The sequence below is a fragment of the Rattus norvegicus genome, chromosome 17 (genome assembly GCF_021556685.1).
Source record: "Rattus norvegicus strain SHRSP/BbbUtx chromosome 17, alternate assembly SHRSP_T2T, whole genome shotgun sequence".
NCBI lineage: Eukaryota > Metazoa > Chordata > Mammalia > Rodentia > Muridae > Rattus > Rattus norvegicus.
In genome coordinates, this window is record NC_141550.1 from 12,221,171 (window position 1) to 12,292,438 (window position 71,268).

Genomic DNA, 71,268 nt, shown 5'->3' on the forward strand with positions numbered 1-71,268 from the left:
TAGGATCAAAGTTGTACCCACATGCTTGTTTTTAAAGTTCCAACTCATGTTAACACTTTAGCCATATAATTCAGGACCCATAACACTTCAGTTAATGAGAAAGTATCAACCCAGGTCCACACCCTTAATCACAACACCCGATAGGCAAAGGCAGGAGGATTTCTGTAAGTTGGAGGGCAGCCTGCTCTACATAATAAGTCACCGGCCAGCTGGAGCTACATAATGAGACCCTGCCCAAAATAATCATCAACCCAATTGACATAAAATAAAAGAAAGTTACTCGAAGCATCAAGAAACAAAGACACTTAATACCCGGGAACACATTTTTGTTTTTTAAATCATGAATTAGAAACTCAGATTGGAAAATGAAGAAGATCGGTTTGGGATTTCTTCAGAAACACAAAACTGACTAAAATCACAGGCAGATGCTTGTGTTGGCAGAACCTAGCACGGCACCAAAAAAAAAAAAGCTGTCTTCAAGAATGGTGGTGACATCACTCACCCTGCGGGAGAAACAAGCTAGAGCAAGGCTGGGCTCCCCCTCAACGAGGAGCGGAGGAGCAGTGCTGCACACCAGGAGGGGCTTGCGCAGTGGCACAGGTTGCCACTTGCTACAGAGGCAAGCTTTGTCTTCCTCTGACCCTTGCTCTCATTCTGCTACCCAACAACGTTCAGGGCTTCCCTGATGTCATCTTATGAGGACGCTTCTCTGTGAGCAGCAGGAAGCAGTTGCCTGTCGCAGACTTGGAGTCGATCTGCTCTGAGTCTGTGTGGATGCAGAGAGCAGCCCAGCAGACCCTTCTATGGCTCCTCAGGCTGTCAGCGCTGGCTCAGATCCACCCACAGCCAGTTCCTTCAGATTGTCACTATCACACTGACCCTGTGAAAAGGAGGAAAGCATGGATGTGTGGAAGCTCAAGTGCAGAAAGTCTTACCCACTTCCTGGATTTTGGAGGGTCACAAGTTAATACAGTACCAGGAAATTAACAACCTTCTATGTAAGCCGAGGTGAGACCGCATTCAGGACAAAACTCTATAGCTGCGGGAAGGGCAGAGTTGTCCTTGATATTGCCTGCAGGGCAAGCAGATGGACAGATCCCCCCCCCCCAGTCCCTGTGCAGAAAATGTTACTGACACGGGAGAGGTGGCTTTTGCCGCTGGTATGAAGGGAAGGGCCTTGGTGTTAGGAGATAATCGTGAACTATCTATGAGGGACCCAAAGCTACGAGTGTCACCGCTCAAAGTCAGAAGGGCCACAGGCAGATGGAGGCAGGGATGGGCCTGGTGTGACCAGAAACTAAGGAATGCTGGAACAAATTTGAGAACCTATAGGGAACACAGCCTGATGCATCCTTCAGTTCTTCCTCCCCTCCTCTTCTTCCTCTTCCTCTTCTTCCTCCCCTCCTCTTCCTCCTCCTCCTCCTCCTCCTCTTCTTCCTCTTTCTCTTCCTCCTCCTTTTTGGAGAAGGGTTTGTTTGTCTGTGTTTGCTTCATTTTTTTAGATAGAATCTGTCTTTATAAACTTTGTATCGGGCTGGAGAGATGGCTCAAAGGTGAAAAGCACTGACTGCTCTTCCAGAGTTCCTGAGTTCAAATCCCAGCAACCACCTGGTGGCTCACAGCCATCTGTAATGGGATCTGATGCCCTCTTCTGGTGTGTCTGAAGACAGCGACAGCGTACCCATATATAGTAAATAAGTAAATCTTTAATAAAATAAAATAAGTAAACCTCATATTGCAGATTGACCTGCAACTCAAAGTCCTCCTGCCTCTTGACAGCATGGCCTCTACCCCTGTCTCAACTCCTTGACTCCATCCTGTTGAGAGTAATGTTGAGCTCCTGGGCAGCAGGGCTGTAAGGAAGACCATTTCTACCTTACAATGGAAGACGTGCAGGAATTTACTATGGCAGCAACAGGGACCTAACAGATGTATACCAACATGATGTCCTCTCTCATTACCAAATTAAATTATGGGCATTTTTTAAAAAAAGCTAAAACATAAACTGAAATGGGTGTTTAGAATTTGTTCTTCTGATTTCATTTGACATCTCTCTTTAGGTGCTGGGAGTGGGCTTAGTGGGAGAGCCCTTGCCTAGCAGGCAGGAAGCTCTAGGTTACACCCCGGTAACGCAAACCAGGTGTGGGGGTACACAACTGGAATTCCAGCTCTTGAGACGTGGAGGCAGGGAATCATCCTCTGCTATTACTGACTATAAGGCCAAGCTGGGATAAATGAGACCCAGTCAAGAACTAAAAATGGAAACGGGGAAAATAAAGACGAGAGGGGAGGGAGGGAGGGAGGGAGGGAGGGAGACAGAGACCGAGAGATCGCCCCTTGATGCAGGAGGGCATGTAAAAGCTGACCTGTGACCTCATCATTTTCTCGATCGTGTTCTCTGCTGTGCAACTTATCACCCCTGAAAGATGCTGGAGACTGAGCACAGCGCTTTCGCATTCTGTCCCTGTGACTGCTTATGAGCCAGTACTTATTTCAAACTTCTTAGGAAGTTACAGAGACTCCTCAACTGGTCTGTTGGCATTCCGTGCCACAGTTACCTGGCAACAGCCAGGTGTGCCTGACTCACTATACAAGGGGCTGCTTGCCCCTCCTCTTCTTCTCTTACCCTCCTCCCCCTCTCTCTTCTCTCCCTGTCTCCCCCCCCCACCCCACGTGTTCATGGCTAGCCTCTCCTCTCTCCCTCCCTCCCATCTTCCCTCTCTGCCTTTCTCTGTCTCTACTACCCGCTCAACTCTCTTCTCCATGCCCTAAATAAACTCTATTCTATACTATACAGTCCTGTGCTGGTCCCTCAGGGGGAAGGGATGCCTTGGCGTGGACCCGCTAAGGCACCCCCTTCCCCTGCACCATACCGCGTGTCCACCAAACGTATCCCTGGCTTCTTTTTCTTTTTTTATAAAACACAACACCCACCCCAAGCCTCGTGTTGAGCTGAGTTGAACAAGCAGGGAATGAGACAATTCTTCTGGTTCCGCGGAAGGGAGCACCGGTAGTAATTTTAGGAAGCACTGAGAGTTTGAAGATCTCTCACAGGGTAGACAGGAAATGGGGCCTGCGATGACCATGCGGCAATGATTGGGGATGCAAGAGGGTCGTTCTGTCTTCCCTGCACTGAGGTCATCGTGGTTGACAGAGCAGTTTTCATACTTCGGAGCTGAGACAGTAGAATAAAGGCAGTCCTGCCCCAACATGACCCAGCCTTTCCATCAGAGATGACAGGGTCTTACCTGGACAGGACAAGAGAAAAGGCCTGGGGTCTGATCACACAGAGCCTCCAGGGGGAGAGGGCCTACTTTCCACAGTAACATACAGAAAACAGAAGAAACCAGTAATGCCAGTCCCCAAAAGGAAACAAACAAACAAAAACAACTACTGAGCTTGGAAGGAATACAGTATATCAGAAAAGAATATCATACTTCTCTTTTTTCCCTGAGGTGGATACCTGTAGAACCACTTAGAATATTTTTTTAAGATTTATTTCATGTTTGTCTATGTGTATGAGAGACTATATATATACATCGCATTGCAGTGTTCATCGAGTCCAGAAGAGGGCACTGGTTCCCCTGGAACTACAGATGAAGCTGTCCCTGTGGGTGCTAAGAACCAGTCAGGTCCTCTGTAAGCCCAGCGCTTGTTCTTACCTGCTGATCCTCCTCCGCAGCCCCGACTACTTAGAATTTTGTTAAGACTCTATCCCTAACTTTGTCCAATGATTGAATGCTAGTCATGTTCTGTAAAGTACCCCCAATGTTGTTTGTGTGTGTGTGTGTGTGTGTGTGTGTGTGTGTGTGTGTGTGTGCACATTGAGGATGCGTGTGTGTTTATGGGCATGTGTGCACATGCATGCATGCATATGTAGAGGTCAGGGGACAACCTTGGGAATCATCATTCCTCAGTGCCTTCCTCCTTGGTCTTGTTTTTTCTTTATTTTTTGAGTCAAGTTCTCTAAATAACCTGGAACTCATCAAACAGACTATGCTGGCTGGCCAGTGAGCCCCACAGCATCTGCCTGCATCTGCACAGTGCTGGGCATCTGTCCGCGTCTGCGCAGTGCTGGGTCACAAATGCTATAAGATACAGTTGGTTTACATGGGTTCTGGAGACTGAACCTCAGGCTGGTAAAGCAAGTGCTTCACTGAGTGGGCCATCCACCCAGCATACAAATGTTCCTCTTCAAGCTACCCATCCCTCATAGTCCAGATTCGGTTTTAGACACCCTGTGTACAAAACGGACACAGACTTCCTACTCAGTGGGCGTATATTCAAGGAGGACTAAACAAGCAAAAATAGTAAGCACTAGAAACAAGAATTATGGTTTTATAGGAAGCAACAAAGGAGAGAAAGAGTAAATGGCATTCAAGCAGACTTTAAAAGGGGTTGAAGAGCCAAGGCATCAAGAAAGTCTTCGGATTGCACTTGGTGCGACCATGTCAGAGAAAAGCGAAGACCCATGTTCTGGAGTATGGAGAGAGACGCGGCATCTACAGGAAAGAGAAAACTGTCTTCAGTGGAAGAAAGGTTGTTTCATTCCTGTTACTACTCAAACAAAACAAAGATCATGACTACCTTAGGAGAATACAGATGGCCAGGGAAGGACTTCCACAGTGGTGCACTGGAAAACCTTGATAGCTGGTTTGGTCCCACCAAACGTCTAAAGAGGGACCAGTTCCCATCCTCACGATGCTTCTACATTTCTTTGCCAAGGTTAACATCATGCGAATAGCAAACCAGAAAATGATGAGGGAAGGTGGAAAGGACCAAACAAACAAACCAACAAACAGAGCCACCACAAGCTAAAATCCCCCAACGATACAAAAATCCCTAAACTTTAGAAGAATAATGTAGCAGGCCTCTGGAATACAAGGCTGGTTCAACTGCCAAAAATCGTCAAGGTGCTGAGGGAGATTTACAGAATGAAGAAAAATGTTCCTCTCTCAGCAGAAGTAGAAAACACATTTACCAGTATCAACACTCTTGTGTGATACACTTCTTGGGTGATGAAGTGTGTAAGGAAGGTACTTCAACATTATTAAGGCTGTGGAAAACAAGCCCATAGCTAAGACCCTGTTCAATGACAAAGTTGGAAGCATTCCCTCCAATTCGGGAGAAAGACAAATCTGTCCACTCAATGTTTCTATCCACGGTACTGAAATCCCTAACCAGAGTAATCATACGAAAAGAAGGAGAAAAAGGGAGGAGGAGGAGGAGAAGGAGGAGGAGGAGGAGGAGGAGGAGGAAGAAAGGAAGAAAGAAAGAAAGAAAGAAAGAAAGAAAGAAAGAAAGAAAGAAAGAAAGAAAGAAAGGCATTAAAAGCAGAAAATAATGGTGTTAAACTTTATCTGTGTGCGGGTGGCCATATATGAGTTTGGAGTAAAAGGGGTTGCATTTCAGACTACGAATTTTATCTTTTATTTAATGTATTATGTATAGCATTTTGCCTACATGTATGCGGCAGACCTGAAGAAGGCACCAGATCCCATTACAGATGGTTGTGAGCCACCATGTGGTTGCTGGGAATTGAACTCAGGACCTCTGGAAGAGCAGCCAGTGCTCTGCTTACTCTCTGAGCCATCTCCCCAGACCCAGACTATGAATTTTTAAATCATTACAACTAGGCTCAAGTCTCTATTCATCAAAATAGCAACTATACAACCAGTACATCCTTGCCAATGAGAAAGGCTTGTTCACTCCTGTATTGTAAAAATCCCTGCTTTGGAATTTGATGGACACTTGAAAAAACTTTCTACAGCTTGCTGGTTGTGTATTCCCTGAAGAAAGCCATCAAGGTGCTTGAAGGAGTGGTCAGTTGGTGAGAGGTTAGAGGAATACAGTAGGTGAGGCAGACTCTGTACATGTCCACGTGAGAAATTTCCTTTATAACTTCAGATCTACTGCAGTACTTAGGCTTGTGCACTGCCACAGATTCCTGAGGGATGGGGGGCTGTGAAAGGTACCCTGATTCCTGTTCTAGATAGGTTGAATCCCAGGGGACCCTGAAAGGGACAGCAGATGCATTCCCAGTCTCCCAGATCAAGGTCTCACTAGTTGCAGCTCCCCACAGACCCCTGTAGAGAGGTTTGAGACAGATCAGTCACATAGGGCAATGCCCCAAGCTCCTCCTCCACAGGTGAGGACATGTCCACAGATCAAGCTCAAGACAGATCAGACATAGAAGCAGGACCACACCCCCAAATATGTAGATGAGGTCTTCCCAAGCTCTCGGACCAATAGGAAGTACCTGCTGTCAGACACTGATCCATCCAAAAAATGTATTTAAGAGTCGTGTTCAGGATTAAAAGTGTGCAGGAATCATTCCATCATCTGAGAGCTTCTGTCATAAGAGCTGTAACACCACCACTTGGGAAAGAGATCTGCTTTCCTGAAATGACCACAAGAAGCTCCCCTGCATCCCTCACTGGCTAGTCAGTCCTCTGATGGCTCAGCCCAGCGGGCAACTGAAGCACCAATGGCAGAAAGGAGAAGGACCAGCAGAGGGGGCGGCGAAAGCTGTTACCCCTCACTACCTGGGCTCGAATCCACACACCTAGCTAAACTAGATCACGGTAGAGACACCCCCTCTCCCAGGCCGAGCCCTACAGATTCCCAGAATTCCTCTCTCGAGCCCTGGACAGCAGAGACTTTCTCAGTCTCCCTTGACACCTTGGGATGAAATGTAACCTTAATAGAGTTTGATATGGAATTATTAGTCCATGTAGTCAACATAGAAAACTGGAATAATTTACACCATACACACTCTCCGGTGGGTAGGCTCCCCAGCTCTCTCCCAGGATCTGGGCTCACAGCCCTATCTGTTGGGTCACCTCAGCCTGCCAGTCCCATCTCCTGTGACGGACAATCACAAGCCTGCACTAGGGTCAGGGAGTGTTGTGCCCAGTACTCCCCCCCCCCCCAAGCCTCTGTCCCCGAATTCCATTCTCTTTTATCCTCTCTCCTTCTGATCTCACTCTTCCACGTTTGGGAAAATGCACTGCAGACTGCAGGACACTGCACCAAGCTGAACGGAAGGCTTGAAGCACGGACATCAGGTTTATCATTGGAGATCATAGGACATCATTCGTCTCGTTTGCATGAAGTAAATAACTAAATGTCTTTTCTCAAATGCATAAACGGTTACAATTCACTTAGCCATTGTTTCCTCATTGACGGGACATCCAGTTATCATCACCTTTTGCCCATCCCCATACTGGCATGGGGCTGGTTACAGACTGTTTAATTACTGGAGTGTCTTAACTTGCCAGCCACCCGAGTAATGAATGGCACGAAGACCTTTTTATTAATTACAAAAGTTGGGCTCAGCTGGCTTCTTCCCAACTAGCTTGTATAACTTAAATCAACTGCTTTATACTAATTTATAATCTGCCACGTGGCTCGTTATCTCTCCTCAGTACCAGCACTCATTTCTTCCTCCATTTCCGGCTAGTAAAGCCCTTGCCTGACGCGTTCCCAGAGTTCCTATCTCTGCCGGATGTCCCGCCTATCCACTCCTGTCTCACTATTGGCCATTCAACTCTTTATTAAACCAATCAGAAGGTGCCTTAGGCAAGTGAGGAAGGATAGAGACACAGCTTCACCCAGTATACAAAAAGATTGTTGGTTCCAACAGGTCAAGTTGCTGGCTTGGTCAGCAGCATTCCGTTTTCATAAAGCAATAGCTGTGACTACTCCAGCCTGTGATTGGCTGCGTGTCCCAAAATCCTCATAAGAATGACTAAGTCAAGTAGAACAAGTTGTTCTTCTGTGACCAAAACACCAGATCTACCAAGTACAGGTCAGACCTGACAAGAGTCAGACAGGGCAAGTTCTGGGTAGAACCACGTGACCACTGTTCAACCCGTGGCTTTGGATTTCATTGTTGCCAGAAGGCCAATGGATACCCAGGCATCTCCCACGGACAAGATGAAGTGGGCAGGGCAAAGGAGAAGAGAGATCTTTAATTCAACTGTAGCCTGTTTCTCAGGAAACTATACAAGTCTCACAGGGCAACTTTGCTTAAATCTGATTAGACAGAGCTAAAGTGGAGGACCTCTTTTGAAGAGAGAGACAATTTGCAAGGTCGAGGATGTCACCACCGGGAAAGCATCGGGAGCGTTAACAATTCAGTAGGTGAGTGCATGCTGGGTGATGAGCGAGGTGCGTCATGACATTGATGCTTTCGAGTCTGAAAAGAAATCCAATCTTTCTTTTAAATGGGGTGCACATGCTTGCTTAGCATGCCCTCAGGGAAGCTAGCTGAGCCCTTGGTTGTTAGCCTTTCGATGTTACATTGAGTCTGAGAACAGAAGAAGATTTTCCTTTAACTCATTAGCGATGTTTGCCAGTTCTGTCCGAGTAGCTCGATTCTCCACAATCCAGTCAGGAGTCTCTGAACAACGGGGCTGTGTTCTGAGACAGCGTCATCTCTGTACGAGCTTCACAGTGTGTTTTCACAGAACGGAGCTGGGGCAGGCACTGGATGTCCCCTCTCAATTCCGTCAAGACATGCAGAACCACAAAGTGTTTACAGCTGCTGCTAGCAGCTGAGGCCCACTGTTTACAGTAAGTTCTGCTTTTAGGAGGAGGACGACAATAAAAGACTTGAAAGGGAAGTAAAACATCAGCCAGGAGCTGGGAATGTGGCTCAGTTGGTAGAAAGCCTGCCTGGCGTGCGTGAAGCTCTGACGCCCCATCCCCACCTTTGTATCAGGCATGCTCTACATATCTGTACTTAACTAGCGCTCGGGAGATGAAGACAGGAGGATCAGGAGTTCAGTGTCCTCCTTGGCTACATAGCAAGTTTGAGACTAGTCTGGGCTGCATGAAACTTAAAAAAACAAAAACAAAAACAAAAACAAAAACAAAAACAAAAACAAAAAAAACAAAAACAAAAACAAAAACAAAAACAAAAGAAACAATTAAACTATAGTTTCCTGTCAATGTTCTGTACGCAACTGTATGCTTGTGCTCCTGACTGGAGACACAGTTAGGGATTTTAGATTAACACTAACTTATACAGACATATATACACTGACACACACAAACATACACACATACACTGACATACACTCATATGCACACATGAAAATACACATATACATACATGTATATACATACATTGACACACTGACATAATACACACATACACAGACACACAGACATACACACATACACTGGCACACACTCATATGAACACGTGCACATACCCACAAACATATACACACACAGACATACACTCATGCAACACATGCACACGCACACACAAGAGGGGGAATTTGATACTGACTTTACCATGGCTGTGACAACTGCACAGTCATGTTACAGGCCCATTGTCATACATGTTTCCTCAGTAACCATGATGCCACCATTGCTCTTATAACACTGACGCACTGTCCTATTTCTGATGTGAGTCGTGCCTCTTATTTCTGCTATAAATCTTTAGGGGGGCTTCTGGGGAGATGACTCAGTGGATACGTGCAGTTGCCGCACAAACCTGTTGACCTGAGTTCAAATCCTTCCAATAGTAAAAAAAAGTAAAAGCCAAACATGGCAGCACGCTCTCACAGTTCCAGTGCTGTGGAAGTGAACATACCATAGTCACTGGGGCTCGCTGACCAGGCTCCAGCCAGGTTCAGACAGACTCTGTCTTAAGAGAGTGAGACAGAGAGTGACAGAACAGGACACCCAATGCCCTCATTTGGCCTGCATGCAAATATGGGTGCACACACCTGCATGGACATATGCATGTGTGCATGAGCTATGCATGTGTGCACGAGTGCACACACAGTGTTATCCGATACCATAGACTTAGTCAGTTTCCTGGTGTTAGTCACCATCTCAAATTCTGCTGTTTCTCTCATTATAAGTGTCAAATTGTAGCAGATTGAAAGTCATATACATTTTAACTCTTGATACTGTGCTGTCTTAACTACACAGAAGGGAGGGGGCCCTCTCTTCTTTGTCTAGGTTTATTTCATTGACAACTTTAACAGTTTCTACCTACACTCACTGAGAGTAAGATCGACCTATTGATTTCTGTATCTAACGCTCTTTTCCCATTTGACACCAGGTTTCTGCTGTTGTCCTAGAGTCTGGTGTTTGATTTGTTCCATTCGCTGCAGTTAGGATGTGGGGTAAAAGTGTATCTTCCCTGAAGGTTCTGTTCTGCACAGATCAGCTGTAGAGTGAGGTGACACAGCTCCTCCACTTTGCAGAAGCTGAGCAAGGACAGTTTTGAATCATATTAATTGAACAGCTAATTACTCCGAGTCTTCTTGAAGTGTTGTTGTTGTTGTTTTGTTTTGTTTTGCAAACCAGAACATCTTAGACACTTGGCAATCTTGTTTCCTCTCTTCTTCTTTTTTTTTTTTTTTATTTGCTGGAAGAAAACTGAGAATTTCCTCCTCCTGTTCCTTTTTATCTCATCACCATTTGAATCACACCTCTGGTGCTAGATTAATACTCTCTGTTGGGTGCACTTTCTCTCTCTCTCTCTCTTTCTTTCTCTCTTCTCAATCAAGCTATTAAACCTGTCCATTTCTGTAGCCCATGCAAGGAAGTACTATAGTGTTGAGTGATGGCTCCCCCTAAGATTGGTCCATGCCTTGATCTCAAGAATTGCTTCTCCCAAGCCCACCCCCACAGTGACACACTTCCTCCAACAAGGCCATACCTTCTAGTAGTGCCACTCCCTGGGCCAAGCATATGTAAACCATCATATCTGCTGAGAGGAGAAAACACTGGCCAAAGCCAACCTATGGATGGGAGGGGTTTCCTGCATTGTATATGTCTCAGATCACAGCCCATCCCTTGAGAGAAGTCTGGGTAGGTTTTTGAGCTGAAGGCAGGGATCTGGAGGCAGGAACTAGAGCAGAGGCCATGGAGGGGTGCTGCTTACTTGTTTGTTCCCCCTGGCTTGCTCAGCCTGCTTTCTTATAAAAGTCCAAGACCACCAGCCCAGGGATGGCTCCACCCACAGTAGACTGGGCCCTCCACAGACATGGAGTCAACTCCTCAACTGAGGTTCCCTCTTCCCAGAGGATTCCAGCTAGTGTCAAGTTGACAAAAAAAACAAAAAAACAAAAACAAAAAACAAAAACAAAAACAAAAAAACAAAAAAAAAAACACCCAGCATGCACAGGATGCTACACGAGGCTACACCCAGCTAACACGAGGATGTTAGATAATAAGTGTTGGTCATGTTAAACCCACAAGTGTCCCCAACATGAGATGAACCAAAGGATTGGAACACAAAGGGAAAACTTAAGCCAGAGGACTTGGTGGCCAGCAGCCAAGAAGGCTAAGCACTCGAGGCAAATAGAGAGCAAGAAGAACCAGACATTCTCCAGGAAGACAGTGGCCCTGCTGGTGACAGCAGATAGAAGTCAGTCAGGCAGTGTACAACAACTACTCTTAGAGATTCTTTTTTTTTTTAAGATTTATTTTATTTATTATATATAAGTACGCTGTAGATGTCTTCAGACACACCAGAAGAGGGCATCAGATCTCATTATAGATGGTTGTGAGCCACCATGTGGTTACAGGGATTGAACTCAGGACCTCTGGAAGAGCAGTCAGTGCTCTTAACTACTTAGCTCTTCCACAGCCAGAGCCCTGGAATTGTAGGAGGGGCTCTGGCTGCTGCTGTTTGAACTTCTTGTTATCTTTGGATAAAGATGATAACACTTGGATCAGCTGTCGTGCCCAGAAGCTATGCAATGAGAGGGTTCACCTCAACACCTTGCGGGGGGTCGGGGGAGGACAACTGGACCCACCCTCTCCATGCCTCATGCCAGTTCCTGTTAATTCATATATATCAGATTGACATTTCTGTTATGTCTGTAGTGTTTTGAGGACCTGCCTTCTCTCTCCTCGGTTCCCGCCTGTGAATCTGTAAGAAAACCAGTCTAAACCCATTGCAAGTTTCATTCCTCAGAATCAAAAGACAGGAACCCATAGGCTCCTGACATAAACCCCACCTGAGGTCAAAGGGAAAGCCCGGATGAACTCAAACACACCCCACTTTCCCCATATCAGCGCAGCCAACTTGGTTTTAAGCCTGGACTTCAGAACTGTAGAGACACGTTCCTAGAATTCATCGTCACACCAAACTTGTGAGGATTCCTGGCAAAGCCTCCCAGTTTCTTCTGGATCTAGGGTATTATTAACTTTGCCCTATTGCATTCCCAGACCAGATTTTATCAACTCTTGCCTTTTACTTTATACACTTTTGAATTTGTTTATCTTTTAAAAATGTTGAAAGGTCCAAGCAAACTCCAACTCATTTGCTTCCAAAGGCTTGCGTCTCTGTATATGGACACGGTAAAGTCTCTGCCAGCCATTTCACATGGCTCTGACAGCCTGTCACACTACCGTGCAGAAAAGCCTAGATAATGAGGGGTCAGTGATGTGCAGGGCTACACTATGACAGGACAGTTTAGCTGTGTGTATCTCCTGTCTTCTATTTATATCCGAACCTTGCTAGGACCTTAAAGATGGAGCTAGGGGAGTAGCATCACTAGACCTCTTTGTGGGCCTCCTCTTCCCAAAGGGACCACACTGATTAAACCAGCTTTCTCTGCTTCTCACTGCCCTGAGTGTTTAATTGGCCTGTTGAGGACGGTGGTCCAGCCTAGCTGGCTGGAGCTGTCAGGGCTCTGGCTCTGATCCCGGCAACAAGAGAAATGTATGTTCTCTGCACAGAAGAAACTGTAACACCTATTGACCTTCCTGGTCCCTAAGCAGATCGTCCATAAATGCTGACTGTGAGTCGCCACGACCAAAACGGAGTCACTCATGTCAAACTATAGACCAAACTCAGTTAATCAATAAATACAGGAAGTGGGGAAATAGGAAGTCCTTTGTATGCACACTCCAAAATGAGACGTATCAGAAAGACTTTTAGAACCACTGATGTGTTTATAAAAAGATAAAGAGAGGGGGGATCATGTTCTATGGAGGTGTGGGGGAAGGGGGTGCCTCTGTGTGCCCATGCTGAGACACCCCCTCCCCCTGAGGGATCAGCCACAGGACGACAGTATAATATAGAATAGAGTATGGGGAGGGGAGTTAAGAGGGTAGTAGGGCAGCCAGCCAGCCAGACACACACCGAGAGCGAGAGCGAGAGCGAGAGCGAGAGGGGTAGAGGTAGAGAAACTGAGGAGTAGAGGCTGGCCATGGGCATGTGGGGAGAAGGGGGGAAGGAAACGGGGGCAAGGGGAAGAGAGAAGCAAAAGAGCAAGAGAGAGGAGGAGGGGCAAGCAGCCCCTTTTATAGTGCTAGGCACACTTAGCTGTTGCCAGGTAACTGGGGTGGAGCTTAGACAGAATGCTAACAAAGGCCCTTGACCCATACTTGGACAATACAATGCGAGAATGTCTATGCAGCTGTCTGTCTGATGGTCTAACTCTGCACTTGTTCTTGTAGTTCTGATAGACTAGGATTATTATTTCCAAGGAAGTTACGTAGTCCTTTTGTCTTTAATTTTTTTCCCCCTTACTAGAGCTGCAGCAATGACTCAGTGGGCAAGAGCACTGGCTGCTCCTCCTGAGAACCTGAGTTCAACCCCTAGCACTCATGTTTAAAAAAAAAAAATTGCCCCAGGTCCCGCCAGGTTGGGGCAGAAGAAAAACACCCAAGCAGCTGTGTGGGTGCCTGTCTTAGTTGGGGTTTTACAGCTGTGAACAGACACCATGACCAAGGCAAGTCTTATAAAGGACAACATTTAATTGGGGCTGGCTTACAGATCAGAGGTTCAGTCCATTAGTATCAAGGTGGGAGCATGGCAGCATCCAGACAGTCATGGTGCAGGAGGAGCTGAGAGTTCTACATCTTCATCTGAAGGCTGCTAGGAGAATACTGGCTTCCAGGCAGTTAGGATGAGGGTCTTAAAGCCCACAGCCACAGTGACACACCCACTCCAACAAGGCCACACCTCCTAACAGTGCCACTCCCTGGGCTAAGCATCACAGTGGCACAGTGATGGGCAAAAGCATGATGGAGAGGTGGGAAGATGGAGTACACTGTGGAGAGATGGAAGAGAAAGGGAAGCCACAGGCTTCATACACGTAAAGAAAGATGGAGACTTGATGGCGGTGAGAAACAGGTAGGTAAGAGAAGCCTATGGTGCAACCACCCGTGGCCATGATGAGATCTTGGCCCAAGCTGCCTCCAGGGCCATGTCTGGATCTGTGGTCCTGACGCAGCTGGGAGGTGGGTCAATGTCGGTAGCCAGGGTAACCACCAATGGTCATGCAATGTCCATGGTCTGGACTGCCATCAGAGACCAGGTAGATATCTGAGGGTGGTGCAGCTGCAAGGGGACATGCCCATCTGAGTGGTCTGTGCTGCCACCTGAGGCCATGGGGACATCTGGGCCCATGCTGCTGCCGGGGGCCATGTCTGGGTCGGTGATCATATCGAGTGTGTGTTGATGTCCCAGGCCCATGTTACCACCAAAGGCCATGCAGATATCCTTGGTCTGAATTGTTGCTGGAGGCACTGCTGAGCTGACCTTGCTCCTCACCCGCCACCAAACTCAGGAGAGCTGGTCACAAGGCCACACCTCCTAATCCTTCCCAAATAGCGCTACCACCTGTACACCAAATATTCAAATGCATGAGCCTATGGGGGCCATTCCCATTCCAACCATCTCAGACCCCTTCTTGCAGGAGAATCCTCTGAGTTCAGCTCAGATCTCCTGATTACAAAATGGAAGCTGCTAGCCAGCTCTGATGGAGAACAGCACTGTCCACTATTAGCCTAGAAAAATCCTCTCAATTAAATATTTGCCGTACAGTGTCTACTGGACCTGAAGCATCACAAACTGGAAAAAACAAACAAACAAACAAACAACAACAACAACGACATCCTAAGATAAAACATCTTCCGTCAAAGGCTGGAAAGATGACTCAGCAGTGAGAGAGCTCTTGCAACTCTGCAAGAGGCCATGCAGATCCCAGCACCCTCACAGTGACTCAAAACCAACTCCAATTCCAGGAGACTTGATATCCTCTTCTGGTGCAGGCATAGATTCAGGCAAAATACCCATAAAGTACATGTATATTTTTTTTTAAAAAATCTGAGGTCAATTTTGTAGTTTGAATGTGACGTGTCCTCACAGGCTACTGTGTTGAACACTTGGTTTCAGCTTGTGGGGTTACTGGGGGAGGATTAAGAAACCTTTAGAAGATAGAGCCTTACTGGAAGAAGTGGGTCACTGGGTGTGCTGGATAGTTTTATGTTAACTTGACACAAGAGAGACACCTATCTGGTAAGAGGAAATCTTAATTAAGGAAATGCCTCCCAGGAAGCCAGGTGTGGTGGCGAACATCATTTATCCCAGCACTTGGGAAGCAGAGACAGGTGAATCTTGTCAGTTTCAGGCCAGCCTGGTCTATAAATCGAGTCCAGGACAGCCAGGGCTTGTTACACTGAGAAACTCTGTCTCAAAAAAATAAAAAATAAAATCCAAAAGAAAAATGCCTCCCTTACCTGGTCTGCTGGCAATCTATGGTGCATACTCTTGATTGATGATTGGTGATTGATTTGGGAAAGCCCCGTCTACTGTTGGCAGTGCCAACTCTGGGCAAGTGGGCCTGGGTGCTCTAAAACTGCAAGCTGAGTAAGCCACGAGGATCAATCCAGTAAGCAGCTCCCCTCCATGGCCTCTGCATCAGGCTCCTGACTCCAGGTTCCTGCCTTGAGTTCACACCCTGACTTCCCTCAGTGATGGACTAAGACTGGGACACGTACAATGAGACAAACCCTTTCTTCCCCAAGTTGCTTTTGCTTTCCAAGTTTATCACAGCAATAAAGCTTTCTACCCGGCCCCACAGCCTTTTTACTGACCTACTGCCATGTGACCAACCATTGCATGCTCCCTCCACCACACCTTTCCCGCCATGATGGAATGGATTTGTTCAAACCGTGAGCCCAAATAAGCCCTTTCTCCCCTTCAGTTGCTTCCTGTCAGGTTTTGCCAAAGTGTTGAGAAAGGTAATGAGTGCTTTCCAGAATCATCTACGTCAGTTTTCCCTTCTTTCCTGTTGCAGTTGGTGGACTTTCTCCTTTCCTCCTGCAATTAACTTAGGCCAGCAAGGAAGTGTATGGATTTCGAGGTCCTACCAAAGGATGCCATCAGATTCAAAAGCTTCCCTTTTTTGTAAGCAGAGACACAAAAATAAAAACTGTGGAGATATGATATCTTCTTAAAGGTGACTTCTATAGTACAGAAATCATTTTTGCTTTGTATTGAGAGAAAATTAAGAGTTGACTTACATGTTCTTTATTCTCTAATTCTTTATATTCTTTATATTTTTGTTATATTCTTTCATTGTTTTCCTTGAGGCTCACTGGCCTGAAATCTCTTTTCTGCATCAAAAGCATTTAATTCTATAAGATACATTAGAGAAGATGTGAGATGCTATAAAGCGGTAAGTCTCAAGTTGAGTAGAGACAGACCTCATTTGGTGGCGCTCTCTCTCTCTCTCTCTCTCTCTCTCTCTCTCTCTCTCTCTGTGTGTGTCTCTGTGTGTGTGTGTTACATGTATGTTGGTATCTGTGCACATATACACGCATGTATGTGGACTTCACAGACCAACTTCAAGGATCTCCCTTAACGAGTCTATATTGTATTCTTTGACAGAGTCTCACTGAACTTAGGCTCAGCAGTTTGCCTGGACCGGCTGGCCCATGAGCTTCAGGGATCTGCCTGTCTCCACCCTCACCACACTCCCACGAGTAGTGTTACAGATGTGTGCTGCTGGCTTTTACACGGGTGCTAGAGATCTGAAGCCAGGTCCTCCTGCTAGCATGGCAGGCACTATGCCTACCCTGCCATCTCCCCAGCCCCAGGTGGTGGATATTTTTTGATGTTTTAATTACGAATTCTCTTAATCAGGCAATATCTCCCAGGACCAGTAGCTCCATATTCCCATGCTTATGAGAAGATTTTAGACTAATCCAGGCCAGAGGTGACTGCTTTAGTAGGATCCCCATGAGTCCCTCTGGTTTCAAAGGCAATCTGAAGTGATCAAAGACATCTCTCGCCAGCACAGCCACAGGAAGAAAGTGCCAGGTTGCAAGGTGCTAAGAAAAAGACAGTTTGAGAAGACTTAGGAAAACCAAGTTTGTTTGTTTGAAGAGAACATGGAGGTCCAAGCATCTCCTATGTGAGTGGTCCCATCACCCTCTATGGTTGCTAGGCAACCATAAGTCCCATCTTCCTGGAGTTCAGCTTATCCTCTTAGCCCAGGGGCACGTTGACTGCTTTCTTGATGTCTCAGCCTCGCCTGTGTCTTGCCTTCTTGGGTCATTGCTGTTACTTCATATATCCTCAGTCAAGGCTGCTCCCAGTCCCCACCACTCCACAGTCCAGACCCCACTGCCCAGTAATTGCGTTAGATGCTTTTTTGCATTGCTCTGACAAAACACCCAAGAAGAAGCAACTTAAAGTGGGGGACTGTGGGGGGGGGGGTACTTATTTAGACTCACAGTCTGGAACAGCCAGAATCTATCATGCTGGGGAAGCCATTTTAGCAGGAGCCTGTGTAGTCAGGAAACAGGAAGTAGATAGCAAGTGGGGTGGGGCTTAAACCTCAAGGCCCACTCCTAATGATTCACTTCCTCCAGCCATGTTCTACCTCCTAATGATTCTACAACCTGCTTCTGAAGACCAACTGTTCAAACATGCGAGGCTGTGGAGGCTGGTTCATGGTCAATACAGCAGTATTTCATCTCCTAGGGTCTCTGATGCCTCCAGGCCCTACTGGTTCTGGGACCTAAAGTGTCCCTGTGTCCTGCTTCTTGGGGCTTGAGTGTCTAGAGTAATTCTTTCTCCCACTAGCTAGCTCAACATGGTACCCTGCTACCCTGGGCCCAACCACTGGGTGTACCTCAGAGCAGCTACTGTGCTGTGGTCAAAGAGGTTCATCCACTTGTGTCCCCGTGTTGGGGATTTGATCTGTGCTTATGTGGGAATTCACACATCTGCTGCAGGTCCCTGCCAATAGTTGGTAGTTTGACTGATCAACAAAGAGCCAATGGCCAGTGACTGGGCAGGGGGATAGAGGAGGGACTTTGAGGATTCCTGAGAGGAAATGCAGGAAAGGAAGTGCAGAATCACCATGATGGGGAAGCAGAGAGATCAGACTTAAGAGTCCACCGACTTGTAAGAATCTGGGAACGTGGCCCCAGGGACCACTCCCCCCATTGGGTCAGGGGTAGCAGAGACTTAGCCAGTATTTACTCAGGAATATCAGAGGGGAGTGTGTTAGCCACATGGAGGTTCAGGAGTGGCCCAGCCATTGAGCTAGTAAGGCATATTAAAAATAATGGTGTGTGTGTCTCTGTGTGTGTGTTTTCATTCTCGAATCTAGAGCACTCAGGTGTGTGGTGAGAAACTCGATGTTTGCTTGATGCTCACTCAATGCCCCATCCCCTGCTGGGAGCTCAGTGAGGGTTAACAATATACCACTGTGTTCCAGGTCCCAGGCTCTCCTGTGTTTCACCAGACCCTGAGTGCATAATGCTGGCTCTGGAGCATCTTTGCACACCTGTGTCCTGGATCTGCAGTCAGCAGTGAAGCATTCATGGCTGCAAACTCATTATTTGCTTATACAATTTCAATTTGCCATTGAGTCATTGGGAATGATTAGAGCACAAATCCCTTCTAAGTCTAGGAGAATTGTATTCTCATTAGTGTGTGTGTGTGTGTGTGTGTGTGTGTGTGTGTGTGTGTGTTAGACAGTGTGTGTGTGTTAGACATTATCATTGGGTGTCTTCCCCAGTTGCTCTCTGTTTTGTCTTCTGAGAACAGATCTCTCACTGAACCTGGAACTCACCGATTCAGGTGATCTGTCTCTGTCCACTCGCTACCCCTCAGCTGTGGCTGCAGGAGCATGGCACCAGGCCTACTTATGTGAATGTTGAGCATCCGAACTCAGGTCCTCATGCTTCTACAGCCACCTCCACCTGGACCACACTACTCTGCCCAGTGCTGTCTTTTAGGAGATGTGACACCATGGAAATTCCTGAATGTCAGAACCAAAGGAAATCTCAATCTCCCACACTACAAGACGCAGTCCAAACATTCAGACATGGGCCCAGCCTGGCCTCTAGGAAGACTTCTGGCACTTAGATAAAAGCCAACACTCTTCCTGAACTTGGCAAGCCAGTTTCCCTCTACCAAAAGGAGTCATTTCCTTTAACTCTGACAAAAGGGACACATCTGGTGCCTATTAGTATTATCAAAGCTCCCAATGGCCTCCAAGCTCCCTCAGTATGACAATTACCTGTTTGAAAGTCAATGCTAGTACCCTAGTCCTTCCTAACCTTCTCCTCTACCCTAAACTTCCCCCAGCTCACAAGCTTCTCTCCGTCAGCTACCCATTCTCCTCATAACCCTGATATTCTTCATATGAGCATCCCCGCCTCTCAACTCTCTTCTGTTTCTCCCAGTATGCTCTCTCTGTTCTCTCTCCCCTGCTGTTCTCCCCCTCTCACAGATAACCCCGGCCAGGTCCAGTCTGCTTTCTTTCCATGTACTTCTTTCTCTCTCTGCTCTTGACTCTTCCAGATGCCTCTAGAACAAAATGCAGGAGTATAAAGAAAATAATTACACAATATTCTCTCTCTCTCTCTCTCTCTCTCTCTCTCTCTCTCTCTCTCTCACACACACACACACACACACACACACACACACACAGTAGAAACTTTAACCATATAACAGAGCAGTTGATCATGTTGTCAGTTTATACACCGAGATCTCTTCTGGAGATGCCAGCCTTAGAAGAGAGACTAAGGTAGTTGTGGGACCAGGTTAGTTCTTAGGAGACAGCTGTAAAAAGAACAAGATTAAGCATTCTCCACTCTCTGACTTCTATCTTGCAATGAAACTCTTTCTCTTACATTGTAATGGGATGCCATCCTTCATGGAGCCTTTACCAAGGCTATGCTAGCCCTGTGCCCTTGAACCTATGGGGTATAAGCTAAGTGACTCACTTCTGATTGTGAATTTCTTAACTTCAGCATTTTGTAATAGTAACCAAGAGCAGAATATCGGTCTCCAAACAGATACAGTCTAAACAGGTGCACTGTATGGCATATTGTTATATGTCAAAAATTAAAGAGAAGAGGAAAGACATTTAAAACAAGAGATCACTAAGCCACCTCTAAAAGTAACCTCATGAGGCAGAAATTTTGTAAGCCAGGAAAAATGGAAATGGTATAAAGTGCTGAAAGGATTCCAACAGCCAAAGCTTCTCACCTGTGAGTATTATACCCAGCTAAAGCATCCTTCAGAAATGAACATTTTAGGAAATCTTTCCCAGATAACCAGCAGCTAAGAAAATCAATCATGACTTAAGAGAAGTTTGGGAGGTGGCTTAGAATGAGTGCTTACCTAATATAAACAAGGCCCTGGGGCCAATCTCCAGCACTGGAGAGAGGCAGGGGAGGAGGGGGAGAGGGGAGGGGGAGAGGTAGAGGGAGAGGGAGGGGAGGGGAGGGGGAAGGGTGGGGGAGGGAGAGAATTTGTGAGGTACATGGAAGCATAAGGCTCACTGTTGCCATTCAGAATTGGAGAATCAATTGCTCTAACGTGAATGTTAAGAGTCAACAGAGTCCAGCTGAACCTAAAGGCATAGAGGATACACACAAAATAAAAATGTAAATCATAACAGGGACACACAAACAGAGTGTGTCCTGGACATCTAGCACGTTTATACCCATCAGAAGCTAAGCTGTTATCAGCTTAAAATATTGGATAATCTGATGTTTTCTGTAAGCCTACTGGCAGTCATGACATAAAGGATCCTGGGCAGATGAACAAGCAGCACAGAGCAAGGAAACACTGATGCTAAGCATGGCGGAAAGAAGTGGAGATGAGTAAGGACATAGAATGAAGTCTTGAATACAAATGGAACAAACATTCCAGTCCAAAGACAGAACAGGTAAAGGTGCCTGTCACCAAGACTGAGGCCTGACTTCTATCTGCAGAACCTTCACTGTGGAAGAAGAGAACCAGCTTGTTCAAGTTGTCCTTTGACCTCTACATGGGAGCTGCAGCATGTACACACACACACACACACACACACACACACACACACACACACTAATAGTAAGAATAGTACTTTTTTAAAGAATGGGTTTTTAATCCAAGAATATGATTCCTACAAGAAACCCATAGTAGTTTTTTTTTTAATGTGTGTGGTGTATGTGCATGTGTATGTGTGTATGTGCATGTGTTTGCATGTGTGTGTATCCACCCGTGGAAGCTAGAGGTTGATGTTGGGAACATAACTTTTCACTAAGGCAAAGCTTCTTGCTAGAAATCAGAACTTGACTATATGGCTAGTCTAGTAGGAATCTTGCCCTCCTCTTCCAAGTACTGGAATTACAGAGAGACTACCATGCCCACCTGTAGAGGGCCACAATAACATTCGCCACCACAAGATGGCACTGGCTTCCACTGTGCCCCACGTGGAAGGCCAAGATAGTTTCACCATTACAAGATGGCGCTGGCCTCCGCCGCGCCAGCCGACTTCCTTTCAGGAAGTTAACTGTGTGCGCATGTGCAAGAGTGCCTTCGTGCCAGGTCTTTGCCCACTCCGGGGCGTGCCTAATGAGATCATGGGTAAGCAACCAATCAGGTGTGGATGCGCCGCGCTAGGGTGTATATAAGCTGTGCCATGCCGGCGCACGTGGCCTCTCCTTAAGATTCAATAAACGTTTTAGCTGCAGTAAGAATTCGTGTGTCCCCATGTATTCTTGCTGGCAAGGTCGCGCAGGACATTTGGTGTCGAGAACCCAGGACCACACCATCACCAGGCGCCGAGAGAGAAGAGGTCCTCCGTCCGCGGAGAGAATCCAAAAAGCTGCAGGACGCGGGTAAGGCCCTGAGAGACATGCTTAGCCTTGACCTGTTCCACTTCACTCCCCTGCTAGATGCGGCAGAAGTTTTTGTTATCGTTTTGGCAGCCCTCGTGCTTTCTCTATTGGCTTTTGAATTTCTACCTACTGCCAGACAGCGTCAGAGGTCGCATGGGAGCCGCCCAGCTGTAATAGCAAAGCAGACAGCGCTGGGGGAAGTACAAGATGGCATGTCAGAAACAGGGTGGGGTAAAAAATTAAAGAGCTCAAGGAAAAAAAGATAAAAATAAGCAGACAGTCCCCTCCAAAGACTTCAGATCTGCGGAGGCGAAAGATTGGGGAAAAAACGCCCTGGGAGAGATAAAGGGAGGAGATAAAAGGAACACAGTATTTTGGGAGAAAAAATTTGTCTTTGTGCTTGTAAAAGGTGTGATTAGGCTCTGGAAGCTTCACAGAGTCATACTGATCAGACTTGATAGAGGTAGACTGCCTGAAAATTTATTCAGGAGAATCAAACAAAAGGACATCTCAACGCCCATGCACAGCTTGATGGAGTTAATGTAATTGGGTTGTGAGTAAAAATATTCAGGACTGTGTTTCACTTCCATACCATTTGTGAATGTCAGTCATGCTGCTCAGATATCCCGTAATATATCTCAGTATCTTACAGAAATTTGGTTTCAACACGTTGATGGACTAGTCCAGGAATTGAGACAATCCATCGTCCATATCAACTCCACTCGAGTGGATAGTCACCGTGGAAGTGGTGGGAAAAGGGAAATCCTACCTCTCTGCTGACACCATCTGGTTTTTTCCCTCTTTGTCTATTGTCTGTCCTTGGTGCACCAAGCTGTCCCTGTATGTCAGTTTATGTCTGTGGTTTTTGTTTCTTGTTGCTTAAATGTTTTATGTTTCATGTTCAAAAGAAAAAATGGTAAAAACTTTATCTGTCAATTGTTCACATCTTGATTTGGTTTTAACTCGTTTCAAAAAGGAACAAATGAATAAAAAGCAGCTTCAATCGGCCTTTAGAGCCCTGTACCTGTAGCCAGGAGTCTAGGTCAGCTGGAGAAGCTGCCCAGGGGCTAAGCGTCTGCACGAGCTGATCTTAAAGGCGCCAGCAGCTCCTCAGCTTCTCTGGTACAAGAGCTGATAGCTGTTTCTCTTAGAAAAATCCCTGACTTATTATTTGACTCAACAGGTGACAAGGTGCTTCTCTTAAAATCTTAGCTAAAAAGGTAAAAATGGTGCTTGGTCTAAATATTAAAGATATGTGTAGCCACTTCAATTTTGTTTCCGGTTGGTTTTAAATGTATAAATATGCTCTACTTGCCTTGGTCATGGATTGTTGGCTTTCAAGTTATTGGATATGGTTAAAAAGGTATAATATTGGTAACAGAAAGTTGACATAAAGCTGGTAATTTGGATGGAGTCATTCTAGACAACCTGTTGCATGAGCCAACCCAGGGAAACAGGTCTAAATTGAGATAATATTTTTATGGAACTCTTATTCTAGAAACCAGGCTTCTAAAAGAATTTAGGACAATGTCTCCTTGTTGAGGTATTGGAGACTACACCATCGTGTGTTCATATGTAGGAATTGGCAGTCAAACTTTGTAGCATGAAGGATAGACTGGAGACTGGATTTTGGAGACTAGATCGTTTGTTGGAGGTTGAGTTTTGCTTTCCAAAGTTGTGGTTTGCCCTGAAGTTATCTATATTTTGATGCTAATTCCACTGCCCCAAGAACAGCTGCCTAGTCACTACTCAGAACTCAGGTGACTTTCCAAAATTGTGGCTGTGCTCTGGTGGTACAAGGAGAGCTGAAAGATTGTGATTAAGGATTGCCAGTGTTACACTGACTAACTCAAACTTATTTTTAATTAAGAAAAAAAATCAAACAGGTAGAGATTGTTACAAGATTTATGAAAGATTGATGAGGTTTTGGAACTTGTGAGAACATTACAGCCAGTTTGTTTACTCCAACTGCCATTTCAAGATGGATTTAGAAGATTGATTTTGAGTTTTCATTTCGTGAGCTTGCTTATAATTTTAGAGAGCCCATAAAGTGATATCATTAGGAATGGCTAACAGCCTTATATTATGTAATGTTGTTGCTTCTTCAATGTAAGAAGTTAGAACTTTAAAGCTTTCAGCGTATATGGAAATTTTTACTACAAACGTCTGCTCTCAAAATGAGCTTTAATATTTGGGGAGTAGCTGTTACACTACTCCAGAAAAGAATATTTAAAACTAATTTTAAGCTTCTAAGGATATGTTAATTGGCTAAGTACCTCACCTTGCCAGAGGACTTAGGTCTTTGTTATCCACATTGGAGATAAAGCTTCAGTTGTGTTAATACAGAATTGTAGGCTAGAGTCATGGAAGTATTTTAAAAAGAAACCTGGTAAAACATGCCTTATTCCAAACAGCAATCAAATTGGTTATTACAAAATACTGATATTTGGCCTATTACATATACAAATTTTTCAGGCAAAATTGATAATTTTATTCTTTACATGCTTTTGTACTTCCTGTATATTTGTGCATACAACCCATAGGAAATGCGCTTAGTGTATTTATAAGTGGTTCATCTAATGAAAAGGCTACATGTATGATTGGATCACTTGTTTATTCTCTTGAGTTCCTGTTGCTTGAACACAGATTATTAAATTCCGTGGTTTAGCCACTGTTTTTAAATCAAGCTTTCAATTCACATACTGATAGCCAATGTGTGGCTTGTGGTTTACAATTGATTTCAATTACTTAATGCTTTACTAGAGACAGGTTTTCTATATAAAATCAATGAGTGATTTCAGTGTAAATGTCTGACAACTCACTGTCCTTTCAGTGCTCTGGCTCAGACAACTAAAATTAAACCTTAGACTCATACCTAACTTTAAAATGGTAATGGAGTTAATATGAAAAGAGGAAGACTCCATTTGCTTACTTTCAATTCCCAGCCTCACCCTGCCAGCTCAGGGATTTCTAGTACGACTAAATCTAGACAATATTTACAGGTTTTGACATTTCTAATTAATCCTTATGTTTAAGTAAATAAAGTTTGTGAGGAGCTAGAGAGATGGCTTAGTGGTTAAGAACACTAAGTACTGTTCCTTAATAGACCATTTAAGAACTCAAACTAGATTGCCTAGACTCCTTAACAAGGGAGGACAATGATACCAGGCAGATTATAGGCCTTACATAGGAACAATTAGTCAAAGAAATCTCATTCTTTATATATCCAAAACAATAATGCTAGAGACAATAATTTGATATACAAGTCAATTTATAAATAGAAGTGCTCAGTGTCCTCAATTTAATCCTTGAGGACTTACCTTAATAAATAATATCTTTACTATATCTTAATAAATAAAAAGGGGGAGTTATCCCTGTATGCTAAATAATGCTCCTTTTATTTCAATTTTAAAATCTGGATGCCAAAGTTTATGGCATCCTACAACTAGGCATACTTCTGCCTAGGTGAAATAGAGAGATCCACATATTGACATGATCCTGTTCAGATATTTTATATGGGGAAGAGGGAATGTTTGTGTTTTTTCTACAGGATGCTACAAGAGTGTGCCAGCTGCCTGAGTGGCTGGTGAGACTTGGTGATCATGGTTGCATGAAGATTCAGCTCTCCTGGTTCGGGTCCCTGGAGTCATTCCTCTGCCCTGAGAGGAAGATGGAAGATTCCCCCTCATCTTTTGTCATCACAGAGATTTTGGCGTTGCTGCAGTCAGTGTTACCGCTGCGTGTGTCCCATCCCACTGTGGCCTGCTCTCTGACCCTCTGTGCACTGCTGCTTGCTGGAGAAGACTGGACTCCAGCCGTTGCTGCCCCCCCCCCATTCCCCTGGTGACTCTTGCTGCCTTAACTGGTGTTGTCATCTTGCAGTCTAAAGCGTCACAGGAATGCCACCTGCGTAAAGCTGCTGTGGACTGGGGAACTCTGTCCTGGTTGTGCAGATCTCAGAAATGGTTCCATTGCCTGCTGGTTGTTCCAGAGAAGAATGACTGATCCTGAACTGTCCTGGGAAAGACCTTGTTACTTTCACTGCTATTGTAGCAGCCATTTACTGCTATAGCCACTGTGTCTACAGTGTCTGGAGTTACCCTCCCCCATTCTATTGTTAGACAAACACAGTGGGTGAACTTTCTGGAGTAGTTGCTAACAATCGGGAATTCTAAATTTTATTATAGCAGCAGCTTGACTACGGCCCTTGGTGGTAGTAGCTGAGGTGAACCAAATGAGGTACCCACTACTTATCGGGAGTGGCTCCGTTTGGTGCAGCCCTATGCTGTGGATTAGTGTTCATGCTATGGTTGGTTTGCAAACTCAGATCTCAACAGAAACGTGACAAGGCCATTATCACTCAAGCACTTGTGGCCGTTGAACAAGGGGCCTCCCCTAAAATTTGGTTATCTATCTTCAAAAATTAGTCGGTATCTGAGTTGTCTGCTCTTGCACCCCATGGATCTGTAGATCCATTGCACTGGGATGAGAGAGACTCAATGATTCTTTGATCAGCCCTTCCACATCACTGAGGTTTCCTCATTGCACGCAATAGGGTGATCATGATTTCCCCACTAACTCATTTTCTGGCTGGCCTCTTTTTAGAGTTCGCCCTAGGTCATTTAACAGTTACTGTCACACAGCACTGCGGTATCCAGAGATGGGCAACTTTCCTCATGCACAGTACACATGGCCGGTGGCGATAGGGTTACCCTTCGCTGGATAAGGCTGTGACATAGAGGAACGACCTAAGACAGGAGCCACAGCAGATGGACGTAACTGCAGGGACCTAGACCAGCCTAGACAATAATTTATTGTTATTAATAAAATAATAAGGGGGAGATGTAGAGGGCCGCAATAACATTCGCCACCACAAGATGGCTCTGGCTTCCACTGTGCCCCACGTGGAAGGCCGAGATAGTTTCGCCATTACAAGATGGCGCTGGCCTCCGCCGCGCCAGCCCGACTTCCTTTCAGGAAGTTAACTGTGTGCGCAAGTGCAAGAGTGCCTTCATGCCAGGTCTTTGCCCACTCCGGGGCGTGCCTAATGAGATCATGGGTAAGTGACCAATCAGGTGTCGATGCGCTGCGCTAGGGTGTATATAAGCCACGCCATGTCGGCGCGCGTGGCCTTTCCTTAAGATTCAATAAACGTTTTAGCTGCAGTAAGGATTCGTGTGTCCCCGTGTATTCTTGCTTGCGAGGTCGCGCGGGACACCCAGCCTTTATGTGCGTACTGGAGATCCAAAGTCTGGCCTTCATGCTGCCCAAGAAGCACATTAGCCACTGAACCATCTCCCCAACTTATATTAGCTTTGAGGACGAAGCCTTGAGGCAGTGTGTGTGTGTGTGTGTGTGTGTGTGTGTGTGTGTGTGTGTGTGTATGTGTGTGTGTTTGCATGTGTGTCAAAGATAAAAGGTTCCTCTCCCTCCACCCCCCCCAACCCCCGTGCAAATGGTAACAAGGAAAGGTCAAAAGGCCAAAAACTTTCAAGTGAAAACTGTCAGGAGACAGAGTGTCATTATTTAATGATACACTAGTCAAGTCTTCCAGAGAGTTACAAATACACGCATACCCAGTTTGGAGAAATAAATACATAAGGCAAACATCAATGAGTATGAAGGAACACAGCCACGTAGGAGGTATGGGTCTGATGGAACATGGCAAGGTGAAACAGAAGATCACAGTGGAGAGGTCGAGTAGACAGAAAATTAGTGAGGAAAACTCGAGTTGTGCTGCTTTCATCTTAAAGATCTGTTTTCTTTCTCCTTATGTGCACGTGCGTATTTCCCTGGAGCTGAAGTTACAGGCTAGAATGTGAGTCCAGTCCTTGAGGGCAAACACTCTTAAACCCTAAGGCATCTCTCCAGCCCCCCCCCATTTTTTATATTACATTTAAAAAAATGTTGCGTATGTGTGCATATGCATATGTACGCCGTGGCGCGTGCTCAGGAGGCAGAGGACAACTTGCAGGAGTCAGTTTCTGCCTCTGTCACGTGGATCCCAAGGTTTGAACTCAAGCCATGAGCCTTGGCAACTGCTACTCTCACCTTCTGAGTCACCTTGCAGGCCTTCTGGATTGCACTTTAAACCAAACGGCCCTAATTGACGATGCCAGGACATTCTGTGCAGCAGCAGCAGCAGCAGCAGCAGCAGCAGCAGCACCACCACCACCACCACCACCACCACCACCACAGAGAACACATTCTTCCCAAACACTCGGAATATGATCTGATGTCTTAAAACCCTAAAACATGTTTTATTTAAACAAATCTTTCAGGGAGGGAAACACGTTCTGCTTTTGTCATTTGTGGCTGGCACACCAGGCTGGCTGGCTTGTGAGTGCCCAGTAGTTTAAGTGGCACGATGAAAATTCTTCTTCATCCTGTCAGTCATACAACGAAACAGAACTGGTATTAAAACCAGTGAGGGGAAACCTAAAAGACTTTCCAGCAAAATCCAGTCCAGGATGAAGCTTCCCATTCTTGCCATTCCTATCCTGCGTAGGACAAGAAGCCCTCAGTGGAGGAATCCACCAAACGAAATGGATAAACCAGTAAATAAACAAAAGGTAAAGCATTTAAATCACAAAAGAAAATTAAGAGCATCTCTATTTGCATATGATATGGGCCTGTGGGTAGCCACTCCCCTCAAACAGTCCACCAAGAACAAGACCCTCTTAACTAAGGAATGGACTCAGCAAAACTAAGAGAACAAACAGATCAACACACGAAAGTCAGTGTCACATTTTATAAACTGTGTGCAACCTTTGTCTATACTTTATCATTAGTGTGTGTGTGTGTATACACACGTGTGCATGTACATGTGTACACGTGAGAGAATGAGAAAGAGAGAGAAAGAGAGAGACAGAGAGAGACAGAGAGAGAGACAGAGAGAGAGAGAGATTTAAATGCTTATTTGCTTGTTTACTGGTTTCTGCTTTTCCTGTTGGATAGTTAATTATTAGAAACTCCAAAGACATCCTTTTCTGGAGAAGTGGTACATGGTCTTGTTATGTTGCCTTAGGTCCCTGGGTTCAAGCAATGCTCTTGCTTCTGAGAGAGCTGAGGCCCCAGACATGCCACCATGCCTGAGTCCCAGTAAAACTGTTTAACAAAAATAGAAATAAACTAAGGAAATCCCTATGGAATCACAACAGACTAGCAAAAGCAGTCCTAGGAAGAGAAGCTAGTTGGAAGAATCACCCTTACTGATTTAAAATTATATTAGGAAGCTATCACAATCAAGGGGGCATGGCTTTGCCTTAAGGACAGCACCCACACACACGGTAACTGGGTATAGACACACATGCAGAGATCGGCACACAGGCCGAACAGAAGTGGGCACAAGAGCCAATAGACAGACACGCATGCTTAAAGGTTGGTGAAGGCAAAGATTCTAACTAAGGCTCAGGCCTCTGACCTCAAAGCCATATTTATTTATACATGACCCACACAAAAGTGGCAAGCCTCCAAAACTGGTTATATAACAGATTACTTCACTGTTTGCTTTTGGGTTTCCTAGACATCCGATGTCAACCGTTTGGTGCTGACTCACCCTCTCCTGCTAGGTGTAGCATTAGCCATCTTGCTGCACGAGGGATACCCATCTCAGCCCATGTGTTGGTCACGGGGGAGGGGCTCTGTCAGCAGTACAGCAGCTGGGAGGCCATCTGCAGCGGGGAGCCCCTCTCTGTACCTGGGCATGAGCAGCAAAAGTAGCTTCTGACTCTTGATGCTGCTCTACCACACAATCCAGCTTCCTGTTGCACCAAAGTCCCTAGGAAGTGGGTGACCACCCCCCACACACACCCTATAAGCATCTGTTCCAAGAGAGTGTGATGCACCTGGAGAGGTGACTCAGGGGTGGGCAAACCTGAGGAGCTTCCTTCAGATCCCCAAGACCCAAGCAAAAAGCCAGGCACCATGACACACTCTGCAGAGACAGAGTTAGGTGGGTCTCAGGTACTCAATGGCCAGCTGGTCACGTCGCATCCCCAACCAGGAAGCAGAGAGTGACCAACACGTTGCTGTTCAGCTGCTCCCTCCGAGATCCCAGCCAAGGAATGGTTCTACCCTGTGGTGGTTTGAGTGAGATGTGGTTCCCACATTTCCTTGGGTAAATGTCTACTCTCCAGCTGGTAGACTGCTTAGGGGGCATTAGAAAGTGTGATCTTGTTGGAAGCGGTGTGTCACTGGGTCGGACTTTGAGACTTCAAAAGTCCACACCAGGTCCAGTCTTTCTCTCTGCCTTCTACCTGCAGATCAGAATGTAAGTCTCAGCTACTCCTCCTTCTCGCCATGCCTGCCTGCCTGCCTCAATGCTCCCCCACCATGATAATCATGGATTAATTTTCTAAAATTGTAAGCAAGCCCCCAGTTCAAGGCTTCAGTTGCCTTGGTCATGGCGTTCCAACACAGCATTTGAACAGTTGACTGAGATCTCAGACACACCCCCAGTGGGAGAGTCTTCCCACCTCCGTGAAAACAATCAAGACTATCTCTCACAGACATACCAAGAGGCCCTTGGGCCTGATGGTTTTAGATTCTGTCAGTTGACAGTCAATGCTAACCACACCCCTTCACCACTTCCTGGGCTTCAGGAAGAGAAAGTACTGAGGGATGTTTGCCTCTGTCACCAAGTGCGGCCCCCAGGTGGGTCCTAGAGATGGCTGTGAGGTCTACCTGCAGCTCTCTCACCTCTCAGCTCCCTTCTCTCCTTAGTCACACAGCGCAGTCTTTCTTGATTTCTGGGGTTCTAGACGTTAAAAAAAAAAAAACAAAACTACAAAGCAAACCCAGAAACCTTTTGTGTACAAAATTCTTCTTTTGAAACAAAGAACCAAGCAGTAGATTTTCAGATTGGGTTGAGCACCGAATTTTAAAGAATTCTGTGCAACGTAACATCTATGATGGAATTAAGAAATACAGTAATCGACCAACCACCACCATGATAAGGTGACTGCATTTGAGCAAATCAAACAACCAAAGATGGGATTAGAAGCTTGGAGGAGGATGTGGTGAGGGGTTCAGAAGGAATTAGCCTGCAGTGGGAAATAGATATCATCAAAATACATTGTTTACATGTATGAAATTCTCCAAGAATATGTAAAAAAAAATTTTAAAAGCTTTGGAAGCTAGAAAGCTGGGTCAGCAGTTAAGAACACAGGCTATTCTTCCAGAGGATCCAAGGTTTAGCTCCCAGTATCCACATGGTGGCTCACAACCATTGGTCACTCTGGTTCCAGGTGATCTGACACTCTCTTCTGACCTCCACAGGCACCAGGAGTATACGTGATGCACATGCATACACGTATGCAAAACACTTATACACATAAAATTAAAAAAACCCAACTCAGGCATGGTGGTACATGCTTTTAGTCTTAGCACTCAGAGTTAGTAGACAGGCAGATCTCTATGAATGTGAGTTCGAGGCCAGCCTGGTCAACAAAGAGAGTTCCAAGACAGCCAGGACACACAGAGAAACCCTGCCTCAAAAAACCCCAAACAAACAAACAAACAAACGTAAAACCTTTAATGTAAACTCTGTGTGGTATATATTTTGTTCCTCTGTGTGTGCCTGCATATATGGTACTGGTGGTGGAACCCTGGTCTCTTGAATATTAGTAATTTTATACTCTACATTCAGTGTTCTACCATTAAGCTTAGTCTCTGGACTGTGTGTGTGTGTGTGTGTGTGTGTGTGTGTGTGTGTGCCTGCCTGCGTGTGTGTGTGATTTATTATTTGAGAAAATGGCTCACCAAGTAGCTCTGATTGACCTGGAACATATTATCCATACCAGGGTGGCCTCAGACTCAGCTGTCCATCTGCGGCTGCCTCCCAAGGGATAGGATTAAAGGTGTGCACCAGCAAGCCTAGCACGTGTGTGTGGTCTAAATTCTCAGAAAGTGTCTCCCGAGATAAAGGCTTTGCTATGTAACTCAGGCTGACTTGAACTCAATATTTTCCTGCCTCCACTTCTTGACCATAGGATTACAGGCATACACCATCACATCAGCTGTTGAGCTATAAAAACATTACAGAAAAATGTATAATAATGACAGGCCTTCCCTGCTTGGGACCCAGAAGGAGTGACCAAGAGCCACTGGCTATATATATCATTTGATTATAGATAGATACATACATATGTACACACACACACACATACATACATACACACATACATACATAGATACATTAGAAAGATCATAGATAGCTATATATAAAGTTATTATATGTATGTACATATGTATAAAGTTCTCTTTTGCCTTTACAAATAGCTAACAGCTTTAGTCCTGGTTTACACTATACATCTCTCTTCAGCCCCCTTCACATCTACAGATAATTCCTCTAAGTGGAGCCACCATCTATCTAGCTAAGAGACCACTGGTGGCGAAGGCGTGGCTTCCCATCTCCCCTCCCACAGATAACACTGCAGAAGCAGCTTTGTGCACATCTTTGCTCACTCGGAAGATTATTTCTGGGGCAGATTCAGAGCCACAGCGGCGAGCTCTGCCCATGTGTTCTCAGAAAGTGGACTGTTGGTCAAGAGGCAGACTCAGCTTCTCACCTGATGCTACTGCCCCAGTCACCAGAAGAGGGTCTGTCTATTCATTTCCCAGCACAGTGCCTTGCCTGTTTACATAAAAACTACCTCAGGGCAGGGCACAGGGTTCTGTGGTTAAGAACGCTGAATTCAGTTCTCAGCATGCATATCTAGCCGCTCACAACTTCCTGTAACCTCAGCTCCAGGGGATCCAGCTCCCTCTTCTGGCCTCTATGGGCATGCACACATGTGTGGTGTTAACTCACACACAAATTCATACATACATACATACATACATATATACATACATACACACATATACATACATAGTAAAAATATAATTATCTTTCAAACACCTTGTTTACCTCCATGTTTCCATTATTGATGACGTTTCTCTGTTTCCGTGTCCTTCAAAGTTCTTTTCCAGACTTAATTAATTTGTGTCATTTACTTAATTTGATGCTGGATACCTTCTTTCTCTTTTGGATCTATCAATATATTGCACTTAAAAATAAATTAACATATTTTCCACATTGAGAACGTAAATTTTTTTGTCTAGAAGATTCTGTTTTCACAATTAAGAATTACGGTAATTTTTATTGGTGTGTGTGTGTGTGTGTGTGTGTGTGTGTGTGTGTGTGTGTGTATTTTGAGGATATGAACTCCAGGACTCATGCTTAGAATATATCCACCACTGAGCTACATTACCAGCCCCCTCTACAACAAAGTGTTGTTTTGATTAGTTTAAATGTATGGCAGCTGGTGGGAAGGCTCAGTGACACTCCCCTGTAATTATTATCTCCATTACAGTGGTCCTTTTTATGCAGAATGTGCTTAACTTCTTCATTTATGGCTTATTCTTGTGTCACCTTTCAGTGTCTAATCACTTCTTTAAAATTCGTTTTAAATTACTATTGCGCATATGCATGTGCACGACGAGTGTGCAGGCACACGTGACACAGCCCACGTGTGGAGGTCAGGGAGCAGTCAGTTCTTCCACCTCTTCAAGGGTTCCTGGGGTCAGACTCGTGTTTGAGCGAAGTCAAGTAATGAGGCTTATGCTACAAGCACCGTCCCCTGCAGCAGCTCTGTCCCTTGTTTCTTTGCATAGATTGGCTTGACTTTTCCATTGGATGTGGCATAATAGTTTTCATTTTACAAATAACGCATTTCACTGATTATATTTAAAACCTATCTGAACCTACAATAAAAGCTACCATTCATTAAACGCTGCTTGGGCGTGGGGTGAAGTGAGGTGCTCAAAGGTTAAAGATATTTGCTCCTCTTATGAAGGGTCTGTGTTCAGTGCCCAGCATTCATATCAGGCGGCTCCCAGGCACCCGCAACTCCAGGTACAATGGGTCCAATGCCTACCAAAGGCACCAGGAGACATGTTACATACTCGCAGGCGCGACGTGAACGCATGAATAAAATGTAAAAGTTAGAAACATTGCCCATGCACCGGATGCAGTATTTGTGTTACTCGACTTGTTCAGACACAGATAAAATTCCGACGGTTCACAAAACACCGCTCTGCAGAAGGCTGGATACGGTGGGGCCTGAGAAGTTGGTGGTTGTGTGCACTGACAGCATCCACTGGCCCTGCCTGTCACAAGGGATGCAGAGGTCCCAGCATCACACATTTTTTCAATACAGAAGGGAACACAGATGCCACCTACAGCTTCTCTGACATCTCTATAGCCTGAGGTAGAGCAGTTAGCACCTCTCCTGGGGCAAATCTGCAGAGATCTTCAGAGCCTCACATAGATACAGACTTGATACAGACCTTAGAGTTGGGTGTTGGACCCGTCCAACCGCCCTGCCTTCAGTCCTCACATCCTCACCAAAGCCTTCTAGGGATGGGGTGACGTTAGAAGAAACTGGATAGGCCTACATTTTTTTTAGTCATACTTTTTTCGCAACCTACTTTTAATAAATGTTCAGTTCCTCCTCTTGCCCACTACCCACCAGAGGTAGTAGAAGGGATAAGTCATTGGGATATAGGGGAAGCGGACCTGTTTAGCAGTAGTTCTTTGGGGACGAGCTTGATCTTCGCCAGCAGTTCAGTCCCAGAGTAGACACCAAATACGACTTAGCAGCTGCAGGCCAGCGGCCCCCCCCCCCCCATCCCCGTAGGCAGGCAGACACCACACACGAACCAGCAGCTGCAGTCCGACACTCTCGGCAGATAGACACCATTCGTGAGCCAGCAGCCGTAGTTCAAGCCCGATGAAACCACAAGGTTTTCCAGTTGTTGCCACAAACAGAGCTCAACAATGCTATGTAAGGCAAACCAATCAGTACCTGCCTGTTGTTGGCGAGGAATAGTGAGGCGGAGCAAACCAAACCAATGCTCAGTGCTCGTCTCCCACTGTCTCTGGGGTCGTATTTATACTCCGTCATCGGGTGTTCTTCCCACGTGTCTGCTTTAGCAAGACATCCTTTTCACCCGTGTGCCCCGGAAAAACATCATTTGACATAGCTCACTTTCCAAGCAAACCAGAAGTTTCCATTTCGGAGAAGGGGTTCAGTGGTTTGCTGTGGTCACATGACAGTAATCGTGGGATGCACGCCTTAGTTCACTCCCCGACAAACATCAGAAAACTTCTGCATTCAAGCTAGTGTCTGGCTCAGACCCACACCTGAGTTCTCACGGGGTACATTTCAGATTCCTGTGTGCATGAGGGGACACCATCCTAGGCGTCCTGTCATCTCTACAGCTTTCCTCTCCTTTCTCATCACATTGGTTGCTGTCTTCAAAGTGTTGTCAGGCAATTGCTGGATTCATGTTTGTTTTCCAACGTAAACATGGAGGTCTTTACTATTTCTTTGTTACATTTGTACACAGAGGGAAAGGGAGGAGCTATACTGAGGCTCTAGACTGGAGAAATGACTCAGTGGTTAAGAGAGCTTGCTGCTCTTACAAGGGACATAAGTCTGATTAGTCCCCAGCTCCCACAGACAGCTCATGGCAGCTTGTAACTCCAGCTCCTGGGGCAGCTTCAATGTCTTCTTCTGTCCTCTAAGGGGACCTGGATTCACAAGTACATACCCCTCCCAAACACACACACACACACACACACACACACACACCACACACACACACACACACACCACACCACACACACACACACACACACACACACACACACACACACACACACACCACACCACACCACACCACACACGGAAATAAATGTACAAATCAGGATTCCCCCTTTCCTGTTGGGAAAAAGTATACCTACTATCTGAAAACAATAAAAGAACTTTGGTTTTCCTTGCAAGTGCCCAGCCATAGAAACACATTTAGAACAAATTCTAACTTATGAAACCGTACACTTGAGCTCTCGGTCTCTGCTGTCCCACCAGGGCACTGTTCGCTAACAAGCTTCCTGACACAGAACACTTTGGATAAGTCTTAAGCTACCCCAGCAACTGAATGGAATTAGAGTAGCATATTCTAATGCTGCTTCAGATGAACACACACACACACACACACACACACACACACACACACACACACACACACCCCACAAAAGGATCCTAAAGAAACTTTTAAAATTGATGCTTCAAATAGCCAATAATAGGAGTAGGTGATTTTTACTAATAAGAAAGCTGCTCTAGTCTGCCCTGTACAGACCTTCCTGGGTCACATTAAAATATGTACAAAATTACATTTTACATTTTACTACTGCCCAGCCAAGTTACCACAGCCAAAACCAAAAGCCCCTCCCCAACACCCTCTCATTTGTGCTTTACAAAACATGTCTTTTCAACTCCATTTCTTTTTCTTTAATTGATGTGGGGACTGGGGGGTACACAAGTGTCCCCGTGAGTGTGCAGGGACAAGCGTGGGTGCATGCACCTGGGCATGCTCACGTGGAGGGCGGAAGTCAGCACAGGCATCTTCTTCAATTGTTCACAGCCCTATACTTTGAGGCAGTCTATCATTGAACATGAAGCTGGCTGACTAGCTAGACTGGCTGGCCAGGGATTTTCACGTTTCTTCTTGCGTCTGCCCCACCCCCAACTCCCGAGTTGGGCCCACAGCACTATCAGCCTTGCCTCTTGACAGCAGAAGAAGGTAAATAACATTATTGGAATGTATCGGTTTTCTGGGGGTCAGAAAGGAGTTCCCTAACACTGACACTGTTTCCCTGCAAGAACAAACAGCCTCTTGCTCTTTGCTGCTTTCTGTGAAGGATGCCCTTTCAGGAAATTTATTTTCCAGGATAGAGTGGAGTTTGACATGTGTGTTTTCAGAAAGAGTGAAAGAAATTGCTTGGGCCTGGGTTTCCTAGAAATGGGACCTCGAGTCGGAAGAGTTTCCAGGGAAGTCTGACCCCAGAATAGCAAGGAGGATGGGAAAGGAGGGGAGAGAAGAGAAAACACTAGGACCAACCAGGAGATTTAGTGCCTTGCTGACTGCATTTTCCAAAGAGACAGGACTGGGTTCTCCATGCTGCCAGACCTTGTGAGGTGACACTTCACATACTGGCTTCTGCCTCTCGTTGCCTTGTCTCTGTGGTCCCTGGGAAAACCAGATGCCTACTCCTTTGCCCTCACCCAAGTTCCTAGGTGACAGGAAGCACCCGGTCTTCTACGGAATCTATAAAATCCAGCTTGCTGCAGCAGGAAAGCCTGAGATGAAGCCAGCCAGAGTGAGCAGAGCTGGTGGCGATTCACGAGGTTTAAGGCTCCAAGATGGCTGCTCTTGGAGGGCAGTGTTAAGGCTTGGGATTGCTTGAACCTAGGGGCTTCAGGGAGAGGAACGGTGGAACCTGACATAACCCGAGTGTCCTGGCTAGTTTTATGTCAACTTGACACAAGCTAGAATCAGCTGAAAGGAGGGAACCGCAACTGGGAAAACTCCTCCAAAAGATCTGGATGTAGGGCATTTTCATATTTAGTAGCTGTTGGGGGAGGTCCTTGTGGTCTCAGCTTTGGCCAACTTACTTTAGTTACTTTTCTCGTTACCACGATAAAACGCCGGACAACAAGCAATTTAAAGAAGCAAACGTTCCCGTTTGACTTGGTTTTAGAGAATACAGTCCACTGTAGCGGGAAGGCAGGAGGCTCGGGCTGTGGTCATATCTGCTGTGTTGTCAGGAAGCAGAGAGAGTGAAACGGAAATGGGCCTGAGCTAGAAAACCTCAAGGCCCAACCACGGCACCCCACTTCCTCCAGCAAGGCTCCCCTTCCTAAAGGGTCCACAACTTTCCTAAACACTGCCACTAGCTGGAGATCGAGTGTTCAAATCCATGAGCCTCTATGGGATGTTGCCCATGGTTTCCTAACAGGGCTTCTCTAGGAAGGAAGCAGGAGCTCCACCCCAGCAACGCGCGACTCCAGAACTGAGCCTTCTTCCTCCAGATACTCATCCGCCGCTTTGTGGAGTGGCAAAGGGTGGGCGTCCTCGTTGTGTGGGATGCCCTGATAGGGTGTGAGCATGTTGTCACCCCCTGGGCAGTTCCTCACCACTACTCTTGTGCAGACAGAGCTGAAGCACAGACACAGTGTGCGAGGCTCTACTGTATGGCTTCTCCGATGGGGAAACTGAGGCTTCAGAACGTCAGGTCACACAGAGTCCCAATTAAGTCCCTACGGTGTTTCTATCATTTGTTCTCCGGTACCAGAGGTGGTATGACGAGCATTCTACCACTGAGCCCCAACCTCGGAACCACTCAACTGGTTCTTTCTTACTCTGCCGTCGACACTCATCACTAAAAAGCTCAGTTAGGGACCAGTGAGACGATCCAGTGGCTAAAGGTGCTTGTCCCCAACCCTGACGATCTAAGTTCAAGCCACAGAACCCAGACAGTGGGAAGGGTCAACTCCCACAAGTTCTCCTGGAACCTCTATGTGGATGTCATAGCATCTGAATGGATGTGCACGCACGCGCATGCGCACGGACACACACACACACACACACACACACACACACACACAATGTTTTAAAATAAAATAAAGCTCAGTTGCTATAGGGCTTATCTATCACGTACGAGGCCCTGGGTTTTCCTCAGCACCACATACAGGTGACACAGCCCATAGCTGTAATCCGAGCATGTGGGAAGTGGAAGCAGTGTGTGTGTGTGTGTGTGTGTGTGTGTGTGTGTGTGTGTGTGTGTGTGTGTGTATGTGTGTGTGTGTGTGAAGTTCAAGACCAGCAGATGTCATGATACATGAGACTCTTCCTCAGAACAACTAAACAAATCAGCAAGTGTACCTCATGTGCCCCTGCTGTAGACCGTGCTCCCAAAGCCACTGGTTTTCCCATCTGACTCGTCCATTGTCCTTCCTTGGACAAGGTCTAATACCTGCTGTAGACAACGGCATCATTCTATTTTTACTTGCCGTTGTATTTCATGTGCTCCTCTCTTCTCCAGGGACTGGATCAGCACTGTCCTCCACATCCATCACCTTCAACCTTCCCAACAAGTTCTCTGTGAGCCTCACAGCTCTCTCTTACCCTCCAAGGCTTGGCGGGCCTCTCTGTGGTATGGGGCATGATTTCTCAGTCACTTCCAAAACTTCAGACAAATCCCTCCCCTTCAAGAAGTGGTTCTGCTCCCTGCCACGGGATGAAGGCTCTCTCCTCCAAGGATCTGTTCGGACATAGCCTGGGCTTTTAAGTGACAGTTACCACGCTGTGAGAGTGATCTGGGTTATTCCTAAGCTATCATCTCCCCTGGTCCCCACCCCCCCATTCTCCCACTAGTCTCTATGGGCCTGTCTTGGCCACATGAAATGAAATGGCAAAAGTGTGGTGGTGGTGTTTACAGCAGGTAACAGACCTTATCCAACTCCCAGGAAAGCCCAAGACCTAAGAGGTGCTCAATGTGTGAGAGAATCAGTAACCTACCACCCCACTTATCTCTGGAGTGCTGGCTTGCAGTTATGGTTGCTCAGTGGTTCAGTAGAATTGGAGGACTGGAAGTAATGGAATTGCTGTTCATGTCTAGTTGGTCGATTGTCTGTCTGTCTGTCTGTCTGTCTGTCTCTCTCTCTCTCTCTCTCTCTCACACACACACACACACACACACACACACACACACGTATTTGCGTGTGTATGCATGTCCTGATTGAAGACACAGCTTCCTTAATGAAGAAGGCTGGATGTTGTTTGTGAATCTGTTCATTTTTAAACAAGATGGTGACCCAGAATTCCCTGTCTAGCCAGGATGACTTTGAATTCTAGCTCCTCCTGCCCCTACCTCTTGAGTGCTGGGGATTTCAAGTGTGAGCCACCACAGCAGTTTGCTTCAGTGCCGGGGTCAGATCAAGGCCTCGTGCATGGTAGACAAGCGCTCTACCAAATCAGCTGCACCTCCCACCCCAGGCTGAGCTTTGATGGAGCTGAGGGGTGGGAACCCCTAAAGCATGCCAGTCTGTGTGGCAAGCCCCTTCCTAAGCAAGGGTGACCTCAGCGACTTTATTCTCACAAATGCCTACCAAGAAGGGAAACTGAGGCGGAAAGCCATGGAGGAAAGTGGCCTATCTTGGGTGAGTGGGGTCAGGGAGTTGGGATGGAGACAGGGATTTCCATCTCTGTAGTCACCAGTGGGCCCTGTTGTGGCATCCTTTGGTGAAAACCAGAGAGCCTGATTTTCCATCATTCTGACACACAGCCTGATATATAGATAGATAGATAGATAGATAGATAGATAGATAGATAGATAGATAGATAGATACAGACAGAGACAGGCAGAGAGAGACAGAGAGTGTGCATGTGTGAGAGAGACAGGGAGAGAGAGAGAGAGAGAGAGAGAGAGAGAGAGAGAGAGAGAGAGAGAGAGAATAGCAGGCTTGATTGTCTGCAGCTGATGTCCCTAGTGAGTGTGTGTGTGTGTGTGTGTGTGTGTGTGTGTGAGAGAGAGAGAGAGAGAGAGAGAGAGAGAGAGAGAGAGAGAGAGAGAGTATAGCAGGCGTGACCGTAGCAGGCATGACTGTCTTCATGCAGCAGCAGCTGAGCCCCAAGCACTTCTGCAGAGTTGCTCAGAGCTGATGAAACTGGAAACTTCTCAGAAGACCAGAAGTGTGGTCAAGCACCCAGCTTCCTGGCTTTTAAGAGCCTCTGCCAGACAGAGTATTCTTCAGCACTCCCCGAGACAAACTACAGAGGACAATGTCACCCGAGTCTGCCCATGTGCAGTGTTACAGAGGCACCGTGTGAAGGGCGTGGATGAGGAGGCTCCCCCTGGAGTAGCCTCTCTGCAAAGCCCACCTCTTCAGCTTCCCTACCATACCTCAGCAGGGACTGGAGCTCGAGGATCACTTCTGCAGCATTGCCTACTTCTACTCCCCCTGGTCTGCAGGAGGAAAAAGGCCTTCAGCGACTTGGATGATCCCCTAGACGAGACCAGAGTACAGAGTGTTCTCGAATCCAGGCCTCTGGTTGGCAGCCGTGTCTTCTTCCAGTAAGCTCGCTGGGCAGAGCTTCACAGAAGTGTGTAGATAAGCGTTTACACCGTCTTGGTCCGAGTTTTGGCATAGAGTGGATGTGTCACCTCTTGTTCTTAGTAAGACGGTTTTCACTTAGGGCACATTTCACAATGGTGGCTTTCATGTCTTTGAAACCCAGCTAGCTCTGTCCCATTTGTTAACGGCCGCCGCAAGGCTTGCTCCATCTACCGTGTTTTGCAATGGATGCCATCAGCTGCTTCCAAAGTCCTGACCATATTTAATGGAGCACCCCCACCGCCACCATTTTTAATGGAGCCTCCTGACTCCTGCCACCTTGGGCTTGCCTCCCTTCCTCCTGAACCACCCACATCTACGGCTGAATCTGAATGCACAGAGGAACACTTAGTGCCTGACATGTGCGCCTTATGTGGCTAAATTTGAAGACATGCTTCCGGGTTTTTTTTTTGTTTGTTTTGTTTTTTGCAATAACACACTTACAACACATCCCTGAGTCATCTGGAAAGCCTTTGAAACACGTCTCTCCTCTGGGGAGAACTTGTAAGCAGTGTCCCTTCTCTCTTAGCTTGGACAGAGCTATTTCACCTTCTGGCTCCTGTGCGATAAAACCATCCCTTCTCTAGGGTATGTGACCCTCTTTTATTACCCAGTTTCCTCCCCCCAAAAAAACAGAACCACCGAATCAGCGTTTGGAGAATTAAGCCAGGCATATTTTGTGTTAAGTGTGGATGAAGGAACCACAAAAGCAAGAGCCTGGCAGGAGTGGAGGGGGAGGGGCTGGGGGACAGCAGCAGTCTTAGACCCTACTCCTCCGGCAGGAAAGGAGTCAATGTTTGGTGGGATAAAGGATTTCAAAAGTCAAAGCTGAAGTGCCACCCTAGACCACCAGCCCATCCTGTGAAGAACTGAGAACAAACCATGCAAACGACCAACCTACAGGTCTCTAGGAACCATTTGATCTGCTCTGCAGATTTTAATTAAAAGATATAGGATGGAGCAGAGCAGTGGGAACGCCCACCATTAAGTCCAGCACTTGGGAGGCAGAGGCAGGCAGACCTCTGTGAGCTCAAGGCCAGCCTGATTTACAGACAGCCAAGGCTACCCAGAGAAACTCTGTCCTGAAAAAATAAAATACAGATTCAAAAAGAAGATACAAGGTGAGGCTAAAGAGGTGGCGTACCAGGTAAGGGTACCGACTGCTCTCCCGCAGGACCTGGGGTTTAATTATCAGACCCACATGACAGCTCCCAACCAGCTGTAACTCCAGTCCCAGGGGATCGGATGCCCTCCTATGGCTTCTGTAGGCACCAGGCACACATGCGGTACATAAACACACATGCAGGCAATACACTCGTATGCATAAAATAAAAATAAATAGAACTTTTAAAAAAATAAAAATGAAAGGTACTAGATGGTCAATAAACACAGTACGGTGGGAGGTAGGAAGCTTTTCCATTGGCCATGGCCACCAAATAAGTGGTGTGGTCATCAAAGGGTGCACAGCAAATGAAATTTTTCCACAGAGAAATTTAGAAGTCTGGGTCCCAATGCAGAGACACAGAGCTGAAGACTTGTCATTAGCCTGTCACTCGTCCCTGTGACGGTCCTTCCAGCCATATCCACAAGACTTCAATTTTCCATCTCTAGAGTCCAGCCAGATAAGTCCTGGACCAACTCATTCATTCAGCCAGCCAGTCATTTGGTCATTCATCCAGTCATCCAGTCAGTCAGTCAGTCAGTCAGTCTGTCAGTCAGTCAGTCGGCCATAAACAGTCTCACGTGGCCGGGGCTGACATTATAGCTGAAAATGACTTTGAATTTCTGATCTTGCTGCCTGTACCCTCTGAGTGCTCGGATGACAGACACGCACCATTGTGTCTGTTTCATATGCTTCTGGGAGTTGGACCCAGGCCTTCACGACTGATAGGCAAGCGCCTTACCAACTGAGTCACAATTAGCCCAGTGCTTTACATATTTTTAAATATATTACATTTATTATTTATATTTTTTATGATGCATTACGTGTGTGCATCCACTCAAACCCACACCATGGTTGGTGCACATATGGAGGTCACAGGGACAACTTTAAGGTCTCAGTTGTCCCCTTCCACCATTTGAATCCTAGAGCTCAAACACAGGTGTCAGGCTTGGTGGCAAGTTCCTTTTCCCACTAAGCCATCTCATTGTAAAAGAAAATCAATCCCTTGCCAACATGGAAAAGCAGAATCTTTCTCTCTCTCTCTCTCTCTCTCTCTCTCTCTCTCTCTCTCTCTCTCTCTCTCACACACACACACACACACACACTTACACACATACACACACACTTACACACATACATACACACTCACACACACTCACACACACACTCACACACATGCACACTCTCACACACACACACAAACCCACTCACATACACACTTACACTCACATACATGCACACACACACACACTCACACACATACATACACACTCACGCACACACTCACATACACTCACACACTCTCTCTCTCTCTCTCTCTCTCACACACACACACACACACACACACAGGTATTTTTAATGTCAACTTTTGAAAACTCGGAGCCATGGCCCCCCTGATCTGATACGGTAACGGTGGTGTCAGAGTCCACAGGTGGCTCACCTTCTGAACCCCCATAAAGTACTAGGTGTATATATCAAGGTCCAAGGCAAGAGCCTCTGGACGCCAGGCTAAAGTCGTGTAACCAGGGTTAGACCTGGGCTCGATGCCCAACGCTGTGAAAGGAAAACCCCTCGGATGCCTAGGTCAGAGTACTCTAGACCCTCTGGCTGGACACGCCCTGAAACTTTTCTCAGAAAGAGCCACATTCTCACCACGCTCTCCTCTCACACCCCTTACATTGGCTGCTCAGAGAGTGCTTCAGAGGTGTATAAGCACAAAAGTGATCACCTCTCCTTGGCTCCTGCATCCAAACCCAATTCCAGCTCTGAAACGAACCAGCCGCTCTGAGTAAGAACGTTTTGAGCTTGACTGCCGTACTTCAGTTAGAGCCCTCCAGCCTTTTCCTATTCAGGAGACCCTACTTACAGCCTGTTCTGGAATTAGCACACTGGCGACCTGGGGAAGGTTCTCCCGTCCCAGGTTTATCTTTCGATTTTCTTCTAGTTCGACTAATTGCAAGCACTTGCCCACTAGGTGGACCCCCAGGGTATAACACCAGACACATCATCCCCCAGGTCCTGAAGACTGAACCTCCAACACTTTGTTGAGCTGCATTTTTAAAGCAGCAGACGGCGCTAACGAGTTGTTTTCCAAGTTGATATCAGAGACATCTTTCACACTTCCTCTGATTTCCAAGTTAGATGGCAAATGACGGAAGCACGAATGTGGTGGAGGCTCAGTGTGGACTGCCCCCCGGGAATGAAGACAGGCATCAGATTTCAAAATTCAGTCGAAAGAACAGCTTCGTGGGTCACAGCCATCCGTTCGTTCCTCCGCTGGCAACCTTGGGTGAGTCAGGCAAGTTCAGTTGGCTTTTTGTGAAAAAAAAAAACGTTACTCCTCGATTCTACCTACTCAGGGATCCTATGACATCATTAAATTCCAGAAAAGTGGAACTGATTAACCAAGTCAAGACTCGTTTACATCAAGGCAGTGAGTTCCTCGGAAAAACAAAAACAAAGCAAAAAGTGGAAAGGGGCGGTGTGTTTCCTGAACTGGTCAGGAACCCGCCAAAGGAGATTTACCATATATTGCCTATCTGTGCTGTGGGGGCTTTATTTGGTTACGGGGTATTTTACCAGCTAGACCTCATCGTTAATGCCCTGTGAAGGCGTCCAAAAGTCCAACGGCGAATGGTACTTAAGTCAGTGTGCCTCGGAGATTATCTGTGTAGTTACTGTGTGCCTGGGGTAAATGGAAAGGGATCCACTTAGTGAGATGTTCCGGGTGGGGGCCCGCGCACTCGCTCTTTACTTTGGGGTTTGCTTTCTTAAAAAAAAAAAAATGAGAAAGGAGGCGGGGGGGGGTAGAGTGAGGGAGTCATTCGAGCCCAGATCTCACAGTCCGAGCTCAAGGACCTCGCCACCTGCCACATTCCGTATTTGGGCAAGCGCGTGCGTCACTGTCAGGAATATGGCTCCCTTTGCCAAGGCCGGCACTAATTTTACGTGTCTGTAAACGCGGGGAGTGTTTGCCACGTTCCTTTACAATAGCCAACCTGATGACTGACTTAAGAACACGCCGCCAGATGCCTTGTCTCCCGTTTCCTTATGTCTTTTGTACATCCCAGGAATTGGGGGGCGGGGAGGAGAGCTGGCTGGCTGGCTAGCTGGCCTGTTCACTGGAAGCAGAAACGACAGAGAGCTACCAGCTCAAGATGCTTCGGGGAGTGCCCTCTGTGGCTCGCTCAAGCCTGAGCACCGAAGATGGGTGGGCGTCCCAGCCCGGCGCACCGGGGACCGCGGACCCTCAGGTCCTCGGACACCGTCGCCACTTCCCCACGTGGTCGGGGACGCAGACCGACTAGGTCTAGCCTGGTTTCCCAACCGTGTTACGCAACAACTTTGTAGGGGTCGTCTTCGCCCTAATTGTGTCGGGAGCGCTGTTTGGGTTGCCGTTGCGGCGCGAGAGGAGCGGAACATTTCAGTCGTGGCGCTGCACGGCTGCCGCGCCCCTTTCCCTATCTCAGAGGGACCATGGGCACAAGGAGGCCAAGGTCCCTGCCACGCCCGGGTCCCCATAGCCTTCACCCGGAGTTCTATTGGCAACAGGTAGCCCAGCCGGCTGTGACTCTCCGGGAAACAAAAAAAAAAGGTGCTGCACAACCGAGCGAGCGCAGCGACCCGGAGGGCGCTGCCAGTAATGGGCAAAGGGGTCCTGGGCTCCTCCCAGTTGTGCCCTGGTTGCTCCGCGGTGCGTCCCGTTGCGCAACAGAGCTCTCGGAGTGGGTCCCCACGGACAGAGGGTAGCAGCTGCGGCCGCGGCCAGAGAAGGACGCGGACTGGCGGTGGCGCCGCGGCGGAGAAGACGGGGCGGGGCGGGGCGGGGCGGTGGGGAGCCCGCCCCTGTCGGCGCGGCCAGTGGCGGCGGGCCGGGGGCGGGCGCGGGCGCGGCGATTGGGGCGGCGGCCGCCCGTCACGGCGGGGCTGGCGGGCGGCGACGTAGCGCGGCGCTCGGAACTGACCTACTAACACACATCTCTCGGCGCGGCCACGGCGCCCGCGGACCCGGCGCGCCCGCCCGTCTCCCGCGCCGCGCCCTCGCCACCACCCGCTGAGGGCCGGGTGGAGCTCGAATCGCGTCTCGGAGCCGCCAGCCCGGTACCAGCTGCCCTTTCTTTTCTCCTCACGGACTAGGGAGCAGAACCACGGTAAGCGCTCCGCCCACCGGCGGCCCGGGGGGCCCAGCTCCGATCCGTGCCCGCTCTTGGAGCGCGCGGCCGGCTGGCGTGGGGCGCGGGACGCGTGCGGGCGCGGCGCAGGGCTGGCGGGAGGCGGCGAGTGTGCGCGGGGCATGCATTACATAAACTTTTGCTGCCTTGGCAGGAGGGGGACTCGCCACCTTAAGGTAGCTGCTTTGATTGCAGCGCCCTGGCGCCCGCACGTAGCCGGGGCTGCCGCGGGCTCCCTCCTCCTCCCCGCTATTGCATAATGTCTCCGGATTTCAGGAAAATTGATGTTTCGGTGGCGAAGAGCGCGCCGGGGAGGCGGAGTGGAGGCCGATCCTTTTAGCAGCCTGACGTGCCCTGCTCTCCGGGGTCTCTCCGCGCTAGTCCCCAATCCGGGCCGGCCAGTGGGAGGGTTGAGTCTTGGGGAGCCGTCTTGATTTGCTTAGGAGGGTTGGGAGTGCGAACGGTGACGGCAATCGGAGGTGCCTGCGCGGCGTTTGTTTGTGTCAGGCGCTGTGTCGGCACCGACGTTTTCCAACCCGTTTGTCGTCACCGTGTTTTACGAGCCCTCGGGAAGGTGGAGGGATGTGTCCTTTCTTACGTTGCATAATGGGCTAGCGGTGAAACGTGGGCACCGAGGACGAGCTGATGTGAGAATGTGCGCCTATGTGTGCAATGATTTGGTCATTTTAGCGCAGCGTTTGGTGCCTCTGTATCGTCCCAAATAAGCATATTTTAAAAACGAGTCTATGAAATTCATTATTAAGAAAGGAGAAATCCTAGTGTTGGACACTAATGCGCGCGGGAGGGCGAGTTGGGGGGGGGGGGGGCTCCTTAAATGTTCCGAGGTGTTATTTTTAAAACCCGGAGGAGCCATTGTGACGTTTGCCTCCCCACTTTTCCCAACCGTTTCATCAGCTTTTTTTTTCTTCTCACCTTATCGTCATTGGCTTTTTTTTTTTTTTTAATAAAGACACCACAAGACAAATCATTAATAGATTCCTGGAAATGTGAGGTTACGTAACTGCCGAATTTGCTGGCTGTTGAGCATAGAAAGGGAGCTAATTACGTGATTTTATAATCTTGCCACAAAGAAAGTAGGGCAATCTCAGCGTTTAAGAATGTCACAATCAACAGGGGTTTTGTTGGTTCTTTTAAAGGATATTTTAAGCCGGAAAGTGACGACCAACTAAGCTTTGACATAGCTCGTGCTTGCCAAATGGGTGTCTTTTACCCTAAATGAAATGTACGTCTTTCTAAATTTAGCCCCATCACATTTTAACAATCCTGGCCTCGGTGCTATTTCTGGTTTCTCCAGGGCTGTGTGCAAATACGAGCTCAAGGCCATTTGCTGTAGTTTTAACTCCACGCCTTCCAAGACCTCTGATAAGACTGTATTTTTAGGAAGGCATTTCGCAGCGCCCAGTGACTGCTGGTGAACGCGGGGGCCCCATTTATCATTTTAAAGGACACTTAGGAGGAACTGCTACGTTCAGAGGCCAACAGGGAATGGACAAGTGTCACCTTCTCTGGCTCTTGTAAATAACAACAGCTAATGAGGTCAGAAGTATTTATTTCATATCACAATTACCTCCATATCAGATATGAGTTATGGGAAAGTATATATAGGATAGTCGATTGTATTTTTGCCTGTAATAACCTAGTTTTATTCTTGGAGATAGATGGATATCCAGATGTTAAATTTCTTCTCGGACTCTTAGTGTAATGATGTGTGAATATAGGTATTAAATAGTGTCGGTGAGGTATAGTTTTCTTAGCATACCATTTACATAATACGACTATTATTTTAGGGGGCGGAGACATTCTAGATATTGACCCCTGGAACACATTAGCATCCCTATTTCAGCCGTTTTCCAAGACGCTGCAGTTACTGTGGGCCCCCCAGCAGCAGACCCTGACCCACTTTGCGTGCTGGACTGTAAGTCCCAAGCCTACAGAGGCGGGGGAGGGGGCTTTGCGGCACCACCTTCCTGCGTCCTTGCGCCCCTCGCTCACGTACCGGAGATAGGGCAAGCGCCTGGCAGTGGCAGGCAGGGACCTCGATCCAAGACGTTCTCCTTGGGCAGCGACTGGACGTGCCTCGCGGTGGCCCGCGCGCCTCCCCGGCCCCTCCCGCATTCCTTTGTTCTGGCGCGGGGGTCCTCGCGGCGCCGAGGCCCCGCTGCGCCGCCCACCCGGCGGGAGGCGGGCCTGGGGAGCGGCGCGGCGTGGGGGCGCGGCCGCGGAGCGGGGCGGAGGCTTGCAGAGCCGAGTTTGCTGCGTTGCGCTCGCCCGGAGCCCGGTGGCCTGAGGCGGAGAGCGGGCGTGCTTCCTGGGCGCAGGCTCCGGCAGTGATGGGCCTCGGGACAGCGCAGCCTCAGACGGACACATCCAGTAGCTGACTCCACTCCGGAGCATCGCTAGCTGCGACCCCCACAGATACCTTTGTTTCTGGAGTCTCCGTTGAATTTCAGAGGCAAGCTCTTCTCCATTCGCGGAGTGAAAAAGCAAGACCTCTAAATAGCTACTGAAAGGAGGGAGGGCATTCTTGACCGTGATGAAAAGGGGGGTCCCTGCTTGAAAGAGGCCAGTCAAGCCCAAGTTTTTATTATTTCCTATATCTAAAGTTTATTTGGTCAAAGGCCCAAGATTATATATATATGGTCGGAAGTCCCTAATTCAAAATCACCCACATAGTTGCAGCTGGCTCTCCTGTAAAAGTACCTCTCTACTTCATCAGAACTTCAGGTTTCTCTGGATGGCCTTCTGACGTCACAGCAAAGCCTCCGGTGTTTGGAGGGTGATCAGCTCAGGCTGCTCTCTGGGGATGGTAAGCCTGGAATTCAGCATCAAATGATGCTATTGGTACCTAGGGACCCTTTTTAAGCTAAAGATGGCTTTGGCAGGTGTAGGTGCTGCCCAGGTGTGTCTCTACCCAGTATATGATAGGCCTTTGCTGGCTTCCAGGGAAACTTAGGAGAAGCCTGGGGAGCGGGGCAGTTAGAAGGAGCTCAATAAATGTTTCCCATATGAATGCTTATGTTTGAGCTGGCTTTCCTTGGCTGAACCGGATCTCCCAGGAAGACCGAAGACAGGTTGGTATTAGGCCTGTAAAGAAAGATCCACCTTCTCTTTTGTCCTCAGTACCCTTGTCTTGTACATGTTATTTAAAGTCTGTACCACGACAGTCCTTGACAGCGTCGAAGTGCTTCAAGGTCCCACATAACTGAGGTAATGTCTTAGGAAGTGTTGGAGGAAACAGAGGGGATGAGTCCCCACAGAAAGAGTACTTTGGCCTTTTCCAGATCTCGGGAACTTTCTGTGACATGAGTTCACTATCCCAGCTGATCCCTACTTCTAAACATGCAATGGGCATTCTTACCTACGCTCGTGCCCATAACACCGTCTTAGAGAGAGGGTACCCGGATGGAGCTTTGTGGGCGACGACTAAAGCCAGGCCCCGTTAGACTGATGACTCTTGACCTCGGTGAAGAAACCTGGGCCCGAAGTACTCAGGGCAGTCTCAAAATAGTTCCTTGCAGAAAGGGCTGGAACCTGGAGTCACCAGTGCTGCCTTGATTCAGAAAGAAGGGCAGTTACTAAACAAGGCAGGACCCACTGGGCACCCCCACTTAACAAAACAGGTGCTCAGAGAAGCTGGGTAAGCAGTCCAGGCCAGGACTTCAAAAGACAGGAGTTGTGCTAGCCACCATTCTGCCTGTCCCTTCAATGAGAGTGAACACAAGCTCACTGTACTTTGTGAAACAGTTTCCTTTTCTGAGTACAGGGCTTATCTTGGCAATTATAACATCCCCGTGATGCAACAGCCTGCAAATTAAAGCCCTTTGTGAAAGGCTTGAGCACGGAGTTGAGCAAGGCCCCTGACTCACACCAGCCAGTGGAGTTTTCTCGCTGACCTAGCCGTGGCCATCAGCGGGTTCCTTCCCGGGTTCCGAGATGTAGGTCTGATTGAAGCGTGGGCTGGAAAGGCGCGGTCAGAGTGCTCAGCGTTATTTTTACCCAGCTTCGAAATCGCGTGTGCCTCATTATTTCCATTGTGACCCAGATGGCATTGATGCTGTTAGGAGTTGTTTATTTTTAATTTGTATTGAGGAATGAGAGCACGCTTGGGATTCAAGTCAAACATAACAAAACAATGTAATTGAGGTTTCCCTATGATGCTCACTTCTTGTTTTTGTCAGGTGTGCCCGATTTTCACAGGGTTAGCACATTGTTTGATATCCTGTTATTTTTCTCGATTTTTATTTGAGTTGATTTTTATCCAGATTGGACTCACAAGCGAATGTTGAAAGACACTGACCTTTGCCCACAGACAATTACATAAGAGGGTTTTTCAGTTTCAAAATGAGTTTTTATTGTTACCACCCCCACTTACCTCTCACATTTCTTTGCAACTAATTTTCCTGTAGTTAGAAACAGGGTTGGGCATGGGGGGGGTGTGGATTTTGTTTCTCGTATGGCTTTAATTAGAGTTTGGGCTTTTTTTTTTTTTTTAAGTTTAGTGGGGATTTGCTGGATGCCATTCATTAATAATCCGGGCTTTGTGGACCTGGTTTCACTGGAGTTTGGGTGTTTAGAAGCTTTTCAATTATCAGAATGCGGTGTCTTTTATTAACTTTCTAGGGATCTTAAATGTAATTAAGTAGCCTTCAACTAAACCTTCCACTCTATTCATAAGGCACATGGCACAACAAGTGGTACTTACAGTCACTGGCTGATTAAGAAAGTGAATGAGAACGTTATAAACCAGGCTAGGAAGACGGGGGTGGGGGGGAGCATTTCCGCCATGCCCAGTCAACAGCACACACACTTTTCTGCAATGTTGTGGTGTGTTGTGTAGTGTTGTTCTTAGTACGCTAGTCAAGGCTATGGCATTTGTGTCCCTACACTGCAGAGGAGATTGGAGCAGGAGCTCAGCTGGCAGCATTTGCCTAGTATTCCCAATGCCCTGGGTCCTGTCTCCAGCACCCCATAAGCCAATGTCAGAGTGGATACCTATGGTCCCAGCGCATAAGAAGAGGTGGAGGCAGGAGGATTAGAAGCTCACAGTCGTGACAATGTAAAAAAAAAGAAAGACTTCAGGGGACTTACCGATTTGATTAATTATATGTTTTCAAAAAACGTCACAAATAAGGGCTGGAGTGCAGCCCTTGCTAACTGCTCCAGAGGACAGAATCAGGCAGCTGGCAAACCAACTGTTAACTCCAGCTTCAGGGGCTCCAGCGCCCTCTTCTGACCCCCACAGGCACTGGCACAATGTGACAGATGTTCACACAGTAGCAGGTCAATAGAAACAGTAGTCCTTTCTTCAAACTGTTATTTCACAGTAATGGTTCCCACTTTGAAGCTTCTCTACTAAGGTTTTTAAAGATACATTTCTGAATATACACTCACGTGCACCTTCTCTCTCTCTCTCTCTCTCTCTCTCTCTCTTTCTCTCTCTTTCTTTCTTTCTCCATTCTCCACTCCCACCCCTCACTGTTGTCTCTCTGTGGCCCTCACTTCCTCAAGCTGTGAGGTTCTTTCAATGGGCTCCCTTGGGTGTCCTGCATGTGTCCATCTTCACGCTTGCTACCTTGTGTTGCAAACCCTTGCACTCTAGAGATCGTTTGTCCGTTACACTAGTTCATACTTCAATCAACAAAGTACACGGGTGGGCTAATAAAATTCAGGGTTGTCATCCAATTTATTAAGGTTAAATCTAATTTTCAAGTAATCCCTTGTTGAACTTGGAATCTTCTCCGTTCTGTTCCCATAAGCTGAATCAGGTTTTGACACATTTATTTACAGATGCATCCAAACAGAAAAAGTGGGTCAGTCTGTTGCTGGGATAAGGCTGGTCTGGCAGGGAGAGAAGGCTCGTGTGTGTGTGTGTGTGTGTGTGTGTGTGTGCCCCACGTGTGTGCCAAGCACGTGTTTCTCCTGGCCCTGGGTGTACTTTGGACTGCTGAGTGACTGCAGGCCCTGAGCTGCGCACTCAGGAGCTAGAGTGTTTTGTTCTTGATGTAAAATGTCAGTGGATTAAAGTGCTTGCTGCAAAAAACCGATGACCTGAATTCAGTTCCCAGATCCCACTGTGGAAGGAGAGAACCAACTTCTGAACGTTGCTGGCCTCTGATCCCCACACAGATCCACATGAGAATAATAAATAAGACTTATAAAGACAAAAAGGCTCAGCTTACATCTGTGGAGGTGATGAACTGATCAGTTAACTTTCCAGAATTTTCACAGATAGAGAGGTTGGAAAGACAGCTCCCATTTGCTGGTCTTGCAGAGAGCCAGAGTTCAGTTCCCAGCACACACATCGGGCAGCTCATGACCAGCCTTGGCGTGGATTTTTGATATCTGAACAAGGACGATGTTCTGTGCTGGGCGCAGAGGGCTTATTCATTTCTGTTTCTGTAGAATCAGAACTGCCACAAGTCACCTCTGAGAGGTCAGAGGTTGGAGATGCACACGCATTTCCGTAGTAACCGTGGGGAAACCCCTGCAGGATGAACTCTTGTCTAGAATTTATTATGTTATCTATTGGATTCTTTTTGCAGACTTTTCTTAGGTCGGGTCTCATTTTAATTGCAGAGTATTTAGGTCATCTGACTTAAATATACTCAAGGATCTGGGCTTAGGAAATTTAGCTCTTGGTTATAAAAAAGCACGTGGTACTCGTGATGGTGTCTTTGCAGTAGGCGTGGGAAAGTGTGCCAGCTGGCATGACACGATGCCTGCTCTTCAATTTCTCTCTCTCTCTCTCTCTCTCTCTCTCTCTCTCTCTCTCTCTCTCTCTCTCTTTGTTTGTGTCTTTAAGCAGTCATAGCAGCTAATGGGTGTAATGGAGTTAATAGCGCTGACAGAGGGTAACATCATAGAATTGGCATTTCGTGTCAGTTATTCACCAAAAAAAGAAACAGAGTGACTAAGGTACCCCAGCGTTCTGTGTTGACTTCAAACAGTGATGCACGCCGGTGAGGTCATGGCTAGATTAATCATAAAGAGAGAAACTGGGATCTGAAGCGGTCATCGTGAAGGCTGGTGGTTTTAGAAGGTTGCCTCAGCGGTGCGGAAGAGGTGGCTTACTGGGTAAAGGGCCTGTTGTGGAATGTGAGGACTGGGGTTCAAATTCCCATACCCCATGGGGCAGTAGAGCACGCTTGTAATCCCAGTGCTGGGGAGGCAGAGAACAGAGACAGGCAGATCCTGGGAGCTGTGATAGAGGCGATATTCCAGTGTGAGCCTGCAGCCTTGACACACACATGCACATTTATGTATATTATAATAAAATAGAAAGATCCTGTCGGCTGTGTTTGCCCTGCATCCATTGTTAAGGGACAGACTCCAGAGCCATCTTTTAACTGCTTGGATCTCTGGCTTTCTGCTCAGTCTTTTCGTCCTCTGGCTGCTTCTCCACCTGTGTCCACTTTACACAAGCTAGAGTCACCAGAGAGGACTGGAGAGAGAACCTCGACTGGAAAAAAAAAAGCCTCCATAAGATTCATCTGTAGACCAATCTGTGGAGCATTTTCTTAATCAGCAATTGGTGGGGAAGGGCCCAGCCCATTGTGGGCGGGGCTGACCCAGGCAGCCAGGTGGTCCTGGGTTCTGTAAGAAAGCAGGCTGAGCAAGTCAAGAGGGGCAAGCCAGTCAGCAGCACCCCTCCATGGCCTCTGCATCAGCTCCTGCCTCCAGGTTCCTGCCCTGTTTGAGTTCCTGCTCTGACTTTCTTTGGTGATGAACTGGGAGTGTAAGCTGAATAAACCCTTCCCTCCCCAAGCTGCTTTGGTCATGGGGTTTCATCACAGCAGTGGAAACTCTTAACCAAGACACTCCACAGTGTTGAAATTGATATGCTTTTGGTTTTGTTCAAAAGATAATACAACGGGGCTGGAGAGTTGGCTCAGCAGTTAAGAGTACTTACTGCTCTTACAGAGGGCCTGGGTTTTACAGAGGACCCGGGTTCAGTTCCAAGGGATCCAGTGCCTTCTGCTGACCTCCAAGTGTACCAGGCAGGCAAAACACTCATTCATTCATAGATAGATAGATAGATAGATAGATAGATAGATAGATAGATAGATAGATAGATATAGGGTCTGGAGAAATAACTCATCACTTAAGAATGCATATTGTTCCTTCAGGGGACCAGTTACCAGTGCCCACAGTGGGCAGTTTACAAACTCCTGCTCCTCCTGCTGGTGGTGGTGGTGATGGTGATGGTGGTGGTTGGAACAGGAGGTTGAAACAAGATGATCACAAATTCAGAGCTGTATGTCTTTTTCACTAATTCAACATAGCTATGACTCAGGAGATTAAAATCTGACAGGCCCATTGAAGGCAGCTTTGGACAGTCCTTCCTGGTGCAGCCGACTTATGGTGTGAGCTCTAGGTCCATGGTCCCTTCCTGTCCCTAGAAGGGCTTAATAACCAGATACGAGGCTCAGAACTAAGAGAGATGAAGGCTATGTGTGTCTGTGACTGAAAGGTGGGATGAAGAGAGGATGTGTAAGGGGTCTGAGCAGGGTCCAGGCTGGGTTGAGGTCTCAGGTTGGTTGTCACAGAATGTCGGATCGCTATTCCTGCCACCTGTGTCTGTGGGCCTCTGGAGATGCTGAAGGGGGAACATGAGGCAGGCTATGTACCCGGTGCCTGTGACTTAGCAAATGTTCAAATAAATGACATCTGGTGTGAGTTGGAGTCAGCGGGGTCCACACACTTCAGGTCCCTCCATGATCTGAGTCCGAGCCTGTGTCCTGACCATGCTGTGCAGTTTGGCCCTCGGCCTGCCTGCAAAACCTCCAGACTCTTACAGTCTTCTGTCTAGTGCAGTGCTCAGTACACAGTAGGTGTTCCTTCTACAGTGACCTAGTAATCCATGTATGTGTGACAGCATGTGCCCACTGGTATATAAGTGTGTGTGTACGGAGGTCAGAGTCCAGTCTCCAGGGTTGTTCCTCCGAATTCTATCCATTTTGGCTTTTGAGACATTGTCTCTCACAGAACTGGAGTTCACATAGTAGGCTAGGTTGACTAGCCAGGGAGTGAGCCCAGGAATCCTTCTGTCTCCACCTCCCAGCACTGTGGTGACAGTCTCTGTCACCTATCCCTGCCTTTCTCATAGGTTTTGGGGATTCAACTCTGGTCCTTGGGTTTGCAAGTTGAGGGCTTTACCATCTGAGTCATCTCCCCAGCCATGGGCTGATTTTAGAATCAGCTACCTGTTCAGCTTGGCCATGGTGACCTGCCATGACTAGCACACATGCACACTCACACGCTCCCTAACCAGATCCACGCAGACGTGAGATCCACAGTTTGGGGGCAGCAAGATGCAAAATGTCCCTGAGCTTGGCTGATGTGGAGAGATCGTGAGACTCATGGGGGAGAGTAACTCACGGAGGGTGGGCTGTGTAAATTCCATTTCGGAGTGACTGACTGCATGCATGTCTCCTGCAGCAGGAGGAAATACCCTGCACTGTGCAGAGAGATGTGTTTCCAGATTGGAAGACAGGGCCCGTAAGGAGGTGATAAGATACTAAATTTTTATTTATTTCTGTTAGTTGCTTGGATTTTCAAGACAGGGTACCCTTTGTGTCGCCTTGGCTGACCTGGGAAGGGATCATATTTTTGACTAAAGGTTGATACGCTGTCGTTTGGCCTGCAGTGTGTCTCTCCTTGAAGTGGTGCCTAACAGGGTATTGTCGTCAGAAAGCATGCTGTCCGTGGCCCCCAGAATTCTTTTGCGTTGGAGAGCTGCTCCCTGTGGTGGTGGCCCAATTTGATGGACAGAACCTTGTGTGACCTTGATATTCTTGTGACTGTGGGAAAGGAACGGCAGGCAGGCTTCTATGATGGAGAGCAGAGATGGCTTAGCAGTTGAGGTATTTGGCACACGGGCGTGGAGACCTGTTCTCCACAACCATTTAAAAAGAAGCTGGGTATCATGGTTCACAGTTGGTAGTTGAGGAGACAGAAACCTGGAGACGGAAACCTGGAGACAGGAGGATCCCAGTGGTTCTCTGGCCAGCTGGCCTAGCCTATGGGACAGGTTCCAGGCCTTGAAAGACTGTCACAAGTCAAGGTGACAGAGCCTGAGGAAGGACACCTCAGAGAGTAATGATGTCTGTGGGTTGTGTGTTCCTTTGCTTGATGGAGTCAGCATTGGACCCAAAAGTACCAGGAAAGGATTTATTATCTTGTGGCAAAGCCTGGAGCGCGCGCACGCACACACACACACACTTGAACACACACACTCGAACACACACACATGCACAAAGTGAGACCCAATTCATATTATAAATATACTTGTGGGAGTGAAAAACAATTGATGAGTCTATTTTTTGATTCTTCTATTTTATTTGAAACTAATTAGTAAAATTGAAAGAAGGTCTTTCCATAATTATATTCTCTAGTTTTGAAGTAATCTTAACTTTCAAGAGAGCTGTGGGATTTTTTTTTTTAAGTCCCTTTGACTAGTAACTGTTTAAAGGCAAAGGGAATATATAACCGAAGTCTATTAAGCTGTACTTTTTTGGACCCCCATAAAGCACTGTGGCTGTCGATCCTGAAAGTCTGACTGGGAAGCCTGAAGGGCCTTGCCTTTTGAATCTTATAACTACAGGTTCTTCCCATAAGTGCAGCAGTTTGATGGTGAGGCCAGAGGAGTTCCCAGGGCAGACTGGGGACCACCATGCCCTCCAGGGTGGGTCAGCAGGTTAACAGAGTTTACTTAGCCAAGTTCTTGCAAAGAGATGTATGGATTTTCTTAGTAGAACCAGTTTACCTATTGCCATTCTGCAGCAGGGCAGCAGCGCACACATGGGTTTTGGTCGCCGTTGTAGGGCTGTGTGCTGTTCCCTCCCTATGATGAATCATCCTGAATGATCCTGCACTTGCCCTTTATCTCTGTGAAACACAGCTTTCCTCTTTCTGACCCAGAACAGAGGGGGGAGGGGAGGGGGGAGGAAGGGATGGATGCATGCATGCATGGATAGATGGATGAATGGATACATGGATGGATAGATGGATACATGCATGCATGGAAGATGCATGCATGCATGGGTGGGTGGATGCGTGCATGCATGTGTAGGACTAGATGAAAGGATTGCATGGATCCAAGCCTGGGTAGGTACAGGGAGGGAGGACAGGGACGGAGGGATGAGTGACAGATTTAGTGACTGGGTGAGTGAGTGACCCAGTAACTGAGCTCCTCTGTCTCCTGGACCACACAAAGAAGTTCTTTGCCACTTAACTGGGAGAGTTTGTGTATTTATATCTTTTCAGTTTGCTCACTCATTAAAGACCTGAGCTGTTGTGTGCCGATGCTCCTTGACTGTTCAGCACAGCTGCTGCCTGCCCAAGGAACTCACTGTGATCTCCTTTCTTGCAGATAACCCATAAAAGGCTCCTGACAGGTTCACCCTCTGCCGGACAGCAGAAGGAATATTGATGGATTCGAGAAGCTGAAGCCCTTACAACCTGAAAGAAGACTGGGGAAGTGATTCGTCTCCTCCTCCATCGGGTCTGTAGGACGGGGAGGTCCTTTCTGATGCAGCTGAGAAAAATGCAGGCCATCAAAAAGGAGCCTGCATCCCTGGATCCTACCGGCAGCTCAGACAAGATGTTGCTGCTGAACTCTGCCTTAGCTGAGGTGGCTGAGGACCTAGCCTCAGGGGAAGATCTGCTCCTGAATGAAGGGAGCATGGGGAAAAACAAGTCCTCTGCCTGTCGGAGAAAACGGGAATTCATCCCGGATGAGAAGAAGGACGCCATGTATTGGGAGAAACGGCGGAAAAACAACGAGGCTGCCAAAAGGTCTCGGGAGAAGCGTCGCCTCAATGACCTGGTTCTGGAGAACAAGCTGATCGCCCTGGGAGAAGAAAATGCCACTTTAAAAGCTGAGCTGCTCTCCCTGAAATTAAAGTTTGGCTTAATTAGCTCCACGGTGTACGCCCAAGAAATCCAGAAACTCAGTAATTCCACAGCTGTGTATTTTCAGGACTACCAGACATCCAAGGCTGCCGTGAGCTCTTACGTGGACGAGCATGAGCCTGCGATGGTAGCCGGAAGTTGCATCTCTGTCATCAAGCACTCTCCTCAGAGCTCGCTCTCGGATGTGTCTGAGGTGTCCTCTGTGGAGCACACACAGGAAAGCCCCGCACAGGGAGGCTGCCGGAGCCCTGAGAACAAGTTCCCTGTGATCAAGCAGGAGCCCGTGGAGTTGGAGAGCTTTGCCAGGGAGTCCAGAGAGGAGCGGGGTGCCTATTCCGCCTCCATCTACCAGAGCTACATGGGTAGCTCTTTCTCCACCTACTCCCACTCCCCTCCCCTCCTGCAGGTCCACGGCTCCACCAGCAACTCCCCGAGAACCTCGGAGGCCGACGAGGGTGTGGTGGGCAAGTCTTCTGATGGGGAAGACGAGCAGCAGGTCCCCAAAGGCCCCATCCATTCTCCAGTGGAGCTGCAGCGGGTGCACGCCACGGTGGTGAAGGTTCCGGAAGTGAACCCTTCCGCCTTACCGCACAAGCTCCGGATTAAAGCCAAGGCCATGCAGGTCAAAGTGGAAGCTTTGGACAGTGAGTTCGAAGGCATGCAGAAACTCTCTTCACCGGCAGATGCGCTAGCCAAAAGACATTTTGACCTGGAGAAGCATGGCGCTTCGGGTACGGCCCATTCCTCCCTCCCTCCTTTCTCGGTGCAGGTGACGAACATTCAAGATTGGTCCCTCAGATCGGAACACTGGCATCACAAAGAACTGGGCGGCAAAACTCAGGGTACCTTCAAAACGGGTGTGGTGGAAGTCAAAGACAGTGGCTATAAGGTTTCCGAGGCTGAGAATTTGTATTTGAAGCAGGGGGTGGCAAACTTATCCGCAGAGGTGGTCTCGCTCAAGAGATTCATAGCCACACAGCCTATCTCGGCTTCGGACTCCAGGTAAATGGCTACTGACTGAGCTATGCGTGGAAGAGGATGCTCTTGGTACCATACTGAATTTCCCACTGGACCTCTAAAGTCATTTCACTGTAGTGTGCACAACGGTGTCTGTCTGGTGTCCTTGTGTACACAACGCTGAAGACTTGATGCCCTCACTCTGCCTGGCGTGTAGTCAGATAGCCCTTCCCTCCCCACCCCCCAGAGGCTGTACATACCGAACGTTATTTTTGCTCTATGATAAAGTGTGTACGTTGCCAGTTTCAATAAAGGATTGGTGGCAAACACAGCACGGGCTCCGTTCCACTTGATCGGATGGAAAAAAAGCAAAGGCCACTTGGGTTTCACAAGGTAGAGGCTGGGGAGATGGATGTCTCAGTTGGGGGTAAGGCACCTCCCACGCTACTGAGAGGACCCGGTTTCCCCAGCATGCAGCTGTAACAGCGCACACACACCTATATCTCCAGAGATGGGAGAGAAGTCAGGGACACAACATAGAGGAAGATCCCTTGGGCTCCAGCCTGTCCTTCAAGTCTTCAAGTACAGTGAAAAGGCCCTGAATCAAAAAATAAGCTGGGAAGTGATTAAGGAAGACACTCTGGACATTGACCTTTGACCCAAATACATGCACGTACGCACACATTCTTGACCCAACATGCACGCACGCACGTACGCACGCACGCACGCACGCACGCACGTAAACAAAAGGTACAAGTAGGCATTCTATGTTTTACTCACTATAGAGTAGTTGCTTCCCTAGAATGAGAGAAAACGGATGCTTTCCCCCCAAGTAATCACGTCTAGAAACCTTCTAACGAAAGGCATAGCGAGGGCCTGGGATACAGCTTGCCTGTGGAGCACAGGCGAGCGAGGAGAGGGTAGAGACGGTGAGCGCCCCTGGACTGGGGACTGGGTTACTTAATTATTCCCCTTTAGGGGGTTTTCTTTAGGACTGAGTTTTCTCTAATGTTCTTTGGTGGAGACTCCAAGCTGGTTTGGTGTCCAGCTTCTCCTTAGTCACCTCCCTTTTTAAGTGTGACACATGCTACGGTGGTTGAGTCACTGACCCACTTTCCTGGATGAAAGGACAGTTTTTAAAGCGGATAATAAAAAAAAAAAAAACTGGAGGGGGGAGTTTATTTTTTGTTGTTGTTGTTGTTTTGTTTTTTGGTCTTTTTTTTTCTTAACATTACTCTAAAGCTTAACGGTTATAGAGTGTAACCATATAGGGGGGATATAAGCTACATACCAGTTAGATGTCATTAAAGGAATTTCTGAGGCCCTGTCAGTTACTACATGCAATATCTATAGAATTCCAGTATATTTAATAACTTGTTAATAAAAGACCCAGTTGTGGGCTCAAGGTATAGTGCAATGGCAGAGCATTTACTTAGCATGCGTTGGGCCCTTGGTCACATCCCCACCACCTCTGAGGGGAGAAGAGATCTGTGAATGAGAAGTATTAGTAATGTCTGTCTTTGGACATTAGAAATTATAACACACCAGCTATGGGGAGAAGCATGGAGAGAAGACCATGCCTGGTTATTTGTCCAGAATTCTCTACTGTCCCAAGAAGCAAGTGTCATGAGTCCTAGGTGCTCCTGCTGAGACGGTGGTTGGTGTCCTATGTCTCTCCAGTAGAGCAGGTGGGTGGGCTCCTACCCACTTGCTGCCCTAGCCCTGTCTCCATACTGAACTTCCAGTGCTGGATATAGGGGCCCATTGCACTGACTCAGCCTTGCTCTTACCTGTGCCACGAGGTCAACCCCAGTGCCCGGAGGGAAAGCAGATGGGCAGTGTGCTCGCTTTGAGCCTGTCCGAGTCTCCACATCCAGTTCAGCCCAGTGCTTCTTCTAGCCTATGTTCTCAGCATCTTCACTGTGGTGCTTTGTGTATAAGGGTGCTCCTTTGATACAAGTACACATACACACACATACACTGGCCTCCTTTGGCCTAGCTGTGGCCTTCGCTTCCATCTAGGTTCTTCCAGCTAGAGGAACCTATGTCTTGGTAAGTCTTATTACGGGCTGAATTGAGGTCTGAGATAGTCGACAGTCACCCACAAACGCTGGGAAGCAGGCTCACAGACAGAACAGCGTCAAAATACTTCAACAGCCCAGAATGGACAGGATGAATCACAACACGAGCTGTTACACAGTAGAAATAGGATGTAGGGTTCTCCTTCGTGGGAAGAGGTATCCAGGGCTGGGCTCGTAACATTCCAGGAGTGTACTAAACTAAAACGAGCAAGGCCTTGGATCCCATCCTCAACGCTGCACAATGAAAGGCACAGTAAGGAAAAAAGCAAACAGTCACAGTGAGGGGAGGGGAATTCCTTCAAGCTCCTGTGAGTCAGAGCCCCAGGAAATGGGAGGTTGTGTCTGGGCTGACACATCCAGATACTTGTCCCCTGTCTCTGCAAAAGCAGCCGGAGGTACAGCAGAAAGCCAGTCTCCGGCCACACTACCTTGGACACACCCAATCTCGCCTGATCCCAGAAGCTAAGCAGCGTTAGGCCTGGTTAGTGCTTAGATGGAGAACATTCTCTAGGAACTGGAGAGACGGCTCAGCAGTTAACTGCTCTTCCAGAGGACTCGGGTTTGGTTCTCAACATCCATGTTGGGCTGTTCACAACCACTTCTAACTCCAACTCCAAGAGACACAATGCTCTTTTAGCTCAGACACCTACATGCACATGGCAGGTACACACGCACGCGCTCACACACACACACACACACACACACACCTGACAAGATGTGGGTAGGGAGCATCATAGTCATGAAGAGCATGACCAAACATTAAGAAAAGTGCTAATTATCAATTATCCAGACAGGCGATGAGTTGACACTTGCGACACCGAAGGGTCAAGTACACCAAAGGGAAGCCTTTTTGGTCCAAAGAATTGTCTTCTTCCTCCAGAACCATGAAGAAGAGTGTTGACCTCCTACCAACATGGCTCCCTTCCTACACTTGGTCGCCAATGTTTCAGGTTGGGGCTCCGGAGTTATGGTCCTACAGGGGTGGCCTCCATGCCTCCCAGATTTATTGGTAGATAGAAGCAGTCATTAGGGGTGCCACCCCTGATCATTTTCTCTGTCCTCTTGGTGTCCCTTGGCCTTGGCATTTCAAGGCCCTCTGTTATCTCAGTGTTATGCCTTACAAATCAAAGGAGCCACATCGACATGGGAAACCCAAAGAAGTAGTACAGTAAGCAAGCGTCGATGCCAACGGGAATCATTGCAGCCCCCACTTCCTGCCCAGAGTCCCTAAAAATGATAGAAAACAGAGTTGGGAATGGATCTTAGTTGGTAAGGGGCTGGTGTGCAAGCACGGAGACCTGAATCCCCAGAATCCACACGAAGATCCAGATGTAAGGCCGAAGCTTCATCAGCAGCCAGCAGTGCAGTGTCCAGGGTCCAAGCCCTGTGCCTGGACAAGGAGGGGGGCAGGAGCCAACATGGGGCCTTTCAGAGGGGTAAAAGGAGTCTACAACAGAAGGGAGATGCGGGGGCTTTTCCTTGAGAAGTAGAAAGACAGCCTTTAAAGGTGAGTACAGTGATGCACACCTATAATCCCAGCACTTGGGAGGCAGAGGCAGGAGGATTGCAAACTCAAGGCCAGCAGGGGCTCCATGACAGGGACCTGCTGGGGTTGAAATGCCGAGCTTTCTATTGTATAACAATTGTATAATGGATTTGTTTACTAACTTCAAAGAGGGAACTGTCTCAAAATAAAAACAGTTCCGGTGTGTGTGAGTTCCGGTGGCTGCCTACACACACACACACACACACACACACACACACATAGGGCCTTCTGAACAATTGAGCCCTCATCCATTGAGACCTTTCTGCCACAGGCATTTTGCTGGTTAAAAAACATGTTTCAGGTCTTATTAGAGGTTAGGAATACGGCTTAATGTGACAGAGTGCTTGCCTGGAATGCACAGTGTCCTGGGTTCCGTCTCCAGCATCGCATAAGCCCCACCCGCATGGACATTCACACCCATAATCTCATCACGTGGGAGGCCGAGGCAGAAGAATCAGAACTTCAAGGTCATTCTTGGCCGCATTGTGGGTCAATTTTGGAAACTAGAAAACCTTCACATATGGAAGTTGCCGGGAGTCCCAGCTGGCTGGAAGGGACAGGGGTCACTGAAGTTATTAAATCACCAAAGATCTGGGCTGTATCCCATCTCTACTTGGACCAGAAAATTTCATATGAGGAACATTTGCCATGGATGGGGAGATTGTTGGGGCCCCATAGTACCAGTAAGAGTAGAGGCTTGGGGTAACTCTGGATTATGAACTACACAGCCTTAGAAAAGGCTGCCATGAGGAAAACATTTGGAATACAGCTGGCCTTGCCCTGTGTCTGTGCCCTACCGAGCTAGTGTGGATTCTAGGGGACAGAAGGAAAGCTTCAACTCAGGAAGAGATGGGGATAGATAAGGACGGGTAGGTGACTGCGGGAGGTAACAGAGCAGCCCATGAGGGATCCCCAGGGCTGTGGTTGGGGAGCAGAACACACCTCTCCCAGCCAAGTGTCCCCAGCACATCCAACGCTACATCGCCCACTTATAAAGAGAAAGGTGACTCTGAGAGACAGTATTTGAAGAAGGTTCAAGATTCTGTAGGCCACGAACAAGGTCCCTTGGGAAGACAGAGTGGGATTGGGCAGCACGGCTCAGTGAGTAAGGCATCGGCTGCCAAGCCTGACAGCAGGAACTTGACCCCCAGGGCCTACATGGTGGAAAGAGAGAACCAACTCTCGTAAGCTGTCCTCTGACCTGTGCACACGAGCCATAGCACATACAGGGGCACGTACACATGTATTGCAAAGATAGATAGATAGATAGATGATAGATAGATAGATAGATAGATAGATAGATAGATAGATAGATAGAACAAAGGAGTGATGGAAGCAAGGAAGAAGATGTAGGAGACAACAGGAGGCTGGGAAGGAGGAAAAGGAAGTTGTTGACAATAACGTGGAATAATGGAAACGGAAGAGGAAGACGCCTGGACCAGTAACCCAGGAGTGATCAGACACCTTTCGTTCTACAGCTCTGTCAGGTTTCCACTCTGGAACAAGAGCAGGAATTGCAGTGATAAGAAACTGGTCGTCTGCCTTGAAGAGAAAGGAGGGCGGGATGGAGGGCTGGGGCCTGTGCCTTGGTGGGGCTCAAGGAAGGCAAATCTTGAGGATGGAAGGACTGAAGAAACCCACTGTGTGTGGACAGCATCAGGACCCTGAAAGATGACTGACCGTGTGACTTGAAACTTCACAACTTGGTGAAACAGGTAAAACTACTTGGTCAGTCCTCCTCAGTTTTCTCAGTAACTATGAGATCAGATGCTTCCTGGGTATGCTCTTTGCACCTTTGCTGGACTACATATCTATCTGGGTCAACATTCCTTAGAGTGAAGCAGCTCCCTTACTGTAGGAGCCCAAGGCCATGCTACAAGGGCTGGTGTCACTCAGCAAGTATAGGAGACCTGGACTTGGATAAGCTCTGTAACCTAGTCAGCATTCTAACTTGTCAGCACAGTCTGTAATCATCTGAAAAAGAGGCTCAATTGAAAAATTGTCTTTAATAGGTTGGGCTGTGGGCCTGTCTGTGAGGAATTGCTTTAAGGACCCAACCCACCGTGAGTAGAACCATTCCCTAGGCAAATGGTCCTGAGATGTATAAGGAAGCTTGCTAGCCCTGAGCCTGAACAAGCCAGAGAAAGCCAGCAAGCAGTACTCCTCTGTGGAGTCCCTATTTGGCTTCCTGCCCTGATTTCCCACCATGATAGATTACTATGTGGAAATATAAGCCAAACAAACCCTTTCCTCCTCTACCTTGTTTTGGTCAGAGAGTTTATCGCTGCAACAGAATGGGGCATTGTGTCACTGAGACCCAAGAGGAACTCTTACTTGGAGGTCTTGCTAGCTACCAGCATGGTGGCAGAAACCTTGCCAAGAAACCTCCGCTCTTGAGGAGTTTTAAAGTCACTGGTAGAAGAAACAACCAAAATACTAACAGCAACAACAGTTGGGAGAGGACACTAGCAAGAAGGGTGTGGAAAGAGCATGCCTGTTACTGAAGCCATTAGGGTCAAAGCCTGGGACCTGGCAGCCATAGAAAGACAGTGTAAGCCAGTTCCTCGACAGGCCAATTAAGGACACTGTGAGGGATTGCCTTAAGGACCCAACCCTCTGTGAGTAGAACCGTCCCCTAGGCAAAGAGACAAGTGACAATGAAAAGGCAGAGAAGGAGATGTATTCCATGTGGCCACATTGCGAAGAGGAAGAAATAAAGGGGTCCAGTGGGAACCCCCATTTGCCCAAGTCTATTTTTAGGCTCCCAACACGAGGTCTAGATTGAAATGGAGGGTAAGAAGTGTGCACAGCTAAGCAGTCCTGGTCAATGTGTTGGTCCCATCTATCACAGTTGTCTTGCTTCTAGTCTCTTCTGAAGAGTTGTCAAACCGTGTGAAAATGTCTTCCTGGGAAGTAAATTCCTCTGAGTGACAGAAGCTTCAGCCTTTGCTTCCCCCCAGTGTGAGGCTCCTATGAAAAATTTAATTAGTTGAGGTCTGTTGCGCCAATAGTCTGATAGTCTAAGGAAGGGACACCAGTGGATCTGAGTATCTCCTCTCCTACCGGGGCTTGACTCTCTTCTGCAGCTATGAACAGGGAATGAAATGCCGTGGAGTGAGTAAGGTGCCTGGCCTAGAGAATGGGACACTTCTAGACTGGAAGGAAGATGGAGTAGGGAACACAGGCAAGCCACAGAGTGATGCTCCAGTCAATGGTGGACCTCAAGTCCAATGGTAATCTCCTGAGATTATTGCCTGTGGCGTCACAGCCATCGTAGTTTGTGTAGACACACACACACACACCCTCTGATATCCTCACAATACCCTCATTGCCTAGCAACACATTTCAGAGTATTTACATCAACAAAGGCCTTGTTAACCTACTACCTTTCTTGATAGAAAAATAGACAACTGAGGCATTGTACATCCCAGAAATGAACTTACCTAGAGGCTAAGTAGGAGATACAATTGGAAAACCAGGCTGGGGAGGTGGCTCAGTTGGGTAATGTTTATTGTTACAAGCATGAGGGCCTAAATTCAGGCATGGCTGCATGTGTCTGTAAGTCACATTGCAGGAACAGAGTCAGGTGGATCTTTGGAGCACCCTGACCAGTGAGACTAGCTAATAGGCTTCTTGAACAGGTGACTAAGGAAACCCCAGGCATCAACCTTTGCCCTCCACCTCTACCAACCCTGCCCCTACATACACGTGAAGTCACAAGTAAACACGGGGCCCAATTCCCATTGAACCTTGGCTTTCAGCCTTAAGAAGTGGCCCTTACCAGGTACAGCAGTGCACTTCTGTTGAGGTCTAGTGATCCACAGAGGTCAAAAGGAAAGAAAAGCATGTCTGCAGGAGTGAGAGAAGGTCTGAGAAACTCCTGGGTGGATGCCAGGCCCAACTATCCAGGGCTTAGGTTTCCAGTTCTTCTCAATCCCTCAGCATGAAGTTCTGCACAGCCAGCTGCAATTCTCTTGCGAGCCTCCCCATCCCATGAAGAAAGCTGACCATCAGTGCTTCCAGTGCAACCGTACCGGTAGGGCAGAGGGACATCCCAGAACCCTCCCTTATCCTGTTACAAGACTGGATATGGTTAAAAGAGCACTACACAGCCAATGACCCCCGTTCATCTCGGAGTTTGGCTTCAATATTTCTTTTTCCTTGTCCTCCGCACAGGTGCTGGTTGGCCCAGGGAAAGGAGAAGAAGAGAATTGGAAGAGGAGGGCATAGCTGGAGGAGAGATAGAGGCTATTGTGTAGAGAGGAAGAGAGAGAATGCAAAGAACACGAGGAAGTGAGTTGGTCAGGAAGGAAGCAGGTCATGTTTCTGATGAGAAGGAAGATGGTGGGCCGTGGGGTGATGCAGGTGAGCGCTATGGGGAGATCAAGATGGACTCCAAGAGCTCCTGAAGCACAAGCTGATGGCGAGCATGGAGAAGTTTGTCTCCCGTGCCCACAACTTATTGAACTCTTAAGTTGCCACACAAACGGCATTTTCCACTGAGCAGCTCAGAAGGCTAATGTCTGTGAATCCTGGTCAGGCCAGAGAGCAGAGCAGAAAGGAGCCCTGGGTTTCCTTAGCACCCACCTCACACGGTTTCTGCTTCATGCTTTCTCAGTCGCAAGCGACATGCTTAAACTCCCCAGGGTTAGAACCTTCCTCATCCGGGAGTGAGGCTAATCTGAAGAAGAGACTTGTGGTCCTCCCTCTGGCTGTCAGATTACTAAAACGATGGATGCCGGGGAAATTGGAATTTTCCAGGAATCACTTGCTGAGAGAAGGGAAAGGACAAAATCTGGTACCAGTCAGTCATCTTATCTCCTGGAAAGAGATTTCACACCGTTCTGGCAACTTGTCAGACCACCTTGCAGAGCAGGCCAGAGACACGTATGACGTGCAGGAGCACAGTCTAATTATCCACACCCTCAGCCCCCTAGCTAAAGGTAAACCTCAAGGCGGGACTCTGAAGATGGATTCCAGGAGTCCATCTTTGCTCCTCTCTGGAGGTGGCCTCACAGAATCAATATCCTTTTCCTGATTTTATGTCATTTGTTTGTTCCATGGGCTTAGTGAGGAGAGGTTATTTCTCCACCAGTGACATGAGCCAATTCAGGCCAGAGTCAAGTGTGCAAAGGCAGGTTTATTGGAAAGCCGCTCTCAGGTGAGTTCACTGGTGCCAAGGAGGGTCCAGGGAAGTCACCATAGGGACGGAGACCAAAGGAAGGGGACAGAGACAGAAAGTGAGCACAGTCAGAAAAGAGAGAGGGGTTGGGATGACCAAATTGTCTGGATTATATAGAGAAGAGCTCTACGGGGGAAGGGGAAACCAGAGAAGGGGGAAGGGGAAGTCCAGCCCCTGGGCTGACAAATTCAGGGTAGAAGACAGGGTATGCCAGGTAGGCCTGAGGGATGCTGGGAGAACCTGGGGGCCAGGTTCATTTTGGCATGTTAAATATACACATCAGCTGTTTGTCCTGGGTCTGAATCCCAACAAGGAGGAAGAGGACTGAGAACAGTCTCTCTCTCTCTCTCTCTCTCTCTCTCTCTCTCTCTCTCTCTGTGTGTGTGTGTGTGTGTGTGTGTGTGTGTGTGTGTTTGCTTTCTGACTATAGAAACTATGCAGGCCACCTCATGCCATATTGTTGGGAGAATTTCTCTCCTAGGGGGACATAAACTATGTCAGTTCCCTCCTTAAGGTCCCAAGCACAAAGTGAAGTTCACTCTAGAACCAGTGAGTTTACTGAGCTCACTTTCGAGCACAAGTGAGAGGCACTCACTGACAGGAGGCTGAGCAGTCCCAGAGGAAAGTCTTCACCCAGTACGATGACGGCCTCCTGTCACATCCATGGTGCCCCATCTTAGCTTCCCCCAGCCTATACTGTGTATGTCAGCACCATCTGAGACCAGTGGTTATGTGCAGTTAGGGCAGAAGTGAAAACAGATGGCTGGGGGCGTGGCTAGAGTCCCAGGTGAAGGTCCATACCCTCTCCGTCTAAGACGGCATGCCAACAGTCAACAAACTAGATTGTGACGGACTCTTGCCAGCGGGCACAGCAGGCGTGATAACGACGATGACAGCTATTTTGCTGGAAGAATCATGTCCTGGTCCTTTTCCCACCATGATGGGCTGCACCCTTAAACTGTGAGCCAAAGTACACCCTTCCTTCCTTCCTTGAGTTGCCTTGGTCACATACTTTGTCCTAACGGATGCATTCCTTAAGCAACACAGCATCCAGTTGTGCAGTATCCGGCTGCTACGGCATCTTCACGGAGTGAAGGGCTGCACGGAGTCTAGAAAAGACTGGTGACACATAAAAGTGATATGCAAATCCTGTGCTGCTTACCTAAAGATGTGAGCATCTATGGGTTTTAATTTCCTCCTGGGTCTTTGAACCGTTTCCATGGATACGTAGGAACAACTGTAAAGCTCTTTAAAATGCATCTGCCCATGAAAGAAGGAGGCATTCTCCAGATGCCTCAGCCTTGATGCACAGGCCGGGCCTGGCTCGTGAAGAATGGGGGAGGAGATGGAGAAACTCCTAGTCATCTGTGAAGAGGAATGCATAATCACAAGTTATGTTTGGTTCCTTTGGTTTGTGGCTGCTCTCCTGTCGCATGCTTCGGGTGGCCTCTAAGATCACCTCTCCCTCACTGCAGAACAAAACTAAGACCATTATTTGTATAATTCGGGTGAAAGCAGTGAGTCTTTTGAGATTGTAAATGAGTACGTCTTTTAGAGAAATCACGATAATTGTCTGTGTTCTCCGCTTCACTGCCGGGAACATGCAAAGCGGAATGAAACCTTGTAAGCCGCCCATAAAACTCATTCCCTCCAGGAGGACGAAGTCGTAGCACTCACTCTTGGCCGCACGCAACGGGGGCAGAACTGAGAAGAGTGCCCCGCTTCCTGTTCATGGAGCTTGAAAGTAAATTCACCTCCTTGTCCCACAAGGAGGCAAAGTAGGATATAAAAGCTGGTAAGTGTTTAGGTGAGAGTGTACGTGCTCAGTCATGCGGTTGGCTTCCTCGAAGTACAGAAGAAGAGAATAAAAGGAATAAAGAAAAGCCTCTGTGATGGTTAGTGTATGTTCGGCCCAGGAAGTGGCACTGTTAGGAGGTGTGGTCTTGCTGGGGTGGGTGTGGCCCTGTTGGAGTAGGCGTGGCCTTGTTGGAGTAGGTGTGTCATTGTGGGCTGGGGCTTTAAGACCTCATCCTAGCTGCCTGGAAGCCAGTATTCTGCTAACAGTCTTCAGATGGAGATGTAGACCTCTCAGCTCCTCCTGCACCATGCCTGCCTGGATGCTGCCATGTTCCTGCCTTAATGATAATGGACTGAACCTCTGAACCTGTAAGCCAGCCCTAATGAAATGTTGTCCTTGTAAGAGTTGCCTTGGTCATGGTGTCTGTTCACAGCAGTACAACCCTAACTAAGACAGCATCAAACAGTAGCTAAGCAAAAGAAAATGCCAGGGATGGCTGGAGTTATTGTGCTTATCAGTTTTGTCAAGTTCTCTCCTACCAGGGAGTCCCACGATTCCTCTCCAAGACCTTCCATCAGGTGATTTGCTGTGTGTGTGTGTGTGTGTGTGTGTGTGTGTGAGAGAGAGAGAGAGAGAGAGAGAGAGAGAGAGAGAGAGAGAGAGAGAGAGACTCATACCTGCAGTGCCAAAGGACCATCCCTTGTTTTGGAGTTACAAGTGGGTGTGAGCCTCCTTATGTGGTACTGGAAGTTGAACTTGGATCCTCTGCAAGTGCAGCAAATGCCTTTAACCACAGAGCCATTTCCCCAGCCCTCTGAGGTTCTTGATAGTTGAGTCCCAAAGACATACATGGTGTCAGATGAGAAAAGTGTGCCCATGTGCACTGTGTGTGCGTGTGTGCGCGAGCGCGCTCACATGTATGTGTGTGTGTGTGTGTGTGTGTGTGTGTGTGTGTGTGCGTGTGTGTGTGTGTGCTTGCTCTGATCTTCTTATAAAGCCAGGAATATCCAATCACAAGGCTCCACCTGATGACTTTATCTGACCCTCATCACCTCTCAAGGCTCATCCTGTCAACACCACTGAGGGATCGTTTCCACCCTTTTAGCTTCTCACGTTGGGGAATAAATACATTTCAACACCTGAAGCCTTCGGGGACTTTTTAAATCCACATCCAAACCCTTCCCACCAAGCAGAGCTCCACCCTACGCCTGCAGTAATGCCTTCACAATGCAGCCTGACAAAGAGCAACAGCAGACCATAGTGTTGAGTCTTCATGGGAACTTGAGATGTACATTAATGCAGTTCTGTAGAACACAGAGATGGAAGCCCCAAGCACATCTCTGCAATCCTCCTTCGGAGCCATGATTGGAGGAGGTCATGGGAGGCTGGGAAGCCTGGGAGAGCAGATCTGGAAGCTTCTTAAAAACAACAGCAACTCTGCCCAGGTAGAACAGAGTTGTTCTCCCTGGAGTACAAGTGCTTCTGCTTGGGAGAGCACAACAGTGCCCCTCTCCCACAAAGCTGGGAAA

General features: G+C 47.7%; 1 protein-coding gene and 3 long non-coding RNA genes across 9 annotated transcripts in view; 3 read left to right on the top strand and 1 right to left on the bottom strand.

Annotated features, from left to right (window-relative positions):
- Positions 1–311: 311 nt before the first annotated feature.
- LOC108353155 (uncharacterized) lies at positions 312–2,517 on the bottom strand. The gene is made up of 2 exons (XR_015641476.1): positions 2,367–2,517; positions 312–880 (listed from the first exon to the last, which is right to left on the bottom strand). It is a non-coding gene; the product is annotated as an uncharacterized LOC108353155 (long non-coding RNA).
- Positions 2,518–13,997: 11,480 nt separating this feature from the next.
- Positions 13,998–25,915, top strand: LOC148000001 (uncharacterized). Its single transcript, XR_015641477.1, has 3 exons — positions 13,998–14,119; positions 21,795–21,903; positions 25,454–25,915. It is a non-coding gene; the product is annotated as an uncharacterized LOC148000001 (long non-coding RNA).
- Positions 25,916–44,228: 18,313 nt separating this feature from the next.
- On the top strand, positions 44,229–59,463 carry Nfil3 (nuclear factor, interleukin 3 regulated). 6 transcript variants are annotated; one of them, XM_087589652.1, is made up of 4 exons: positions 48,534–48,714; positions 48,979–49,068; positions 49,287–49,333; positions 57,634–59,463. In XM_087589652.1, exon 4 carries the CDS (start codon positions 57,793–57,795, stop codon positions 59,179–59,181), a length of 1,389 nt encoding a protein of 462 aa, XP_087445778.1. In that variant the 5' UTR covers positions 48,534–48,714; positions 48,979–49,068; positions 49,287–49,333; positions 57,634–57,792; the 3' UTR covers positions 59,182–59,463. The 6 variants fall into 6 exon arrangements, with proteins under 6 accessions (NP_446179.2, XP_087445774.1, XP_087445778.1 ...); XM_087589650.1 differs by lacking the exon at positions 49,287–49,333; NM_053727.2 differs by lacking the exons at positions 48,534–48,714; positions 48,979–49,068; positions 49,287–49,333 and adding an exon at positions 44,229–44,359.
- A 10,537-nt stretch (positions 59,464–70,000) lies between these two features.
- The window catches only part of LOC120097877 (uncharacterized), a 6,744-nt gene continuing 5,476 nt past the window's right edge, over positions 70,001–71,268 (top strand). The window contains exon 1 of the long non-coding RNA XR_015642002.1: positions 70,001–70,107. This is a non-coding gene — a long non-coding RNA (uncharacterized LOC120097877). The remainder of the gene's footprint in view (positions 70,108–71,268) is intronic.

What these genes read in the sequence shown, in the direction of transcription:
- Nfil3 (NM_053727.2), top strand. Translation starts at nt 57,793, where the DNA reads ATGCAGCTGAGAAAAATGCAGGCCATCAAAAAGGAGCCTGCATCCCTG.